The sequence below is a fragment of the Malurus melanocephalus genome, unplaced genomic scaffold, assembly GCF_030028575.1.
Source record: "Malurus melanocephalus ecotype Western Australia unplaced genomic scaffold, MMel_1.1 scaffold_103, whole genome shotgun sequence".
NCBI lineage: Eukaryota > Metazoa > Chordata > Aves > Passeriformes > Maluridae > Malurus > Malurus melanocephalus.
Window position 1 is genome coordinate 915,542 of NW_026623335.1, and position 71,372 is coordinate 986,913.

At 43.6% G+C, this 71,372-nt stretch overlaps 1 protein-coding gene across 1 annotated transcript; it reads right to left on the reverse strand.

Annotated features, from left to right (window-relative positions):
* Positions 1-29,207: 29,207 nt before the first annotated feature.
* LY86 (lymphocyte antigen 86) lies at positions 29,208-55,474 on the reverse strand. The gene is made up of 5 exons (XM_057369132.1): positions 55,174-55,474; positions 41,453-41,539; positions 39,941-40,069; positions 32,880-32,932; positions 29,208-29,952 (listed from the first exon to the last, which is right to left on the reverse strand). Exons 1-5 carry the CDS (start codon positions 55,292-55,294, stop codon positions 29,857-29,859), a joined length of 486 nt encoding a protein of 161 aa, XP_057225115.1. The 5' UTR covers positions 55,295-55,474; the 3' UTR covers positions 29,208-29,856.
* Between the last annotated feature and the right edge of the window lie 15,898 nt (positions 55,475-71,372).

Below are 71,372 nucleotides of genomic sequence, written 5' to 3' on the forward strand. Positions count from 1 at the left end.
ATGTCTTCCTCTCCTATAGGGAAAGGAGAAATCCTTTCAGATTTCTGGAAATAGTGTAATTTTGTCTTTCCTTGGATAAATAAGGTAACATGAGGGAACTGCTTATATTTCTTGGTGTCCAGCTGTTGAAACAGGTTATTTGCCATATACTGGCCACCTTTGCCAGACTGGCCTCAGAGTTTTTAGTATTTAGTGTTTCTCCTCCTGACTGACAGTGGATCCCACCTGGACCTTGGAGTTTCTGGGATTTTTGGGCTCATCTCTCTTTTCTGGTGCAGACTAGCCCCGAGCACAGAGGGAGGCACAAGCCTTTCTCAGCACGCCACTGTTTGGAAATAGAGCAAAACTGTTTTGCTACCCCAGAAGAATCCCTCTGAAGTCTCTTGAGGTGAGGCAAAACTTCTCCTTGCAGCTCGTTTTCCCTGCCCACAGCAGGGGTTGGCTGCTCTCACAGTGTTCTCCACAGTGGCCCACATTTCCCCCTGGAGACGCTGCCTGTAATGAGATCAAGATGGAGGGACAGCCTTTTAGCAACCCTTCAGCCTGCTCTAGCAAAGGAGGAGGGGTGCCAGTGCATCTGTCAGTGGGACAAGATCTGGGTAATCTTGCCTTCTAGCAACGATGGAGCCAGTACTTCCAGACCAGTGTACTCTCGCTTGCGATGACACCAAAAAATCCTTGGCTCCTTGCAGGCTGCTGGCACACACAGCTTGCTAGAGCACTGGCAAGTTTTTAAGATTTTGTCAGATGGGAACAGTGGTGGAGAAAAGAAAAGTGAAACCAGATGTTTTTCCTTACAGTTGCTTCATATTCATATGAGGGAGGAGAAGAGAGGCCATAAAAATGTCATAACCCTTGATCCCTGAGGCTCAGCATTATACTATGCAAAAGCCAGTGCTATAAATCCACACCTCTGCCTCAGCAGCTGAGGGTCCTGATGGCACAAGGCCGTTGTGAGAGCCGAGGGGGAAGAATCGTCGCATTTGTCAGCAAATGGAGGAAGCTGGAAGAAAAAGCCTTTGGGAAGTTAATGCTGATAGGCTACTTTTATGGAATCAGTTATTTTTTCAGATTTCTCTGGGGATGCCTCACTGCTGAGTCCTGAGGCTGACAAGCAGGCTTAGAAATTTGGGATGTGTTTGCACTGCAATCAATCTGTACTGCAGGCTGTGCCGAGGGAGCGGAGTTAACTTCATCCTCCCCAGAATAGGCTCACCTGCCAGCACAGCCAGGGCAGCACAGCACTGGGGCGAGGACTTGCTGCCAGGGCATTCACCTGACTTCCCACAAAGGCTTTTGCAGCTCTTGCTGCCCTGTGCTGCTGCAGCTGCACCTCCCTGACACCTCAGGCATCCAACCTGGGTACTGCTGCTCTGCARTGCAGTGACAGCAGCCATGGAGGAACGGTTCTGATCAGAGGGACCAGCTGGCACCAGAGGAGAGCTGCTAGGAGCAGTCTGACTCCAGTCCTGTCTTTTTCATATAGGAGAGGCTGCTTGTGGTAATCCTAAAACAACTATAAGGARTGCCAGGCAGCCCTCTTCCAGGGAAATGTGAGCTTGGGTGAACACAAGGATGGAGAAGAGGAAATGAAAGTTGTGTACACACAGGCCTTGAGCCAAACAAGGATTTAAACAAAAAACAGCCAGGCTTTCTCTGACCTGTACRACAAGGACTGTGATAACCAGATATTTTTTCTTGATATTTCTTGATATTTCCATGCTCAGTTTCTGCCTTTTTGTTAACAAAGAGGAAAGGCTTTCCTTGATTTGATGCAGACTGTACGGGGTGGGAGGTGACTTCAGCCTTGCAGGGCCTAGGTTAGGAGGTGATTTCAGCCACGAGCCTGGATTCTGAAACTGAATTTCTCTGCAAGATCAAAAGTGACTAGGTTTAGTCCTATTTTGGGGGAATAAGCTGTGTTACTTCTCCTAGAATTCAGGTAGTTTACTGTGCTAGGCAACATATAGTTATGGCTCTACTTGTACTGATAGGTGACCAAGAGCAAAGCCAGCATGAAAAATGGGGAATGCACAGAGAGGGCTATGGGCTTGGACTTATAAGACATTATTTTAGATCTTGATTCAGCCAAAGACTCCTATGGTTTCTGTGGTCAAATCATGTAAACCATTTTTGGAGCCTTCTGCCCTTTTTTCAAAAGAAGTGAGCAGCCCTTGGTGGTCTGTGTACAGCCCTAGGACTGCACACTGTTCAGATATTATGACAGCATGGCCCAATTGGTTAGAATGATTTTAAAAAATATTTTCRTATGGGAGTTCCTTATCCTGAAAATAATTTATTGGAATGACTGCAGGTTTTTTTACTTTGCAACATGTTTTATTCACAAGATGACTAAAAGTTTAGTCTTTTTGGAAAAGGAACTGTGGCCATTTTACCTCACTGCCTTATTTCTCTTCTCCATCTACATGCCAAGTGATGGAAAGTTGGAGTCATTTGCAAGCTGCCTGGCATTGCTGTTGYACTGCTTGTGCTAAAATTGGCATCCTTGGCACCCTGGTGCACTATAGMTATTACAGCTATCAGAAATAGGCTAATCTGTGAGCAACTGTGCCTGCTTCAACTTTGTATTTACTGGGATGCTCTCAAACAGACACAGTTCTTCTGGTCCTTCATCACTCATCATGTTTTCTAGGCTCTTGTCTATCTTGCACCYCTCTGCTGGATTCTTTCCAGTTGGTTGGTTTTGAAGACTTGTCTCCAAAACCAGAAAGCAGTCCAGCTCCAGCCTGGATAGCCGTGGATGGAAGGATTACTTCACTTGTCCTGAGGATTTTTCTCCTGTTTATACATCCAGCATGTTGTTTGCCATTTTCCTAATGGTGTTCACTGTTGACTGACTTTCTGCATATGACCCTGATCTTCCTCTGCAGAATGTGTACTGAGACAGTTGTGTCACCATTCTGGATCTGGGAACTGATGTACTTTCCACAGCATAGTGTTGTGCCACTTGAAATTCTGTGACCATTTCTTTATTTTTCCTTTGGTTAATGAAAAAAACCTTCTATTATTAAACTCAGACATTTGATTAATATTCATTTGAGGGAGGCTGCCTTGGGTGATGGAGTTGTGGCAGGTCAGAGCATTAGGAGTCAGAGGCAGATGTTACTGGCAAGACTGAAATGTAATGGCTGATGTTACAATGCTCAGTTGTGAAAATACTAGTTAGCTTTGTCAGGGGATGGGTGTTGATGACTGGCTTTAAAAGTAATTACAAAAGATTGCCTGGTTGTAGAAATGAACATAAGAATAGTTTTGCATCTCTCTTTGAGTTAGGGAGTTAGTAATAGCCAGAGGGTGAGGATTTCATGTGCATACCTATCATCTCCTGGCATTTTGCAAAATGACTGAAAACTTCAGCCACTTTGYGAAATGACAGGTTTCACAACAGAGAGCATAACGTATGTGCCTTAGAAGGCTCATGCAACTGAAACAGAGCATAACTCAACAGCACCTTTGAGTGTGCAGTGAGAGATGAAATTAGTCTGAAGAGARAGGAATCTGCTCTTTCTGTAAGAAATTCTCCCTCTCCCTGTTGCAGTTAAGCACTTTGGAGCCATTASAAAAGACAGAGTGGCCTTTAGACTTCTGTTAACCTGGAAACTCYCCTAGTGCTGCATTCTTTTTGCTCTTGTCAAAAAAAACCCCTCCTGCCCCTGCACCCAGCTGCTTCTCCCTGCTCCTTTTGCTGTAGTCCAGCACAGCAGAACTTCTCCAGGATTAAAAGCCACTCTGTCTGCTATGCAAGTGTTGGGAGAGGAGAGTGATTGCTGGGCAACTGATGAGCTGGGGTGAAAGAGTGTTGGGAAAGAGAGCACAATGTTCTTTTCTTTTTATGGAAAGTGATATATTACTATAGACCACAGTAATCCAAGGTCTGCTCTTAGCTACTTCACGATCAGCGAACAGGCCCCACTTGTGCTGTACCAACCATTTGTGCAGCTGTGGAAGGCACGAGGATGTCAATTAATCTTGATTTGTGCTGTAGGATTGCTTCATAGGGGAGGAAATTTATCACTGGGTTTGGTTTCAGGGTTTGTAGACGGACATCGTGCTATCTTTGCAGGGGAAGCACAGGCCTCCATTGTGCCAGGCAAATCACCGGTCCTTGCAGGATCTTCCCTGACAAATTCCCTCCCTTCTCGGGAGCCTTAACTTGGTCTAAAAGATGTAGCAATCAGCATACAGTACAAAATGTTTTGCAAACTTTGCCCAGTCTGTCCCTGTGTCACACCCATTTCAGAGAAAAGAAAAAAATAAGGCTTTTGCTTAGCCATATAAATGGTTGTAATTATTATTTGCATAGCAGCTCAAACTTTGTGCAAAACAGAATCAGGTGAAGCCCTGGTTCTGCATCAGAGACCACAAAGCCTGTGTAGATAAAAAACACAAAAAGATAAAAAGGACCTAGGCAAGTACACCCTTTGAGAGCAGATGTTTTTTCTCTTAAAATTCCTTCTACCACCATCCTGAATCAGAGAAAAATGAATTTACCTTCCCAAGTGCAAGACTTGGAGAAGTAAATACGTAGCGAGTACAAAAGTGGTATTCTTACTGGCTTCTTATGCAAGGTCAGGTCTGTGTTGAAGAATGAAACCCTTGTCTCTGAGGTGATGACAAAATRTGGGATAACATGACTTGTGACAAAATCATGAGACCTGCCAAACTGTCTCTCAGGCCAGTGCCCCAGTGTGCCTGTTCTCCTTTGTCCAGCATACCAGCCCCTGCTGCATGGAGCCATGCTCCCCAGGGACGAGGCTGCTCTGAAATTGTTGCAAGGCAGCACATGCTGGCTGATCCAGTCAGCGCAGGTCAAAGCAGGGGAGAGGGAGCAGCATGGCCTTCAGCAAAAACCAGTTCAGGGGCTTGGAGAACTGGCTGCCTTTGTGAGACCAGGCTGAAGGGCTGGCTGCTGCTCCCCTGCTGCGATCACTCCCTGCCTGACCCCGCCGGGTTGCAGCTAGCTCAAGTATGCCAGACACACTGATTGCAATGTGGAGATCCCTGTGTGCAAGCCAGAGGAGAAAATAGCTGGGCAGATGGTGCTATATTAAGGGGAGAGCATCTCAGAATTGTCTGCTGGGATTCTCCAGGGGCAAGGGTCCRTCTTGGCCTCACTTGCTCTCTGCCTTCCCCAGCACCTCCTCCTCTTCTGCCCTTATCTCCCTTACAGGTCCTCCCTTGCTGAGGGAGCTGTGGGGTGATGCAAGGCCCAAGGGGTGCTACCTCTAGCTGGAATCTTGAGGAAGATGAATTCCGGGTGTATGAAGCTTGTGCCCCATCTATTTCAAGCAGCTGGAGCCCCCTCTGTTCCCACACTCTGGTCCAGCTCTGTGCTCTGCTACCATGTCCCAGGGCAGGACCCAAGCAGCAGCTTTTTGCAGGGATGGGCTGACATGGGCAAGGGAGGGCCTCCTAATCTTCTCTGTCAGCAATCAGCTTTCTTCTCTTCAGACTCCATGGGGGAAGGACATGCAGCAGCATGTTTTTCTTCTTCCTCTCCCAGGCTCAGCTCATCTCCTTTCCTCCCTCCCACTGCTGCCAGCCAGTTCCAGCCCGGCTCCTCAKCCCTGCCAGTTGTCTCTGCCTCCCTCCTAGCTCTCCCCTCGGGTTCCCAGCTAAGCTCCAGTGAGCAGGGCAGTAGGCAGGGGCGGGAGGGGAGGACAGTGACAAGACACAGCTGCTGGCTGTGCTCAGCAGYTCTGTGAGTGGCCCCTAGTGCCCGGCAGCAGAGCGCATTGGGCACGGATGGCCACACTGCAGGACACGGGCTTCCCCTCTGGAGATCAGTGCCCACTCCCTGGGGTTGCCTTCTGTAAACCGATGAGGCCCATCTAGCACAGAATACAAATAGGAGAAGTGAAACACACGGGTTGAGTATTCCGTTGAAGAGCCTGAAGATTTGTGGCTTTTCGCTTTACCTTTAAATGGTTTTGGTGGCACTAAGACCATTTCCTGGTGCAGGGAGGCCTCTGAAGGCTGGGCAGAAGTTCCTGTGCCCCATTTCCTCCCCAGCACTGCTGGAGAACAGAGTCCATGTGTTGCATGACTTGGAAAACATCCTGATGGATAGCATAAAGACAGCAGCTGAAAGCACACGGAACAGTCATCCTCCTTTATCAGTACAGGCATCTGGTGTTTGGGGGGTGCTCAGAAAGGAACGGAGCTGTGTGGTCAGATGTGATATGGGCTCCAGTGTGGTGTATCTGGGTTGCGACTGGGATCCCTAGCTGGTCACCACAGAAGACTGGAGTACACAAAAGCCCTGGAGTTACCCTAAGTAATGGATTTTCAGAATCCTGCACACACAGAGATCAAAATGTCTCTCTTCACCAGTYGGAGTGTGTATGGATTAAAGATAGAAATACTGGGATTGATTGTCATGGGTGTCAAAAGGGATGCTGGAAGATAAAGGAGCACAGCCCCAGCACAGAACAGTAACACAGTAACTCAGAGGTGCTCCAAAGACATGTGGGACAGTGGCCACCATTTGCTCTGTACAGGACACACTTTACTTGCTTAGTTCTTCTGTTGTAAGGGTAATTTTACCACCTGTGAATGGTTTTTATGACAGTCCTTTTCCACACAGCCCTTTCACAATGTTTTGTTCCATGCTAAACTTGGTATGTTTTTAAAGTGTAAGATTKTCACAGAAAAAGAGTTTTGAGTTTTTCCATCTCCTGAACTTATAAAAAAATCTTGTCCACAGCATTGCTCACAAATATTTTTTCTGGTTGTTAAAATATGATGCTCCTGTGTGTATATTCTGTGCCTCTGCATATCATTGTTACCCAGTGGTATCTTGCCCCATCACATCACGGTCTTCTCAGAACTGAGTTTGTTACTCARGATGACTTTGCATCCATGAGGAAAGGAAGGCAGGCGAGGTCCCYGGCTGCCTGATGCAGAGCTCCATGCTCAAGAGAGGGAAATGCTAATTCTGTTGTAGAAAGCAATGTGACATGCCATGTGCACAATGAGGGGCAGTTATGGTCACTCATGTTCAAAAAGATTGATTCATGCTGGAACAGGTGCAAAGAAAGGCAGTGGGAGGATTAGGGTGTTGGAGAGCTGAGGTTATAAAAGTAGACTAAAAGAGCTTGGCTTATTTAGTCCAGCACCACAAAGGCTGAGAGAGGGATATGATCGCTCTCTATAAATACATCCTGGAGGTTAATGCTAAGGAGGAAGAGGAGCTATTTCAGTTAAAGGACAATGCTGACACAAAGGCAAATGGCCATCATAAACCTGGCATGCAGAAACCGAGATGGGAAGTGAGGTCGATGTCAGGCATTGCTGCTGGCTGAGGCTGAGGGCAGGGGGCTCGGGCAGCTCGCAGGGAGGGTTCATGGCTGTCACTGCCCGTGCAAGCAGGCTGGGCACAGCAGCTGTGGGCTTGCCAGGTCCTGCAGGAGACATCTGCCCAAGCCTGTTCGGTGCCATGSTGGGCAGGAGGCCCAGCAGATCCACAGCTCCCACCTGCTCAGAGCCTGAGGGCAGCACCAGTCCCGAGGTCCTGCCTGGCTGACCAGGGCTCCCTCACAGCCGGGCCCCCATGTCATCCCCAGGGCTTTCACTCTGGCCCAAACAATGTGGCGGCCGGGCCCATCTCCAGCTCCCCACAGCCCTGCCCTGTGGGAGAGAGACCCTGGGGCTGGCACAGCTCTTGTGGTACAGGCCCCACGAGCCATGTTAGTCCTGCTGGCAGGGCTCTTCTGATCTCCACGCAGGCCTCTCAGCAGCTGCAGGTTTCAGCAGCCATAGCAGTCTCAGTTTGCCTGCCCGGAGAGGAAGGAAGCACCGTTGTGACGGGGCACCCATTTTGTTTCTTGGCCAGGGGAGGAGAAGTTTCCCCTGTCAAAAGCAGAGTAATCTTGAGGTAAGTTGGAGGCAGTTCCCTGGCTGGCTGTGGCTGTGGGGCTGGAGCCCAGGAGTGCAGTCAGCTCCCAGGGCGGTGCTRCAGCAGCTCAGGGAGTCCCCAGGGGCCTCAGGCAGACATTTTGTGCCTGTGCSTGGCTGGCTGCTGGAGTTAGCCCATGGCCGAGGAGTTCTCTGGGTGTGTCTGTCACTTGGAATCACTGGCATCATTTTGTGCTTCAAGTCTTTGACTTGGGCTTAAGCCCTTGCTGCCTCAGTGTTGGCAACAAGAGCAGATGAGTGAGTTGCTCTCAGTCATGGGAGCTGAGTGGCTGCTGCTTGCCAGGCCGGTTTCATTTCCACTGTGTGCCATATGCTTGCTGAGAGGCTTCACCTTTGGATCAGTGGGACGGAGCGAAGCTGCCTGTGAAACTGTGCCTCCTGCTGAAGTGTGCTCAGCAAGGGGCAGAGCCCTGCCTCTCCTTGCCAGGCTGATGATGCTGCTTGCTCTCAGGATGCTCTGCTGGTAAAGTGCTCTGGGCACATGCCCTCTTTGGTGGCCAGGCCACACTCCTGAGGACTAGGTGACATAAAGCAATGGAGATTGWACCTGTGTGTCAGGGTCAGCTTTTAGTGCTTCTTGCAAAACAAATAAAGTCACAGTCACAAGTACCCCAGCTCAACTGTTTCAGGGCTTTCCCCCTCCTCCTCTTTCTATTTTCATTGCTGGAAGCTGAAGGCAGCCCATGGGATGAATATTTCACTCCAGACTTCCATTCAGCTGTTAAGTCAGGATGTTTGCCAGAAATGCAATTCTTTCTTATATCTCCAGGATAATAGCTGGGTAGGATGGTGGATGGCTCATTCAGGATGAGACATTACAACACTTTTATTCCTGGCATAGTATGGCATGTGGCTGTACTGGCTGTGGGCAGGTGCTTGGCTGCCAGCGCTTCTTTAAGGAGTTTGKTTTTTTTTAAAGTAAATACCTTTTCTCTTGTTTTGCCCAGTGAGTTCTGCAGGCTGGGACATCCTGTATCAGAAAGCGATCCATCAATGTATGTGTTAGATACCTGCTGCCCTCTAATGGCTGCCGGTCCTTGTGAACCTCGGGACAGCAGGGTTTTTTTCATTCAGTGAAAGAAATCTGCTTAGCTCAGAATTTTTGCCAGTGTTTTCAAAGCACGGAACAAATCTCTGGAGAGAAAGTGTGGCAAGATCTCTTCACTACTCTTCATGGTATAATGTGCCTCTTCCCTTCACTCAGTGCAAACCCCATCATTTGCTCCTTGCTTCTGCCACATCCCATCCTGCTTTGATTCCTGTTAAGGAAGTATTTGCCTTTCCTAACAGCTTTAGATGCGATTTAGAGGGTGGACAAAGAACAGCAACAGCGTAGCCCTTGCACTGCATCAGCTTTTCTGCAGACCACTGGAGACCTGGTCAAAGAGACACTGCTCTGGGCTTGCCCAAACACTTGGAGAGTTCAGACAGCTCTATTTGTGAAAAGTTTTTCTGTGGTGACAAAGACACATGGTGTCAACTTCTGCTCACACTACCAGACATGTAATAATGTCTGCCCTGTTTGGAGAAAATTATCAGTGCCCTGCCTGCCTTGTTGACTTAGAGGGATTACATTTCTTGGGAAGTGGGACCAAGCAGTTCCCTGCTGAATGGCTTGCTGCTGCTTATCAGCGGGCAAGGTACAGCATGTTGTTCMCTCGGGAGCATTCCCTGAACTAACACAGGCTCCCTGAAAAGCCTGGCGCTTGAGTGCCGTGGAGTTCTGCTTTTCTCCCCAGAACCAAAATCTTTCAGACTGTCTGGAGGTATGCTGATGTATTGGAGCAGCGCAGGGGAAGCAGTAAGATGTCTGGAAGGAATTTTGCAGATGAGTTAATGATTAGTGGAGTATGAAGAATGGTACCGACACAGCCTGCATCTCTTTGCCAAGGAATCTAGCATCCTACTGAGGACTGGAGTCCATAAGCAACAGGGGAGAATGAAAGATGAATTGCAGTTAAGCAGACAAACAGGCATTCTGAGAACACTTGGAAGAAAGTTCCAGGGGCTGGGGCCTGACTTTGTTCGCAGCTTTGCCTCTCTTTTGACTTAACTATTTTTGCTAATTTTGATAACAATCTCAATGAGAACACAGGATCACAACTGTTGTTCCACCAATTAACCAGCCTCAGTGAAAGTTTAATGAAAACAGCAAGGCTGCAATCTTTGATGTTCCCTCTTCTATTCAGCCTTGAAAGTACAGTTTTAGTGCTATATTTATAAAATGTATTTTAAATCTGGGTTCATACATTTTGGAAGGTGGAGGGGGTGGTGGGGAGAAAGCCTGGCTTCATTCAAATCAGTGGGAGTTTTGCCATGATTTAYATGGGCCAGAATTTCATCCTTGTTTATACAGTTTTGCAGCCAGGCTGAAGARCTATTAGGATGCCTGGGCCAGAAAAAGAAATCTCAAATCTTAACAATGCTGCAAACATTTGGGGTAAGAATGCTGGGAAAGTCCCAAGGAAATTGAACTGGCATAGAAATCATGTTTAGCTGGCTGTGTTTTGGATGCTTTTGTTGTGCTCTCCATCTCYTCTCTCACTGCCTGGACTGTGAATGATGAGCTGCAGACCAACCTGATCTGCAGATGGCTGCAGCTCTGACATGTAACCATCTGCAATGCCTTCACTRGCAGGGGAATGCAGGGTAGCTTTTTAAGATCAGATAATAGGCTGGTGCAAGACAACCAGAAGTCTGAACATACTTAGTAAGCAATGTTCCTGACTAATGTAGACAGTAGTCTGTTTAATAGCAATCCGCACTCGGTAGCCAAAGTGCTATGGGATGTGCTTGGATCAGGTTTGGGCATGCACCAAGTTAAAAAACTGCTCTGTTACACGGGTTGCTTTTCCTAAGCTGCCATTATAGGTCAGTACAACGCGTAAACTAGGAGTCACGTGTGAAAAGGATTTCTGGGTCACATCTCTGTTGCTGAGCATTTGCATCCGTGGGGTTTTCAGGTGGTCTTTCTATATCTAGTAGCACTCATCAGCTTCTAAATTCCTCAGTCTGTGTCTGCACAGCAAAGAGCATGTGCAGCTGTTCATTTCATTTGACAAATCCTACACCTCATATTCCAGAATCACAATGAACATACTTAAAATTTCTGTTTTGGGTARAACAGTGAAACCAATAAGTTACAGTGTATTTTTACCTCAGAAGCTGCATTGATTTTAAAAACGGCAACATCTGTGCGGCTTCCTCTGTTACAACACTGGGATGTAAGGTGCCATACAAACTAACCTGGACATCCACACGTGTCTGCAACACTCTAAAGCAGTTGTGTGATTTTAAACTCATTTATTTTCTCAGGTTTCCAGCAAGGGCTATTCTGGATKGTTAAAACAGACAACACTTAAGGTACAGCTTTGAGCTAAAAATAAGTCGCTSAGTCCAAGCATCCACATAAGGTTGTGCTATGCTCCATAGCTTATCTGGTCACACTGACTTCAGAGGAACTATGTTGAAGAATGCAAGAAAAAAATTTGGTCCCAGGCTCTGACCTCAGATCCTCCCGTAGGCCACGGAAAAGTGTAAAGCAACACTGTCCCTTCTTCACACAGAATTTTCCTCAGAAGTACAAGAATCTGGTCAAGTACAGACTAATCCTGGATCCAACTATGATGGCTGAAGAGTTGCTGGACTGGATCCTACAGGCCTTGCTCAAAACAAAACAAAACAAAACAAAACAAAACAAAACAAAACAAAACAAAACAAAACAAAACACAGACAAACCCACCAGTCCTGCTGACACAGGTTGGATTTTTGCCTGAGGGAGATCTAGGTTTGACACTTGGTGAGTGACAAGTGTGATTGTTGGGGTGACTTTCCCATTTTCTGCAAATAAAATGGCAAAACTCTCACCAAAAGCAACTCTCCACACAGAACCTGTTTGATTTCCCCTTTTAGGCAAAACTCAACAGAGAGAATTTTGTTGAATCTCACTGATATGCTGGTAGCTGTACTGAGCTGGACATAAATAAAGGAACAGCCCACAGGCCTTCCCTTTCCCCTACCACTGGARAAGGGATGGGTGAGATTTCCCTGCTGTTGTTCAGCTGCTGGTTAACAAAAGAGGCTGTTCTCTATTTGGGCCTGTGCTGGTTGAGCAGCCCCGTCTGCAGCTGTATCATGTTACACACTGTTATGCAACCCCATCCTCTCTTGCAAACAATGACAGGAGCAACCTAAATCATGAAACATAAAGACTATAATTAAAGAGGGGAAAGTGCTTATTTGGCATTCGGGTACCCACAGCCAATTCAGATTAGCTGAACTAGCAAATCACTTGGCACAAGCTTAATGAGAATAACATTTGCACTGSACTAAATGATGGTCATTTTACCCTGCTGCCGGCCAAGACTGTAGTGTAACCTGAGTGATGCTGCCATTTGGGCAGTTCTTTCTCTTCCAAAGAGACAGTGACTTTTGCACCATGAGCAGGAAGAGTCTTTGCAGTCAAAGGTTCTGCCTCAGGTTCTGAAACTATTAGCACCCAGGATGATGCATCAGGTTTCCTTCTTATGATTGGAAGTTTGCAGGTGTGCAAATCTGACAGTATCTTCTCAGACTATGCCCTGCATTTTCTGCTGGGCTTACCCTCCTCATGCTGGTTGGGGTGTTCATGCATCTGTGCAGCTTGTAGCTGCAGCTGGCTGTGAAAAGTGGAAGGTCCCAGCCAGGAACTCTGAAACTAAAGAGARTGTGCATCTGTGTAAAGCCTCTGAAAGCTTTGGAAAATACCTCTAAACCCTCGACTCCCTCCCTCCCTCCCTCCCACCTCTTACAGGAAAAAGAACCACGATTTTTAAGATCTGATATTTCTTTCAGAGTTTTCTTGCTGGAGGTCTTCCTTGGGGAACCCAGATTAGTAGCTTATGGAGGCATTAATAGAACAGCAGCTGTTGAATGTTAAACAAAGAGAGATTTTCATCCAACTGATTGCTAGATATTTGAATTAAATAAGAATTAATTAAGAATAAAGGCCCTGCTTCCCTTTTCACTTGCAGCTTTCATGCTGGTCAACATCCCCAAGGAACTCCATTCTGTTTTCTGGTTTGTGCCASAGTCGTCAGGACTCCAAAGTTCTAAGCAAGCTAAAAAAAAAGGTGAATGTTTTTATGTTGCTGCCTTGGGGACTATATACCTGCTGGATCTTCAGCTGATRCTAGAGATATCTAGCGAGGGGAGGAAAAGAGCTTAAGTTTAAAATATAAAATATGGGGAAGATGAATCAGCACAATTTTGATGCTGTTGGCTCCACCCACCAGTTTTAATCATGCATCTTCCCTTTTTTCCTGCTATAATCATTCTCTGCACATAGTTAGGATTATTTTACAGATCACTGAATGCCAGAAAGGATGAAAGTTATACTGTCTCAATATCAGTGAAACCCATATCTCACAAATWTATATTGGATATGAAGATAATCACCCATGACTTTGGGAAGTAAGTCAACAGCTGATGRAGAGCTCTGCAAAATACTGATGAGAAAACACTGCAGCATCTCTACCACTGGTTGCATAGTGAACACTTCCTTGTCCCACAGCTGTCTGAAACCCTGCATTATCCCTTCCCACAACCATCCCATCACAGCCAGAAGCTTATCTATCTGAAGAGTCAGGCAGCTCTTCAAATAGAAAAATGTTGCATGGTATTGAATAACAGTGTTATTTCTCCATATGCATACATATTTCACAGTTAATCTCTCATTCCTTTGCCTCAGTCTCTGGGAGGATAAGTTCAGGCACCTTCATCTTGAAAATAGCTCTGTGTGGCCCAGAGAGTTAGCTGAATTTGAGATGCAACAGGTTATTCTACAAAGGCATTTTTAAGGTTGGGATCTCTGTTTGCCAAGAGAGTGCAATATCACATTTTACTGAACTGACATATGAGACATCACCTCTGCCAACACAGAGAGACAGTTCATGAGCCCAGGTGTACCTGTACCTCAGCCTTATCTCAGAGCCCCACATTCAGAGATACTTCCTAAATTCCTCCAGGTTTTAGGCTCTCATTCGTTTGTACATCCTGGGTTGAGAACCTCAACAGCCCCGAGCAAGCTGAGCTCTGCTTTTGCTTAGCTTTTCTACAGACTTTGGGTGTGAACCATGATAATTTTGCATGCTAACAATTCCTTAATTGCATTCATGTTTAGATCCCTCCTCTCCTTAGCTTAGTTTAGTTTAGCTTAATTTAGTTTAGTTTAGGTTAGGTTAGGTTAGGTGAGCTGAGCTGAGCTTCCAGCAAATGGTTCATGTGCCTGAACGTGTAGCAGGTGACTGGTCTTACATGCTGATAGAGAGGGTCTTATTTACAACTGGTATAATTTTCAAGCAATAAGACCTAACAGAGCCTAGGCAGGGTTGTCTGTGGAGGGAGGGGGTAATTTGTGAAGTGGGGCTGMTGGAGTTCGTTCAGCACTCTCTTGTCTAAAGGACTGACCCTTGACTGACTTGGCCTCACTCTTAGCAGCTCTTATTTTCCCTTTAGGAAGGATGGAAGGATGGGAGAAGAGGAGGCTGGAAACATTATTCTTGGTTCAGGTTCCTGCCTTCTCCTTCATGGAGAGTTCAACCGGTCTGATACTCCATCTCCAGGAGCTTCTCTGGTTCTAAAGGTACTGTTACCAGGTAACTTTTAAAGAAGTATATTGTTTATTTTTAGTTATTTAAACATGGGCTTAAGTTCACAGATACTGTCCTTCATGTGTATATATATATATATTTTAAAGCTTCTGTGGGAATACCTTGACTGATGCTGTGTGTCAGAACTTGGCTCTTTGAGATGCTGCAAAAAGCCCAGGGAGAAACAGCTGCCTAAGGACTGCAAAAGAAAGACTCTTTAGCAGCCTGTRGGGTCACCCCTGCTAAGTTTTCTATGTTTCTCCTGGATCATGGTGTCTTGTTGAATGAGGGACCAGTTGGGTATTTGATATTTTTTCAGAGATCACGTATTTTTAAAGTCAGAGGCTGACTTGATAACTTGACAAGGTGAACTTGTGTGTTACGTTGGTGTATTCCTCTTTTCCCTCCAAGTCCTTCTTTCCTCCAGACTATCAGCGTGTTTTCTAACTCTGTAATGCCAAAAGCCTGTTGAGATGGACTGTTCTATTTTTCAGCTTTTAGTGACTCTAGTCATATATAAYGAGCTAATTTCTTCTACATATGTTAAAAACAAAGGTTCTCTTCTGGCTCAAGTGCTGCTTTGTTGAAGTCTGTCCTTTCTTTACTCTCTCTACTTTTTGGAATCAAATTTATGGTTGCATGTCCACAGAGTATGAAAGTTTCTTTTTATTATTATTTTAGGTAAAAAATATAACTGCTGTGGTATCCCACTTCCTGGATGACATTGGCAACTTTACTTGTGGCTACTGACATTTCAAGAGTACCATCTTATACAGGCAGTCTGTGTTTGGCTAAATTTAGCAAGCCATGGATCAAGTGGCAAGTATGTTCCACCCTGAAACCTATTTTTGGGAGGAACTCAGCATAGGCACCAAGAGGTTAAAAAGCTGTGTGGGGGAGAAGAAGAGAAAAAAAAAAAAGACAAGAAGCAAAATATTTTGGAAGAATCGTTGCTATGTTCTGAGCTTCAGCTCTTGAACACTGTGGCTCTGAATCACGTTCACTGGGGAAACAGCTGCAGCTGTTTAAGATGCTACTGCTCCTCAGCTGTTTGTTACCTTCCTTTTGCAGGCTGGGGGCTGAACACAAACCTCCTTCAGCAGTTTAGACGTGRTGTACCCCTTTCTAACATAAAGCAAATAAAACCCTTTCCCCCAGCATCACTGGGGAGTGCAGCAGCCCCTGCAAGAGGTATGGGTGGGCATGAGTAATGTAAGCAGCCCCAGCAAATTTCTGTAATGTGTTTGGAAGGGTTGCGTTTATGTGCGCTGTGTGCCTGAGCGTCCTGACTGTACTCTGCTGTCCCTGATAGTGAAAAATGTTTCCAAGTATTTGGTTGTGACTGGGTTAGTTAAAAGTGTTTCGGAAAATTGACTTCACTAAGTCACCGAGAAACCGTGGTGTGGATATTCTGATCTGTAATTAACTGATGAGTGACTGAGTGCCGTGCTAACCAGATAAAAACCGGTTGTCAGCTCATAGAAGTGCATTCATATGGGTCGGTGTGTGTTTATCCCAGCAGTTCAAACCCCATTTTGATTTAATTGCTCCTAGACACTGTTTATTCCCTCCTGTAGAAGCGCCCACTAGCCAAAAGGATTTGTAACGCTGTCCTAGACCAGAGGGGCAGCAGTGTGTGCCCATCCTCTCCCTACTGCCGGGGCTGCCCTAGGGTAGAAGATGCAAAGCAGACTGCCTCCCTGGGAGCCCTGCCAGCGGCTGACTCAAGGTGAAGGATCTCGGAGACTTGGCTGTAATGGCCGAGAGCCGCGCCCGGTCTGGTTCAGCGGCACACCTGGTGCTGTCCGCTTCAGCAGCGATTGGGAAAAGCACCGGTGTTTGCTGGCACAGACCCTGATGCCGTGCCTGGGGCTGACCCGGGCTGCAGCCCAACCAGGCCTGTGCACTCACACAGCTCTGAGGTCTTGCACTGCCCCAGCCTGTGTGGGTGGGGAGCTGGCACAGCCCCTCCCCCTCCCTGTGGAGAAATGGATGAAACTAGGCTGGGAGGAGGTGAGTTATGAGCTGGCTCCCTGCTTTCTCTTGGGGCAGCCTCTTTTTTGAGAATCCAGAGGTATGTCAGAGACAGGAAAAGGACAGTYAGTTTATAGTGGGGATGCTGGGCTGGCAATCTGAAAGTGCAGGAGATTCCCAGCTGTGCCACTGGCCTCAGCTTCTCCTGGAAACTAAACAGAGATAATAATTACTGTGTCATGGATTTCAGGTTCTGGACTATTGAACATTACTTAAGGGAATATTCGTGGGCCTATCACTTTTGTTCTTATTAGCAGTCCTGGCAAATGGCAATTAGCAACACTTAAAATGACAATAATCTGGATGTCTCAGACTCTTCTAATGTAGCTGTTTGCTTTTTCCATTACTGAGCCCCATCAACAGACAAAATAATTCAAGGTCTTCTGAGTCAGCGGTTAGTGCAGTGTGAGAGCAAGCATGACTAAGATTTTTTTTTAAAAGTTTTGTAACATAGGAGAAAAAGAAGAGGGAGTTCCCTTTTTTGTTAGAATGCACTAAAGAAGTCCTTATTGTTAAATCTTAAYACAGAGGTTTTGACTAGCCTGAAAGGCATCATGGTAATGAAGAAACTAATGCAGAAAGTACTTCTAGTGCCCAAGTGTATAGGAGAGTTGCTTTCCTAAGAGTTCAGTATGCCTCTTTTTCACAAAAGTTACAAGAACCTGTGGTACTGAGCCTTGAAAACATCTTGATCTCTGCAAAACCAGATAAGGCCATGTTCATTTTGTATTCCTAGAGCTGGGGGCAGGGGGGGATCCCATCCCATACCTGAAAGGTAGCACACCTAATTTCTCTTTGTCATGGGAAGATCAAGTATTTTTCAAGCCACAAGCATCTGCCCTGTGAAAGACCAGAAGCTCAATTTAATAATGATGGTTTTGTGAGCAGCCTTAAAGTCCCAACAAAAGAAGACAGAATTAAACTTCTTGAAAACATCTCTTGGTCTTATTTGGGGCAGCACAGGTTGGAGTGCAGTTTTCAGAGCAGTCGCACACTGCCCCATTTTGAATTTGGTGAAAGTGAGTAGAAGGGCCCATTTCAGCTGCCTCCTTGCATGAAGGATGCAGTAGTGTTAAAGAGCAGAAAGCAATACTTTCCTGTTTGGAAAGAGAAGGAATTTAATTTCTACCTTAATCGGGGATCTTTCCTATTGATTTCAGCAAGGGCTGCTGCAGRCATGAACAGACTGAGGTCAAACTGTAGAATAAACCTCACTGAAAAATGGTGGTGGAGGAAGAATCTGCACACACTCCTACCCTTACCCACCCACTCCCCTTTTGTGATAGAAGTAGGAAATAGCTAAGACCCCTAATGCTACCTGAAGGTGGAAATGCTGGAACCCCTCCCTCGTACAGGATGGGCATCCAGGGCTTCAGCTGGCTATTGACTTTACAAGTGTGAAAGGATTGAGGAGGGAAAAATGATGGTGTTCTCGTAGTGATCAAGGAAGTCTGTCCTAATGCCTAGCTGCTGCTGAGCACACTTCCCAGTTCTCCCTTTCCTCTGTTCCTCCTTCCAGACTATGAAGTGAGCTGCCTAAGGAGACACAAATCTGACATTCTTCACCTCCCCCAACAGTGATTTTTCTCTCTTTGTAAAAAGTTTTTTTTCCACGTCTTGCCCCCAACCTGCCATTTCCCCAGAAGGATCAGCTTGCTATGGTATGGCAGGGATGGCTGTGCTGGCCTGAGTGAGAAGCACAGCTGCAGACAGGTGTTGAAAGGATGTAAGAGAGTGATCTGAGGGTAATTCTCAGGAAAACAAAATCTGCTGAGTCTTTTGTTGGCAGCAGAAGCTGTTAATGAAGGGGCTGTGTATCTGCTGCAGGGGATGAGCAGATCTATTAATGCCTGGTATTGTCAGGTTTGCTAACACACCAGCCTGTTACTGGAGGTAGCTTGGGAGCAATATACATGCCGTGCTCAGCTGTCCCCACTGCAGGGCAGTAATTTCTGGCACAGAAAGGGTTAGTGGCCCACAGCTGGCAGCGTCCTTTCGTACTGCAGCAGGAATAGCCAGGGCCACTGTCAAAGTTTGAAGAGGCTTTTAAACAGAGTTTAAATGAATTTCAAAAGGTGACATGAGAATGTGAGCAAATACATCGCTTGTTTGATCTCTGCTGTGTTCATCGTGGGGGGGGAGAAAAAAGGAATTTGTGCATTCTTTGCAAGGGATGGAGGGAACACCTCATTCAGCTATCAAATCTGCTTGTAATGGAAACTTACCACTCCCTACATTTTTGGCTGGCTGCTGAGGTCAGAAGGGGTAACAGTAGTATTGTGCTGGGGTTAGTGTTGCTCTAGCTCTGAGGAAGAAGCTTTGTCTTGTCAATGTAGGCTGAAATTATCTCTTACTATGGACACAAATGATACTCAGGCCATTAACACTTCAGTGATAAATATTTCATCATGTGGTAAAGTCCTAGAAAAGTGGCTTTGATAAAAATCAAGTTGACTGTCTAACTGGAAACTTTCTATTTTCAAGGAAAGCACCAGGACTGTGTTGGTGTATGACACTAGATTTGCTCTGACAAGTAAGTTCCCAGTGGAGCAATTTGTAAAGCTTGTGGCTTGGTCCTTGTTGCCTGTATAGAGCAGGCAGTGGGCTACTCTTAAATGCTGGTCCTGGCAGTACTCTTGCAGCTGAGGCACTGCAGCCCCATCTGTGTTTCATGATGGTCTTTTCTGTATTAGGAAGCCAGGTGTGAGCTCTCTCAGTGGGAGAGAAGAGGCTGCCAGGCCCTCAGGAAAGCTGGCAATTGGCTTGGTTTCCAGAAAAATCAGTGCTTATGGGTATTTTCTATAATGAATCCCAGGAGCTCTTGAAAAATTATTTTCTCTGGTAGCACAAGCTCAGGATCACCCTTCTGATGGTCTTGGTGGAAAGCAGGGTGGGCACAGGTTTGTCTGAGTGCCTACAACAAAGACATTGTTTCTGAGAGTCCTTGAGCTGTCTGCATGTACACATGTGGGCTCTTCCACCTGTATGTGATATGTGGTGTTCAGGAAAGGTGTAAGCTGTGTAGCACTCATGTGATGAGAGAGTGTGGCCWGTCTAGCCAGCAGCTGGGGCACTGCTGTCCTGGAGTACCTAGCTTGCAAAGYCTTATTTGCTGGTAGTTTCTGCAGCTGTGGTAGAAAAGGGCCAAGTTTCAGGCAGGAAAAAAGTGGCCATGAGAACTTTTAACTCRCTAAAAAAAGACAGAGACACTGCAATCTTTGCTATGACTCATCTGGGCTGTTACTTGAAAAAATAGGCTGAGCAGTTGCGGACCTCCTTACTCAAGGGAGCAGCACTCATTTGTGAACTCACTGAAACCCTGAAAGTAGAAAAGGTGTAGGTGAGCAGTTCCCATGCTGAGCTTCTGACCACTGATTTCCCTCCAACCACAGCCAGATGTATCTTAGGRAGAGCTTGCAGGTCACACCTGGCTAGTTACTTCCCACCTATTGCTTCCACTGCTGCTAAACAAGTTTGAGAAATAAAAATCCAGCAAATATATTCTCATTGTCATCTTTCTCTTAAAAACAGATAGTGAAATAGTTGCAGGAATATCAATAATTCCTGGATGATGGGGCTTTGCACTGTAGTGACTGTTGCTGATTGGGGGGATGTCCATGAAGAAAGCTGGTGTCTGCCTTATCAAAGTGTGAGCAGAGATAATTTTAGGATGTTTTGACAATGTTTTTCCCATTTGGAACTTTATTACAGATTCAGAGTCAAAGCACTGCTGTGAACTGCAGCAGCTTGTTCAGTCACCTCCCTTCAGTGAACAAGCCATGCTCCCGTGGGGCCTTGCTGGGACATGAAAGTGCCGACAGATGCATTCTGGAAAACCTTGCAGCATCGATGCCTCCTCTCTGGGGATTAGGGACTCTTTGAATCCGATGAGGAAAGACTGTCCCCTCAGCTCAGCAAATCGTGGTACAAACAGCTGAGGGGGATAGGTCAGTGCTCTTTCAGTGTCCAGTAGCCTGGGCACTGGGCAGAGGAGCCTGGCTGTCCCCGGCCACCACTGATGTTTGCTCAGGGAGCGGGAGTCGGGCGATAACGTGTCCCTCGAGATAAAGCGCTTTTGTTGTTTGCCTGCTGGGTCAGAGCTGGGTAGATGTTCTGCATTGCTGTGCGTTAAGGGTGTAGGCCGTTTAAAAGAAATTAATAAGGGACTTTGAATGGGCTGGGTCAAGGTGTCAGAGGGTTAAACCAGAACAGTTCCGGCACTTGCTAGAGGGAGAAAGTTGTATAACATCGCCTTACAGGGAGTAAACCTCTTCCTCTCAGCCAGCCAACCCTTTATGWGAGAGGGAAACACTTGTGAAATCATAAAGCCATTGTCTGTTTTACCGGGTCTTTTTTTTGTGTGTGTGTGTGTTTCTGCCGAGTTCTTGCTATGGTATATCGCCATCGTCAAGGCAGGAAAAAGATTACTGGGGGGAGGCAGRAGCAAAAAGAAAACCACAACAAAAATCCAGTGTACTGGGAAGGCTCAGCAGTTTAACAGTGCCACCTCCTGGCTGGCCCTGATARGGAGGGGTGTTCCAGCTTGGCACTGACGTGTCCCACACCACGAGTTACCAGCAGCAGCCCTGGAGTTCCACACTAGGATTTCTTGCCAGGCGATGGATGCTGCGGGGTTGCAAAGGGGAAAAGCAGCTGCAGCTTTAGGCCTGGTCAGGGCAGCAGCCCGGAATGGTCTTTGGTGTGCAAAGCCTGACCCAAACATGATTTTTTAAATTTTTTTTTTTCACAGTTACATTGGATGAAAAGAAGTCCTGATCTCGCCTCCTCCCCCAGGGATGGGTGGCTCAGAATATAAAATGTTTTGATTCATGGCAGGGTGGGGAGGACAGGACAGATCCTCTTTGCTAAGTCGGCTCAATTGACCAAATGCTGATATTTAAATTTAATAAAATGTTAAATAAAGGAAAAARAATTAAAAGGTACTTTGAAACCCCCCTTCCTCCAGCACTCTTGCAAAAAAACAGGCCAGCATTTCCTGGTGTGAGGGGGAAGCCATTGTCCCATCCTCTTGGCCTCTGATTATTAACACCCATTAGCACAGGACCTGGGCTGCATGAGGCAGCATTGGTGTACGCAGGCAGCCCTGTTATGACTGCTCTGGGTGCTGCTGCGAGTACCTCCTGAGCCAGGATGATGTGAGGATGGCATGGTTGGGCTCCTCYTCGAGATGGGGAGGGGGTCAGCTGGAGACCTAGGACTTGCCTGGGACTGAGGAGCTGTAGCTTGTGGTACTGTGGAAAAAGGTGCTCTTAGGGATGCCAGCAGAATGGGATCTCAGCTTTAGGGGGAACCTTGGTTTCCCTAGAGGACTGGGTTCACAATGTTATTTTTGCTGCAGCACTGAGTTTCCATGAAGCTGAGCAGGATCCAGGACTGCCCTGCCACTGGATGGCAATCCCYCAGCAGTTCAGGCATCTCCTAAACTCCCACCTTGTTTCCCTGCTCTGGCTATGGTGCTCCTGTGACCCCTGCAGAGCCAGTCCGAGAAGAAAGCCCAGAGCAGGAGGGGCAGCTTTCTGCTGGCATGGCTTGTGAGCAGGCGTGCAGCAGAGCAGAAKGAACCTCGTGTGGGTGTAAGGAAGGGAGTGGGGTGCACAATTCCAGGCGCCTTGGTGCTCTGCTCCGCTGTGGATACTGTGTTTGTGATGGCTCCCAGTGCAGCTGGGGCAGGCCCTCATTAGCAGGGTGCACTTCCTGAGGCACATCACTGCCTCAATGTGCTCTCAAGGGAATTTGGAGATGTGGAGGACTTTAGAGGTAAAGGCAGCCTTTCCTTCTCCAAGGAAACAATTTATCTTTGCAGACGTTCCAGTAAGAGTATGGGTGTTGGGTTTTATTTTCTCTAGATGGTACAAAATGTGATCACTCATGCAATATAGCAGACTAGCTTTCTAATCTTCCCTCTGATGTACCACTTTGGCAAGTTCTTTGGATTTGTATCTGTGTTTCATGGTGTTCCCCATCCTCCTCTCTTTCATCTCATTCTGCGGTGTTTCTTGTGGGTGTAGTTACTATTGAAGAAGGGGAGGAGGCAGAAACATTTTGAAATTGCTGTGGTGGAAAAAGCTGGTGGTGTGGTAGTACCTTCGGTGGGGCAAGGCAAAAACCATTGCTTTTAATGTGAGCAATGCTGCATCCTGGGATCTTGATCCTTCACCCCAGCTGAAGGTTTTGTGTTAGCAGCCAGGCCAGAGAATTTTCTGAGCYTAAAATAATAAACAAAGCTACAGTGCAAGTCCAGTGTCTTGACACAAACTGGAATTCTTTCAGCCAATTTTCCTGGTGAAGTCCCCATATTATCAAGGCACAACTTAATAGTTTTGGACTTTGTTTCAAATATCTCATGAAGGGTCTGTCTTACCAGTCCTCTGTGCTATGTGGTCCCAGTCTGTGTCTGGAAGGTTGCTCCATTTAATCCATCCTTTAGCCAATGCTCCTTCCAGACAAAAGTGCTTTGCTTGATCTTGCTGCATCCCCTGACTTCAAGCAGAAAGTCTTCAAAATTTAATGTTTGTCTGTTAGCTCTGTTTCACCTGTATTTGGGGCTTCATCCTAMGGGGAAGGTAAATCCCAGAAAATTAGCAGCGAAAATACTTCTCAGTACTGAGGTTGATATAAATTATATCAAGGTCTGCACAGAGAGTTTGTTATTTCAGTCAAAGCAACATAGAAAAAATTCACTGAATCCCTATCACAGTTGAATTAAGATTGATTATTTTTTTTCCCCTCTACAGAATACTCTGATATTGTTAAACCTAGAGATACCCAAGAGTCTGCTTGAGTCCATTTCTTAGCTTGGCTGTACCTGGAGTTTGTGTTCATATTGCTCTTTTTTGTTAGCCATTGGGAGCCTTTTGCTATTGCAGAGAATACYATAGGACTCTGTGAGCAAGCAGCAGTGACATGAAAGAATCCTGCAGTGTTATTTGCTTCCCACCTTCTGCAYTTGCAGTACCAGAGGTCGTTGTAGTAGTGGCTCTAGGCCTGTTTGTTTGTACTCAGGATCCACAAGGTACCAACATTTTTCTGAAGTCTCATGCCTCTTCTTATGTCTTTACCCTTGGAGATGCTGACAAAAGAGTTAGGAATGGAAAAGTATTGAGTGTTCCTGATCTGGGTCTGTAGTTCCCTAGGAATCCAGGGAGACCTTGAATTGGATGTTGCTTTCCTGTTTTTAGAGAGCAAACCAACCTATGAATAATAAATACAAGCTCTGGGGCAAAACTGTTTTCCATTCATAAAATTCAACATTAAAGACTGAACAGTAATATTTTAGCCTGCTGCAAAGCAATAGGAATTCCATGTTGGGACTGGAGTGCTACTGACAGCTTCTTCAGCTTTTGCTGTGCCACAGTTAATAAATTGGTTCATCTTTGATTTTTATGTAGATAGAACAAAGGTGTCTCCAGCTAACTGACGCAGATTAGCGTAGTTTTCAATCTGAAGAGTTTGAACTTGGAAAAATAAAGGCAAAGCAAGCTCCTTTCTTCTCCTGACTTCTCTCTTGGMTTTCAGAATGAGAAATAGCTGGGGCATAACTTGAATAAATCAAGGAGAAGGAGTAGATGAAAGTTACAGAATTGTGTTTGGGGTTGAATCAAAATCTATTGCGTAGACACCGAAGTTTCTGCTTCAGTGATGACAGTATGAAAAATGAAATCATRGGATGCCAATAAGTTTCTGTGGTCTGGATTGTGCACTTACATGTGTTTCAACACCTGAGGGGTCCTGTTGGAGCCCAGGCAGAACACTGCAGGGARGGAGGGGGTAAATTGTTGTCAGTGGTGAAATGATTGAGGAGGATCTCTGATTTGAGCACTCTTGTAAATAGCATCTCAAGCATTCAGTGGGGAAATCTGATTGTGACTTGCTCTCCTCCCACCCTGGAGCAGGCTGTTGTTCTCCAAACTGATGACTGTCAAGTAGTAGGAGGGGTGAAGGTTTGCAAGGGGCAAGTGAGCATCCTGGATCAAAGTATTTATTTTTTCAAGGTAAAGCTGTATTAAACAGGGGAAAAGCAAACCAGCAACAGTGAATAATATAATCTATGCATTTTATCACTCTGCTAACCCCAGCTGTAAAATTTACCATAGGAAGGCTAATAAAATGGGAGCCACACAAGCAAACAGAGGGCATGGGATTATCAGCAAACATTTATTTTGGCTCTGGTGGAGCCACTCCCCTGATCAAAGCAGTTGGAGTTTGAACCTCTTTTAAGTTGTTCCCTGTTTGGACTGGGAGTGCCCTGATCTTGCATTGATGGCATCAGTATCGTCTGTGCAGCTGTGTGAAAGTGGAAAAGTATCAGGAGGGAGAAGGAAATTGTGTGAGGCTGCTTTACTGCAGTGTGAGACAACAGAAGCTTATTTTAGCTTTTCTAGCAACTGCCTGGTTTAGGAAAACAACCTAAGGCTTATTGTATAACTACATTGATGTAGGCATTATCACAGGGCCGACAGGGAATGCTTTACTATTCACAGGCTCATGCCTGGCAGACTGAGTAGCTCTGTAATCCTTATCAACAAAATAGCCTGCTGGCAGAAATCACCTTGAGCCCCAGGCTCTTCCCTTCCGGAGCCTCTTCTCTGACTGATCTCTTTGTTCAGGGTTCCCCCTTTCTCTCCCAACAAAAACGGTTTGAATCCCTCTTGGCAATGACTCTCTTGATGGAAACAAACCTCTCCTCTCTGATCCTTTCAGGGTCCATGGTTGGTGTTGGTTGAGGGGGCTCACTCAGCAAATGTGGTTCTCTTGTTTAGTCTCGCTGGCTAGGGAAATACATAAAGAGCTTCTGGGGGGAGGTACACATGGGAGGAACAGAGTAGTCTCATGAGACAAAGACAGAGGAAGGACAAAGTTTCTAAGTCCTCAGGAATGGGATCTTTCTATGCAAACATCTTGCATCTCGCTTAATATGTTAAGGTCAGAACAAAGGCAGCTTTGCTTCTGACTTTCTTTCCATGTTTTTTTTTTTTTTTGCCCCTTCCATTTTTTGTTTATTCTGTATTTTTTTTATTTATTTTGTACTCTGTTGGGGAGATTGTTGTAGACACCTGTGTGCTTGAGTTCAGATACATTTTAAGGCCAAATCATAATATGTTTGCACTGGAGAGGCGAGAATGTAGCTCTTGTGATGGCTCTCCTTCCTGGGTCAGGGCAGTACTGAAGCACMAGAGAATGTCCCTGTCTCCAAGGGCTGAGCAACAAGGGAAGAGAGCAGGCAGCAGGAAGTTAGTCTGCAAAGGACTGCTTCATAATACATTTTTTTACAGTTCTGTTTTTTAAATAGCTCCACGTTATCTAGCCAATGCTAGTCCAGAGTGCTTGTTTTTGCGGCCTCCTGGAGGGTGTGGGTGTTGAGGGGAAACGGAAGCAATCTGTAAGGCTGACAGAGCAATTCAAGTGAAACTTCCCCCTTGCTCTCCCAGGGTAAAATGTGTGGCTTTTTGCCCTCATACCTGCCACCGTCAGCATTCTTGCACTGCATGAGRAAGGTCCTGCATTCACATGTGAGAATCGGGAAGGCTTTCCTGTTCTAGGCTGGTTGATCCCTGTAGCATGTGCCCCATCCTACTGCTGCACAGAAATGAGGGTCTCAGCAGTTACAGCCCTGTAAGGAGAGCTGGGTTTGTGGGTGGACCTTCACACTTAACTAGGGATGTGCTGGTGTGAAGGAGTGGTGGGAGATCTGTTCGTCTGGCAGTCTGGAACTTTGTCTGCTGGGACACAGAAGTCCCTGTGACTAGGCTGTGCATGACTTGGTGGAAACACTGTAGTAGCTGTTTTATTTCAGCTTTAGTTGATCAGCACGTGTATTTGTAGCACACTGATCGCTGTGTTGCCTGAGCCCTGTGGGATCTCCTGGAGAGGAGACTCCCATCCCATCTGTCTGACTGAAGCATTTGTCAGTTCTGGGAAGGTTACTTCAGAATGATCTATTAAAGAGATTGAAGTTTGTGCTCTATGTTGATTCTTCATCATGATCCATTACGTGAGAGCTCAGGGTAAAGATAAGTTCATGCTTTACCTTCCCTGTGTTTTCTGGGACAAAAACTTGATTTCAGTTTTAATAAATTTAGATGTCCCTGCTCCCCCTATATTCTTTTCTCATGCTGCAGAACACCATCAAAATAAAAAAAATGCAGGCACACTGGGATTATTTTAGGGATACACTGGAGACTGTAGGAGATGGTGTATGAGAAATTTAAGCAATGGATCTTTATGGAAAAAGTAGTATCTTTCAACATAACAGAAGTAACAGCATAAAAACACTTCCAAATCAGGCAACCTTGTGAGCAAGGGCTGAGAATCTGGCCCAGAATCTGCCCATGGGGTTCACTTGTGCCTCATACCCCTCACTCCAAGGAGAACTGTGTAGAAATGTGCAGATCTTTGTTTCAGCAAAATCCCACCAGCTTCTTGCTCAGGCTACACATCCCTGGAGGATATTGCTGTCACCCGTGCACAGCTGAGCTGTGTTCAGTCTGGGGCTGCTACAGAGCCTTTACTAAGCTTTTTAAGGCTACATCAGACAGATAATTGCAGTAGCTGCCAAATGTAACTTCAAATCAGGTGTGATAGTGTGAATATACCACAGAACTTGTGGGACAGCAAGGGATTCTTTTGCTGTGCTGGGATCAGTGAAGATGAATTCTGGTTTTGTTGCTTGGCCATGCCCAATGGTGTCTGATTAGAAACARGAAGTCAAGGAAGGAACCAAGGCAATTCTTAGACTGAAGGAGGAAAGTATTTTTTAATATAAAGCACAGCAGACGTCTTGAGCTGCCAACTCCTGAAAGATTTTAGACAACAAATATCCCTGTCTTTGTGTTATAACAAACATACCCTTCTCCTGCTATGAAGAAAACTCCAGCTTAAGTGATGGAATGTGGGTTTCAGATGTAGTCTTGGTTTTTCAGTTTAATTCCCATAGAAAAGGGGCAAGCAGATTTTGTGATGGGAAGTCAAATGCTGTTCAGCTGGTGCTGRGAACAAGGCTCTGCAATGTTTGTGTGTGAGCTGGACAGTGAAGGGTCAGTGAGGGAAGATCTCAAGGGCCAGAAGTCTGATGCTTTAGGGATTGGATTCCTACTGTTTGGTCAGCTGAGACCTTTTAGAGCACATTCTGCTACAGATGCCCTAGGGGAGCCCCTGCACCACGTGGAGGCAAATGCTTGCTTGTTTGCTGTGGTGGGCCTGGGGGCCCCTTCAGATGTGCCTAAGGCGAAGGAGCCTGGGGAATTTGGCTAAGAGGATCTTGGATATTATGGGATTGGTTTCAAGTACAAGTGCTTGAACTAGCATTGTGTCTGTTTTTCATCTTCTGAGTCTTTCATCAGATAAAAGACCAAAATACTTGGTGGCAGGAATTTGGGTTTTAGTCATACTTTTGTTGTGTGATTGCAGTGAAACAGAGTTGAGCAAGTGGACTCTTGCAGTGAGTGCTGCTGCTGCTGAATGGAGTTTTGCTAGCTTCTCCTCAAGGTATGGCTCTTCTGCTACCTCACAGGAATCATGGGGGGAGAGAGATGAATCTGAAAAGCTGCTGATGTGAGGAGAAAAAAGTGCATCTGGATATTGATACTATTTTATTAATTATAATAAAATGCAGCAGTGATGGTGTCTTGRATGAATTGTTTTCAGAGAAGCATAATTTGAACCTTCCTTTGTGTAGGCAAAAGTGGTGACAAGATGGTCAAAGCTGTGATGAACACCTTGGCCTTCTTTCTTTCCTTTTTTTTTTTTCTCTCTCCAAACCAGGGTATAATAGAAAAGGACTGAAAGTGCAGCGTGTTAAGTGCATGCTGTCCCATCTTGTGTACTTGCTGGCTCTTGTTCAGCCATGGTAAGCCTCCGTGTATGAGCAGGGGTCAGACTTGCTCTCCTTTGMTGGGATAGCAGGTGTGAGTTTTGCTGCACAAGAAAACAAGGGACTCTCCCTTGCTGCTAGCTCTTGTCTGCTCTGAGGTGCTGGTCATCTGTGCAGCAGAAATTTTTTGGCTGCTCAGGAATTTATTTAAGCTGCAGAATGTGGGTGTGTAGGATGGAGACCATGTGTCAGAGCTCCTGGGTGGCCAGATGTGAGCCACAGCTGCCCTAGCTGTACATSCTGAGCCTCTCCAACATGAGGCAAACAGCCCAATGCTTGTAAATCTGTGCTCAGCTCCACTAGCCTCCTGTGTCTCTGATTCTCRCCCATACCTTTCCAAATCATAACTCAACCCTGCTCCAGGGCAGGATCTCAAACAGGTTTCTACGCTCTCCAACCCAAGATCCTAATCCCATGTGTTGCCCTATGCKTGGTTATCTATCTCCCCATCAGCTATGCCAGCTACAAAGGCTCCAGGAATGAGATSGTTTGGGGATATGTGCACTAGGAATATAATTTGTGTTACTTCTGGGGTTTCAAGGCTAGGAACAGTTTGTCCCCTGTGAATATAAAATGTGTGGAAACAGGACTGATACTTAGTATTTAAAATGTGTTCTTTGAACTTGTTTCCCTCATCATCCTCTTTCCCCCTTAAACTTTGAAGAGATCCTAGAATCATGATAAAAAATGAGAAAAAAAGAAAAAGAACAGTCTTTCATTATGAATTTATTGAGAAGCAAGAAGAGTGCATAACTTAGGTACAGGATGATTCAACGCATCACTTTAAACACATTACAGAACAAAAAATTCCAGGTAGACTCTAGAAGACTAAGGTGATATGAATCCAGTGACAGGACATCGATCACTGGAAAAAAAGGCATGTTCATCCTATTTGCTTTTGTTCTGTGTTTATAACAGAAGCTGTGCTAGTGGAATCTCCAGACAGACTCCAAAGAAGATTTAAGATGTTGAGTTTTGTAACTGCATAATATGTGATTTATGTGAAATTCATCTTTTAGCCTGTGTTAGAAATGGATACCTCCATAACTTACTGCAAAAAAGTGTTTAGGCTCTCGCCTGTTCTGCCTCATGCTATTTTCATCCTAAGATGAGAATGTTGGTATTGGATACTTTCTTCTTACAGCTGTATATATTAGAAGGAAAAAGTAGGCTACAGTGTGCGTTTAGAGATAAAATTACCACTAGAGGATCTCGTAACTTCTTGAAAATAGCAAATTATAAAGAGGAACAGCATCAGAATCACCATGTGAGGATTATTTTCTTCAGAATCATTGTAGCATGCAAGCAGCCTACTTTGCTTGAATACTTTTGGTAGTCTGTAGCTTTCAAGAAATTTGTTAGCTGCTAATAATAATCTAAATAATTTTTCACAGTGAAATCGGCACAAGCGACAGTGACGTCATCTTCATTAGTCAGCTTTGCTGAAAGAGTGTAATCTCCCTGTAKGAAACAAATGCAAAGCAAGAGATTAACCCATCAGTAGTATATAACTGATTAAATTTCTGACTCCTCTTTCCAGAAACAGAAKAATGTTTTACCCATCAAGTTCATCCAAAATCTTTCTGGTCCGAATGTTTCAGAGGTGGTAAAGTATGTGCCCATATTTTCTGCCAAAATATTCTCCTCGGAGATATCAATGCCGACAGCACAAATTGAAAATTAAAACAGTGCAAGAAGAATGAAATGTTTTGCTGCATAAAAAATCCCATCAGATCTGTATAATTTCTCATGTTTCTTATGAGCAAGCACAGTATGGTCTGTGCGGTTTAGTAACTGGAAAAAGAGGTGCTCAGTTCTCTGGCACTTTTCTTCCATGGTTCTTGTCATTTAGTGTTATTGATATGAATTCTTATAACAGAGCACCTTGGGGGATGTGTGTATATAGAGGACTCAATTTATGATGAATTCCTATGTAATAAACCAAGAAGTAGTTTAATTTCAAACYGTGTAGTTGAAATTATGAATTCAGGCTTTGGGGAGAACTTACACCAATAAAGTRCAAAAAAATCTGAACCTTAAAGGAGATATTTGTATTGGTCAAAATGTCTCTCTCCAGACACTTGGAGAAGGGGAAGCACTGGTCAGGGGATGTGAAAAGGTTTATTTAACAGATYTGGAAGAAGAGGTGAACTAGATTTTATTCACTGCAGTAATTATTTCTGTTACTTTTCTGGAGCGTGGAAGAGAGCAAAATGTGGGGTAGGAGAGCTTGGCAGCAGTGACCTCTTGGCTTTGAACCACAGAATGCTCTTACTCTCCTTAGAGACCTTCTGATTGTGGAATAGAAGGAGGTATGTCTAGAATGAGTCAGGTTTCCTGGCGTTTGCCTTCTACAATGGGATTTCTAAAGCAGTATCTGGCCTGCGTCCTCACAGAGAGGTTCAAGTTAAGAGTAAAATCTAAATTTAGAGAGAGGCCCAGTGGCAACATGCTCTTGAGAATAAAGCCTGGTTGTAATTCCTGTGTGGACCRGGCAAACATCCCCCAGGCTTCTTGGATGAGGCTGTTCTTTGTGATGAGCAGGAGACAATCGCTATATGGAATAATTCCTTTTTGTCAGCATGGGAGGAGGGTGTTATTTGCCTSATTGATTTATTAAAAAAGAGACTTCTCTTTCTCACAGGCATGTTAACTCTCTAAAAGCATATTGTTTAATTAATGGAAGTGACTTCATAATAGCTAATTGCCATACCTTATTAGTGATTAGATTTCTTATTTTTTCTCCTTCAAATAATGTTTTGTTTATGGGGAAAAATTGTTWTTAAAAGAGTATTGTGATCAGTCTTAGAGTTTCTGGCTCCAGAAATTAGCTGAAAATTCAACTAATTTGCCCAGAACTGGAGTTTTACTGGTCTGTGTGTGTATTTCTAGGACTTCTTCTTGGTTTAAAGATCTATTCTTCAGTTTTTCTTCGAGGCTTTGCTAAGTTAGTAAAGTTGCTCCCAGAGCAGGATGCTGATTGATGTGAGCTCAGGCACTCATGTGTGACACATCAAAGGTCAGTGCTCAACATGGCATCTCCAGGTATAGCCTTAAGGGAAGCAGGCTGGTTGGGGTGGGATAACAGCCTGCATAAAGAGGGTCCAGCTCCCTGTGTGAAAGSCTTGGGAAAATGAAGATTCTGGTTGCTGTTATCACCCAGGGAAGATTGAGACATATGAGATGCTAGCTCTTATGGAGGCTCGATCCTCCCAGAAACCAGCTATCCTTGTTATCACCTCTGCTGGTCTTGGCAAGCCTGGTTCTTTGGGACTCATGTCTTTGTTCTTTATCTCTGTTCTGATCCTGTCTTCTTTTCCTGCCTGGAGCAATCCAGTGCTGAGCAGACCCCAGACTTCATCTTTGAGCCTCTGACATATGTTTTATGTCTGCTGCTGAAGAACTGAGAGTTCATGCTGTGCCTCTCTGAGAAATCTAAGGAGTATTTGACTGACTACCTGAACTCTATGCTTTTGCACTGGTGGCTGTGATCCTTTCTTTGCCACATTCTCAACAAGATACCTTGATAATCAAAGACCTTGTCTTCTTCCCCTCAATCCAATCTCTTTACTGTATGTCTCTAAAAAATCCTTTGATATGTACTGATCAAATATGTCTTCATGCCATGGCCAGTTAAGAGACTGTGCATTCAGCATTTGAGATCYTTCTTTGCAGTGTGATTCGGTTGAACTTCTACAAGTTAGTTGTGTGTGGAGAAGGCTGTCAGTAAAAAGCATCTGTAATGGATGASTAGGAAATTCAAAGCAGTACCTAGAGTACTGCCTGTTTTCTCACCTTCCTAAGAAAATATTTTCTTATTTTAAGGCTCCATAAATCCTGAGATAGTGTTCTTGGCCTAATGGCTTGTAYCTTCAGTTGCCACCTAGAAGACCTCTGTCTCTGCCTGACACCATGTATGTACAGTGGAACACATTCAATTGYAATTACTATCTAAATTGCCTTTATAGTCAGAGGAGATGAATGRTCTTCAAATTGTTCAGTTCACTAAGGACTGAGAAAAATTGCAGCCTTGGTCTTTGGTAGTCCTCTGGAACTGCTTCCTTTTTTTTTTTGCTATTTTAAGAGCAAGAGAGGGCAAGCCTACTAAAGAGCTTTATGGCTGTCTGACTTAATGCTGGTACAGGAGTTCTGCTATCTTAAAAAAAAAAAAAGAAAAAAACCAAAACTTTGGTTAGTAGTTCCTCTGTAACACTTTATAAGCAAAGCCACTTAATTTCATATCAAGAACATTATTCATATAAAACCGTATCAGATCAGTGTGCCAGCCAGGGAAGCCTGGAATGTGCTGGTGTGATTGCTGGTAGTCCTCTGACCATACCTCATCCAGAAAGCCCTTCTGCTTGGGGATACAGCTGTGACCAACTTACCTGAGGAATTTCTTTGATTCCCAGTGTGACTGGTCCCTCATACTGGAGGCGTTCTGGAAAGCAACAGTGGTGATGGATGGTTAGGCATGCAGCACATGAAGGAAAAAGGCAGCTGACCAAAGATGCTTTTTTTGTAATGRCGTTTCAAACCCTCCAGTGACAAGTGTTATGGAACTGAAAAATGCTCCGTACACAGTCTTGCAACAGCCCTCCTGAGGGAAATATCAGGATGTACACTGCCTTATGGGGAAAGCAAGGCAGAGCTTGGGCTCAAGGAGTACCTGCAGCCTATCTGRATAGAAAATAGGGGGCATGTCTTCACACAACCAGGTAGGTGTTCCTATGTCATCACACATCCTGCAAATGAAAGGGAAGGGGGAGACTGCCAGACTCAAGTCCTTTAGCATGAACTGTTAAATACCTGCAGCTGCAGTAGTCGAACTGCACTGTTTTGGTAACTCTTAGAAAAACCAATCTGAGCTGAGTGCTTGTGTAGGTGTGGGCTTCTGACTGCTTGGTGAATGCGACCTTAAAGTAATAAGAACGTGTCTATTTCTCTGCTGAGGGAGTGTTCATCAAGAAGTTACATGAGGTATTAAAGTCATCACAAGTTGTGTTGGTGACTGGAATAGAGCCTGGGAGTTCCACCTTCCAATCCTCATCTCCCTAATCGTGCGAGGCATGCCTGCTCTTGGCTGTTGAAGAAAGGGCAACTTTGGCATTAATGGAGAGAATTAGCAAGCTGTTCTGCAGTTCCTCCTACTTTTTCATAGCTTACTGGGCCAAACTGTGCAGACTTGACTGAAAATAAAACTTGTAGATGTTTTGGTATTTCAGAATTTCTTGCACAACTTGCCCCACACAAGTCACAGAAAAGTCTAAGAACTGTTTAAGGATTCTCTTTGTAGGTGTCATGAAATATTCTTTGACAGTGACAGAGAAGTAAGTGTTTCATCATGTTTATATGAGTATGTGCTGGCATTTTGATGCTTGTCACTTCTAGAGAGCTGTTTTAGTCTAGTCTCACTGTTGGTTTAAACTGTTTTTTTGTGAAAGGTTGGATAAAACCTTTATAACAACTTCAAGTTGTACAGTCCATCTCACCTTGCATGGACTTGGAAAACAGTCCACTAAAGTTCTTCCCATACATAGGGAATTCTAGTCTTGTAACAAAATTATATGAAAGAATCATGATAAAATACACTAGGAAAAGGAAAAACCTGAAATATCACCAATGTTCTACACCTTTGCATTAATGAGAAGTTTGTTTAATGTAATGCCCTGATGATCTTGGGAGGTGGAGAAGATGCAAAACAACTCAGTGTTGCCCTGAAAAACCTAATCCCAAAACAGAGAACAGAATAAGTATGTCTTGTTTTGTCAATCTCAACTATGCTAAGCAATTGTACTGTACTCATTCTTCTCTGCATCCCTGGCTAATTCACATGGACACCAAGAAGTCTTGTTTTCAGAGAGCAGTCACCATCTCCACTTGCTTCTGTGCACGAAGCAAGAGCCCAGGAGTCTGACACATCTCCACTGCAGAGAGCAGTGACTCAAAAATTTTAAAAATACAGTACAGCCCACCTCTTGGTTCACAGCTTTAATAGAGCCTAAATGGGAATTAAAGGTGCTGCAGGCTGCATAACTTAGGTGATGACTGACTCCCCTGGGGCTTGAGCTGTGTGTGTTGATGTGAGCTGAAGCATATTGGGAGCTGCCCCCTCACGGTGGTGTGGACCATGCAGTGGTGGGGCTTACACTTTGTGTGGTTTTTTTTTTCAGTAGGGAGCCTTGTAGGACTACCTTTTCTTCAATCAACTCACAGCTTAGCAAATCTTGGATGACAGCAGAGGACAGTGGAGGGAAACTGGGCTGTGAACAACCATTCTTCCCCAAAGTCCTTCTCCATAGGGACATAGAAGCTTCTCTTAGATCCTGTCTTTTGTTAGGATCTCACCTAGCCTTTCAGAAAAGCATCCACAATCTAGAAACATAGATGCAGCATTCAGGCTCTGCAAAGCCTGTATTTTAAAATGAAGTAGGTGTCATCAGGCCATAAATTTGCTTCTGAAATTATGGCAATGCTAATCTCTCATCTAGTGTAGGTAGAAGCTATTTTTCTCCACACACTTTGCTGTGATGAAGTAACTAGATGAATGCAGTCTCAGGGCTCTGCCTCAGCCCACTCTAAGAAGTTTTCCTTGATTGCTCTGATGTGTTGTAGATATGCCTTTGCTCAGTGATCAAAGAAATCACTGCTATGGGCTGTATGATCTTTTATGAAGCCTTCAACTGAGCAGCAGRTGCTGTGTCCAGTTTGAGGTCCACTTTTACTGCTTCAGCATTACCCTTATTTAGCTCTTTCTAACCAAGGGTCTTGAGGTGGTTCACAGTAATATGAGTAATATGGAGCTATTGGAGAGAGTCCAGTGAAGGGCCACTGTCGTGACTGAGGGGCTAAAACATCTCTCCAGTGAGGAGAGACTGAAGGAGCTGGGACTGTTCAGCCTAGAGAAGAGAAACATAGAGGACAGCACATCAATATGTACAAATACCTGAAGTGGGGTTACAATGAGGATGGAACCAGCTCTTTCTACTGGTGCCTAGTGACAAGGCAAGAGGCAGTGGGCACAAACTGAAACACAGAAGATTTCTCTCTTTTAGTGTGAGGTGACTGAGCTCTGGCAGAAGTTTCCCAGAAAGGTTGTAGAGTATTCATCCTTGGATATATTAAAAAATCTTGCCTTGGATATGGTCAGATGGCCCTGCTTGAAGTAGGTAGAACTGGATTACATGATCTTCAGATGTCCTTTCTGACCTCACTAATTCTATAACCGGTCCTCTGAAAAACTCCTGTGACCTTCCTTGCTTCACTGGGGAGGGGAAACTATGCTGCTTTGAAAATATGTCCTTACAGGAGAGCAAGGGGAGCTTTCATTTTTGGCCAGTTGAGACCTATCAGAAATACTATGGATTCATAACTCTGCTAAATTTTATCATTCATATTCACTTTGGACCATGGAAACCTCCTCAGTGGATCAGGCATCTCAAAGACCATTCAATTTTCCGGTTGCATGAGGATTTCTGCTGTAATACCAGAACTGTAAACATCCTCCAAGGCTTGAAGGACTGCAGTTTATCACAACATCCTTCATATGCATTTTTCTTTCTACCATATACTCATACATTTTTACATTCCTCCATTGAAAGAAGATGACTACATCTGCTGCAATAAGTGTAACTGTCACAAACACTTAAAAGCCCGTCTCAYTGAAAGATTACTGTGGTCCTTCTAGAGAAAAGCCTGAATGTAATTGAAAAAATGTGCACACATTCAGAAGAGCATAAACCAGGACCGCATTTTTCCAATTAAAAATTCCCCTATTTCTGTTTTTGTCTGCTGGTAAGTTATGGTACCTGTCAAGCATGCTGTCACTGGTGATGTGCTTTCAGCACTTTTTGTTACAGACTTATCTTAGGGTGATTTTTGTAGAGTAGCCTAGAAAGTATTTCTAATGTACCACTGAATCAAGATGATTCAAAAAATACTACTGTATTTTTTTTTGTAGCAGCTTTTCACTGTTGTTTCTACCAAAAGGAACTTTTCATTGTTAGTGAGCAGGCCTTTAGTAGCTTCCAGTCTGAAGCAGATCTTTCACATGTGTAAGAACTTCCTGAGGATTGCTTCAAATTACTAGTTATCTTTTATCATGAAGATGCCTCTCCTTCCTGACTAAACACCTATAAAGAAATTCTCACTCCTCTTTCTCAAATCTTCCTTRCACTGAAAATTTTTATGCGTTCTCACACTCTTGTACTATATAAAGGCCCTGTACATCTGCACCCACCTCTTCCTTTTTCTATGTTTTAAATATTTTTAGAACTTCAATGCTCTGTGTTGGAGTTCTTCTAGGACACGATCTTGCACCCATGCAACTGACACACAGCTTCTGTGGGTTGTGTGGATGTAGAAATGATGTGAATAACTGCAGCTATAGATATATAGTTGAGAGGAAAAAACATATATATAAATACTTAGCCAGGTAAGAAACATTCACTCTTTTCACTGGTTACGAAAGGGTGAGATGAAGGGGCTGAGCAAGTTGGCATTGTGTGTCAGCCCAAAGACCCAGCTTTGTGTATAGCTGCTTTCTCAGAAACAGGTGCCTAAACTCTCARTGTGATAGCCAGTTTTTAAATTTGAGTCACGTTCTCTACTTTTATTCACAAATACTCTTTTAGAAACTTGCTCACTGTAACACCTACTGAAAGGGCCAGTAATGTAAAGCATGGAGGTCTGAAGCAAGGTGGGGGTTTCTCTATGGTTTGGGAGCAGGCACAAGGAATTGTGCAAGTGCTCTGATGGTGCCTCTGTCAGTTGAGCCTGAAAGAAAACTTGCAGATGGTGCAGTTATCTTTTTGTTAGGTAGCTTTGTTTAARCCTGCAGGTTGTGGTTGGCACATTGCTAAATATTACCAATGGTAGGTCTTCTACTCTGATTTTAGTGACTGCATTGGGAAATCTGTTACATCTTTTGTAACTTTTCTTTGGAGGGAATGGGGAATAACCAGAACTTTCTGCTAAAAAAGAGGAAGGCCTGAGTTYATGTTATACTACCAAGAATTTAGCAATCTTGTTGCTGTTGTCCCTAAATAGACAATGGCCAATTTCCTTGCAAACTTTGAGCTAACAACTTCACAACAGACTTTTAACTCAAAGAAAAAGATCTCGGAGTCCTATTTATGAGTCCTAGTGAGCAGTGCCAGACATGACCTTTGCCTAACATAAATAGTGAATACTATATGATTATGATGAACATGAAACCTCCAGCTATATTAAGTCTTTCCAGAACAGGGAGTATTTCCAGCCATGAAAAAAACTGTAGCATTATAGGAGAGTAAATAAAAATAAATAAAAACTTTCCTCAAACAACCAAGACTTTCCACATCTGAGTCTTATAAGTCTCCTTTTCATGTAATTTCTGCTCTGCTTTTCCCCACAAGTGAGYGGATCAACAAAGCCTGTAGAAAGATGATGCTCTGTCTAATTTTGGGAGAGGGAGGAGCAGGCAATTTTTGGCCTCCTTGTGAAAGGCAAGTGAATTCTGTGTGAGACTATATTTAAACTCAGGTCAGGTCTGGCCAGATGTTGGAAATGCTGCCCATGCAACAGGGAAAAAGGGGCTCTTCATGAAAAGCTTCRGTTGAAAGGGCTCTCTGCTCCCCTCTGTCTTAGTAGTCTTCACACTTGGCCATTCACATGTTGTCCTTCCTTCACGGGTATTGGGTCAGATTTACAGCTGTGCTAATATGGTAAATTATGCCTGAATTGCCTTAAATTGGTCTTGAGGCTCAATTTTGTGTCTAAAACATGGGCTGGGATCGACTGTCAACTAATTAAGAGATGCCACATTTTCAGTTTGAACCTGTCTGAGAGAGTTCACTTCTTTCCCACTGTGACTTAATTACTAAATAAAAGAAGCTACTGAATGAGAGGCTGTGCATTAAAAAGTGCATGGCAGAGGTCTTTGCACTAAAGTAGGGATGCTTCTAAATGAAGATATATGTAGTATTATTTAAACAACCAACTATGCTTTATATCATAATGTACTTCAATTAGCAGAAGCAATTGCCTATCAGTTTAAGATTAAGAGACTTGCAARCCCCAGGAGATTTTGGCTTTGTGGCTTAATGTGTGAATAGCAGTTTGTGTTCGGCTCAGGACTGACTCTACTTCTCCTTAATGTATTCACTAAAGGATGTTATTTAGTACTTCATCAGAATAAGATAGTTTTTCAGYAGGTCTGTGGGTGGGTTTTTTCCTTTTGTAATTCAAGACACAATTGAAGAAACTTCTGAATTTAATTCTTTTGTCTATCTGGCTTACAGGATTTACATAATTGGTTGCTCATGCAGCATTTCTTTATTATTCTTTGTGATAGTTCTGTGCAGTGTGAAATGTCTTAGTAATTTTCCAGGGGCTGTCTTAGCAGTGTTGATGTGCGTGGTCCTTAAACTCAGGGTCCTTGCACATGAGTTATTGCAGTGCTAGCAGCTTGAAGATGCAAGTGAATGGAAGGAAAACAGAGCTTCTGTGACTAATAGTTCTGGTACTCTAACAACTCAAACTTCTCCTAGGCTCTAGCACTTTTTTTTGGTTTTGTTTTGTTTTGTTTTGTTTTTGTTTTTTTGGGTTTTTTTGGGTTTTTTTTGGGTTTTTTTTTTTTTTTTTTTTTTTTGTTTTTTTTTTAATAAAATCAGCCTAAAGAGATGATCATGATGTAAGAGGGATTTAAAATTTACTGGATACATGGATATTGCAGTCCAGAGGCATGACCACAGCTCTTCCAGACATGTCATAGCTAACTCGGCCCTGGCTAGCTCACCTGGGCCCAAAGATGCCTTTTCTGGGGGCAGGCAATAGCCCTCTGAACCAATTGGAGCAAGTCTTCACCAGGTGGCAGTGTGACTGGCATGAGCTGAATTCCTCTGACTGCTGCATAGGCACATGTTGAACGGAAACAAGATGCCAAACATAGAGGGTAGCAAACAGTGTCTTGTTCTGAATATCCTTATTCAAGCATATTTCCTCATAAAGTGATTAAAGAATTGCCTTTAGGGACAGGAAGTGTGACTTGCTTAGTACTGAAGAACATGTTCAGAAGGGTTGTTTGTTTGCTCAGCCATTTCTTTTACAGAACTAGCCTTTATTTTTGTCATATTTCTTGCTCACATGACAACCACGTGCCCCTAAACAGGACTTACGAACCTCTCTGCTGCTAGCTATGGGTCACATAACCACAGTTATTTTTAATGGACTTGAAATCCTACCTTCATGCAATATTCTGTGATTAAAAGTAAAACAAATAAACAGGCTGGGGGGGACAGCAGGCCCTTAAATTAAAATGTCTCTGTCCTACTGTGTTCTTGTCAGCAATTAACATGCTGGTGAAGTAAATAGAACATTACAATGTATTGGTGCAGTCAGCAGCACAGCGGGTGCATCCTGCTTGGAGTATTCAGTAGCCATCAAACACTTAAAGAGCCACGTAAATTACCTCCTTTCTTCTTCCCACAGAAAATAAGCTTGTTGTGACCCGGCCCGCAAAGTGTGTCTGAGTAGGTTAAGACAGTCTTCCCATTTATGATCATGGCCAGCTTGACATAGAGTTCCTTGATGCTGTGTCCTACACACAAAACAGAAAGAGATCTCACAGAAAGTGCAAGGGTAAACAGGTTTATTACTTTATTTTTAAAATGATTCTATTTTTTTTCCTCTTCAAGCTATTAGATGTTTTCGTTGAGGACTCCTGATGCATAGAAATCTGAGTTTCAGGAACAGGTCCCTAAGCCCTTCAAGGTATATGACAAGGGGCATACCAGCAGTTATTTTGATTGTTAAATAAACTATTCCCATGACCATTTTTTATCTCTGAGGTCAAATGGCATAGCAAATCTCATGTCCTTACACCTAAGGACATGTATTCTCTTCTTAGCAGAGGGTTCATACTCAGTGGGCCTCTGGGAGCAACTTGTGATGTGTAAGTGTTGCCTGGGAAAACGGGAGCRGGCGTGAGCCACACATGTGCCAGGGACTAGCACAGCAGCTTGGCAGTGCTAGGGTGTTGCCTGCTTGTGCCTGGCTTGCTAACAGGCAGAGCCAGTGAGGCTACTGGATTTAGACTCTGACTTGTGGGARGAGTATTTGCAAATGCCTGTAATGTGATTTTTGCAGACCTGAAAACTGATGCTCCCTGGAAAAATGGGCAGCATGTCTCACAGAAGGGAGATCTTTTGCATGCAAGGAAGCATTCTCACGTGTTAAAAGACACCCGCCACACAAACTTATTTTCACCACCAAAAGCATATAGCAGCACTTTGATCTTTATGCTGTGGCAGTAGAGGATATAGGTGAACTTGGGGCCAACAGCTTTGCAAGAGGTGGAAAGAATCACCAAGCAAGCTATGGCTTATACTAAACTGTGCAACCAGTTTTACCTTTTATTRCTGATCAGTCAAGTGCTGAAGGGAATAATTTCAACTAGTGCAGATGGTAAACTGATGGCATGAGTGTTGCCTCAGGCGAGCACTTTCCCAGCACACTTCTCTGTATGCCCAGGAGGGACAGAGGGGTGTCCCTGCCTTGCTCTGTGGGAGTCCATTTGGTCCCCTACCTGCAAGGGTCACAGCCTCGGCAATTTGGTGAGGCACTGACACAAGAGTGTGAGTGCTGTAGCTGTCTCATTCAAAAAAAGTCTCCTCAGAAAACTTAACTATGACGATGATAAGTTCTAGAGYAGCTCTACCTTGAGCTTTCCATGTATATAAATGAAGAGTAAGATAGGAATAAGGTATGAGGGCTGATATGAGCTGTTTTGGGTGACATACGTAGTCTGAAGCCAAGCTGTAACAAAACTGGCATTTTTGTAACCCTGCACAGGTTTTGAAATTTCTAAGAAATGAAGCTTGTTCATATTTTATAGGAGATTGYCCCCCTTGGTTGCTTCTTCATACCCGCACTCACTTGTGCATTACCTGTGTATGGTGTGAGAAAATAGCAATTCACTTACTTAGGGTCATTGCAGCTTTGACGTCAAAAGTGTGGGTTGCGATATCAGAACAACGGTCAATGCTGAAAGAAAAATCTTGCTGGGGATCTGTTTGAAGACACAAARCAGTGGGTTACAAGTTGTACCTTTAATAAGATACTGCCTGTATAGAAGAAAACAATAAAATACAAAAGTGTTACAAAAAAACAATTGCATATTCCTTAAATTTTTCCAAGAAGTGCTCAAAGCTCCCATACCCTGTGTTCAATAGCTACTTTGTCCTTCCTGCCCCTTCAGTCAGAAGCACKCTCTGATGATCACCTGTATGAGGCTAAAATTTGCTGTGTAGGAACATGAGCCAAGCTTAAAGGAAGCAAGTTCCCTGCGGTGATTGGTAGTCAACACATTTTCAGTGGTGAAGTCACAGCACAGCTGCTCTTCCCAGACTTTGCATGTTGCCATTCCTTCCTCAGCACTGATGAGCAATTGGTTATGAAAATGTTTTTCAATTAATTTGTATCACAAGATGGCTTGGTGAGGCTGATTAGGAAACTGAATTCTGGAGTGGGATAGAAAGTCCAAAACTGAAAATAAAATTGTGTTAACTAAGATACTGCAGTACTTTTTGCTGGGTCCACCATCCTGTGCTATTTCTAAGCCAGGAAATAGTCTATGTTTCTTCTTTTTTGGGACACCTTAGCAGAGCTGCAGGGCCAAATGGAGCCTTTTGACTGATAATTGTCACGTAAATGATTCTTTTCAGTTCCTACAGTATCCCTTTCTCTTTAGAACAAAAAGCTCTAAAACTTTTGTAAAAATGCAGTTGTTTTCTTACCATTTCCTCCTTCTTCCTTGCTAGCYTCCAGGAGACTGGATGTAGTCTGAAGGCTTGCTGACGTGTCACTCTGGTGACAGGCAGCAGCAGCCACTGACAGCTCAGCTGCCACAACCAATAGAATGTGCAAGTATTTTCCACAGTTATGGCAGGAAGGGAAAAATTTGGCCAATTTGGAAAGATACCTTGAGCCTCAAAGCTTGCTTTAGGTGTAGTTTTGGCCCTCATTATGATTTTTCAGCCAGCCTGTACATAAATCGTTCTCTGTAGAAAAAAGAGATGCAACTCTGGCAGAAGCAAGCCATAGGCTCCTTGGTTTACACAGATCTGGTACTGTTAAATATAGATTTGGGAACTGAGTTCTGTTTTCTAARTTATTGTTGCTTGAGCTAATTTCACTGAGTTGAAAATAACAGGTTGGGAGGATTTTCCTCTGATTCTGTGGTGAAACTTGAGTCCCGAGCGTCATCTGTGAGGCTGAGCCAGCATCCCCCTAGTCTAACCCTGCTTTTGCAGCAGTGCCTCACAGCTGTAGCAGYTGGCAAACAGCAGGCCTGTGTGACCAAAACCTGAATGCTTAGAGGGGATCACAACATGAATGAAAGTATTGAGAGGACCTGGAAGGCTTTAAGCAAGCCAGGCTCTCTGAGCCCACAGATTGTCAGTGTGGTCTAAAAGGAGTACCCAAGCCCTAAATTCTGCTGAATTAAAATAACTGTTCAAAGGAGGGAGATAAAAGGCACTGGCATTTCCCACAGCTCTGTGTCCCTGTGCTGGATTTTGTCCTCCACACCACTAAAGCAGTCTCTGCGGTTGCATAATCTGCTTGGGACAAAATGTTAGTGCCTGGGGTTGTTTATCAAGTGTGAGCAGAGTCAGAGGCTTGTCTTTCCTCTTTTTTTTCTTATTCCTGTCAGTTCTAACTTTGTTTTTGCAGTGACAGAAGCTGTTGGAATTGGTTAGGAGAGCAGTTTCCTGCTCCAGCCGGAAAATGTGTCAAACTTCTCTTTTTTCCTGGACCGTTACTCCTACTTCCCCTCTGGTTTCTACCGTCTCTCAGGGCTTGGTTTCCGCTTTCCTCTCGATTTCTGCAAGAGACCCTMTTGTTTCTGTTTTGTGTGTGGTGCAATGATAAGTTTCAGGAAGCATCTGCTCAGATTCGGAGCAACTTGGGCATTGATGCCTACAAATACTGCTGGTTGTCAAATTACCAAAATTGTTGGTTCTGCAATTTCCAGAGGGAGTTGTGATCAAACATGGCACCAGAACATACACGATGCTCTTCTCTTTTCAATGAGACTAGGCTGTGCTTTAATGAACAAATTAAATCATGGTGTTAGGGTTGGAAATTGAGCTTTTAGTTTAAAATTTCTCATCAGTAACTGAGGGGAACGGTTATGCTCATGAAACCAAACATTTCTGGAAAGCTTGGGGGCTTCTTACAATGACCCAGATCTCAGGTTTATTTTAGCTTGGATGTCCATTTGTTTAATTTCTGTGGGTTGAGCTCCTTTGCCAGATGACACATTTCATTGTGTGTTGTAGCCATAAATGTCTTTTGCTGCACTGCTAGTGATACAGGATAGGATCCTGACATAKCCAGGGAGGTGTTGTCTGGTCCTCAGAGAAGAAGAGAGACGGGAAGCACTCACATGAGAAGTTCCAGAAAAATTTGTGAATTGGAGCACTTGAATTTTGTGTTGCTACTCTGTTGCTGAGAAATGTAAAATTTTCCGTGCCAAAAGAACCCCCAATTAATTTTCTGACTATCCCTGTGGAATTTCTTGCTCAGATTTTGCAATCCAACTTTGCAATCTTAGATACTGTGGCATATATGGGGGCTTCCTGATGAAAGCAATTGGCAGGRTGGCTGTGTTGCTAAAGTTTTGGTGCCAGGGAATCTGGGCTCCCAAACATGTAGGGCTAAATGTTGCCACTGTAAGGAAATAAATGAAAATAGTGGGGTTTAGCCACTTGGTAAGTGAAGAAATCTGATAATTCAGCTGGGCTTTATGCACTAAGGGATTGTGCCAAATCCCTGTTTCCTTAAATCATGAGGCGTCCCTCCTGTGGGAAGGGCTACTCGAGGCAATTTTGTTTTTCATCTCAGGTGTCCGACCGTGAGTCCCTGTGTGTCACCTATGGAGGTTTAATACTTATTCTTCCTTGTTTGCCTCAATCTGAAGTGAGCTGGTTAGACTGAAAAAAATACATGTTATGTCTTTCACATGTGCAGAGCAATAACATTTACTGTTAGATCTCTAAAATACGTGGGGCTGCCCTTCAGCCTTCCACTTCCCTGCAACATTTCATGGTGCACAGTACTGTATGTTCCCAGACTTCCCTCCACCTACTCCCTTCAATCTGCTCCCTCTTCCATAATTAAAGCTAGAAACTCTTTCACTGGTTGCAAAATTTTGCTTTTCCATTTCAGCTTTGATATATCACCAACATTCATAATGTTGTTGGAAATTTTGCAAACACATTGAGGTTTATCAGTGAAAATCTGCTTACTGAGCGGGTAAAGGGCATTTTTTGTGTATCTAGTGAGAAGGACTTGGGCTGCGACATATTTACAGCTAGCATGAAGGTGTTTGGAAGCAGGATTTTGACTCAAGTTTCTCTCTAGATAGTTCTAAATCTTTTGGGCAACTGCTCTGGGAAATGGGAAAATGTTTGGCTTTTGTAAACAATCAGTGCTCTAAGATCTTTCAGAACTGTTATTTGAACCTGATGCTGTTGCTGATGCTGARCCCCCACCTGTATCTAGCACTGAATGCCCAGCTTTTGCTGAAGACAGTTTCTCCTGTAGTACAATCCTGCTTTGTGAGAGATGAATTTGGGATGTACTTGGCATCTTGCTGCCAATCACTCCTTAGGTGGTTTAGTGTCAGCTGAGCCCATGCCTCCCACCACCCTCCCATTTCACCCTCTCCCAAGTACCCTGGTGGAGATTTGTTGCTATACTGACTTGGGATGTGGTTTTCCATGTGCACTGGCACCATAGTGCAAGATTTTGGCCTGACTTACTATTTTGAGGTGCTCACAATGACAGGTTTGTCTGGGCTTTTCTTAGAAGATTGAGCAGGTGTGTGTAGTACAGCCTAGAAGCKCAGATGTGTTCCTGAACTTTTCTTTCTAGAATTTTTTCCCCTGCTTTCGTTCTTGGCAGAAGGTTCACAGGTAAATTAGCCCAGACATATTTACTGCAGTGTAACCCCAGTAATGGGGACAACAGATGGGAACTCCGCACTGTACCCTGGTTACTGCAGTTGTGGGGCCAGTGGCTCCTGCCCTGCTGCACATGAGTGTGCACAGAGGCACAGGACTGCAAGCTGGAGCTGCCTTTATAGCCTCCTGGGAGGGGATCTCCAGAGCACAGGATGAAGTGGACAGCTGGGAATGATAATGTGCTAACCCACTGTGGCTGTGTCCCTCAGAGCCTGAGCTGCTAGATGACAGGCTGGGCATTACAGGAACTGCACAGCCAGATGGGAAGCACCTGTTCTAGGAATTTTTCTGCGCTGGTGTACAACAGCCTCTGTCTGTTATTCTTCTCTCTCCCTCCCCCAATATTTTTAACTCTCCTCTACTGGCTTCCCTCTCTTCTGAATCTGCTCTAAAATCACACTGTTTCCATATGAGCATGAAAATCAGAGGTATGAGTGAATAGCAACAGCAAGCTGATGAGCTTTGCTTGTAAAAGTCCACATCTGTAAGCCTTGGAGTGGTAAGAGGACCCTCCAAACTGGTAAGCTTTGGGTGTTTCAAAACAGTACTTTTAGGAGCAGATAWGCTACAGAATTGAATGAAATAGCAGGAGTGCATTTGGTTAGGGTCATATAAGGATAAGCTGGTGCTACAGGAGATGGAAATTAGTACAACAGCAATTACCCAGCACTCCTCACCTTCAAAGCTCTTAATAAAATTAAATCATTAGTCTTTACAATATTCAAGGTGATGAAAGGAGAGGGAAAGAATGAGGAACTGTTTGGGATTTCAGACTTTATGTATTCGTTCAACAATTTCCGTTTAATGTCTATTTAAATAAATTAACCTGAGTGTTCAAGGTTATATTTGACACGGAAATCTACTTATAAGGTACTGAGKAAGAAGCATCAGGTGAGTTAGTGGCTCTACTTTTCCCTGAGCACCTTCAGTTCAATGAACTTCCCTTTGGGCCTGCCTGCACTGCATGCCACTGCCACATCTAGATGTGTCTGGGAGGGGCAGAGTGACCCTGTGTTCAGAGGAGAGCTGAATAAATTGTGAGACTCACGCTGGCTGAGTCTGCTTTATCGTGAGATTTTTTCATCCCAAGACATTTGCCATAGCCATGAGCAGCTCCAGGCTTTGCCTGCTTCAGGCAGTCACTCTGGTATGTTTGATCACCTCAGCTTTATGGCTTGCTTAGGCAACATAGAGGAGAAGGAACAGGGAAGATGATAATTTGTGTATCCTTAATATCCTGGGGTTACAGACTGTGGGAGTTCCCCTTTGCAAACAGTGCTATCAACTTGTGGTCTCTGAGGTTTGCTTAAACACAAAWCTCCAAAGCTTTTGGAGATATCTAATGGCGTGAATAACTGCTTCCTTTCTCATAAAACTTGCATGGCTGTAGAGGGAAGCCTGAAGATTTGGTTTCAGTGTAATCAATAAGCTAAAAAAGCCCAGGACACTAGCAAAAGAAACTTAAAATATGGCTTAAAAAATAAGTGTTTGTGCAAATAATGCAAATAATTTCCAGTCCTCTCCCAATACTGAATACTGGTAATGCATAGAGTAGTTATATATTTCTTGATTAGATTAAGGCACAGGCATTACTGTCTGGTTCTTAAAACTGCCTTAGTTTTGGAGCAAGATGATTTCAGTGTCTTAAAAAATTAGTTTAAATAARAGACAAAGATTTTGTTTAATCTCTTGAATAGTCTTTTGAACAGTCTTTTGAATAGTCTTTTGCTATTTCAAATGAAACTCATTGCTGAGTATAACTGATGTCCAAAAATGCAAATACTCAGAAACAGCAACTCAGAAGGCTTCTCCAAATATCAGGTAGAGAAGTGAGGAAGATATTTGCTGGCACCAGGCTGATGTGATGAGCTAGAGGGAAGCCTCTGTGAAGACAGCAGAGAGCTCTGAGGGGCTCTCTACAGCTGCAGGGCTGTGTTTGGGGTTGGGGGTGTCACTAGCATGCATAAAGTAGCCTTGTCAAAGAAATGCCCTGAGTCTCCCTGCCTTTTCCAGCCTGAACCACCTTTCCTGAGAGCCGCCTTCTTAGAGCTGTTGGCTGAAGCTTGAGGGAAGGCTCAGTATCTAAAGTTCTTKGAGTCTTTCCTTGCTTTTGCCAGAGGTGGTATTTGGAAATGGGAGTTTCTGTGTTTTGTGTGGCATGACAAAACTTTATCCAAGCCTGTTTAAAAGGACAAAACTGAAAGATGCASGCTTTGAGAGATAGCACATAGAGATCAGTCCTTGATAATCCTGATTTTTCCTAGTTAGCTGGAGAGAGAAAGGCAGACAGGGCAGGATTCAACTATAGCAGTGTAACAAGAAAATACTGCATTAATTTGGGCCCAGCAGGGACTGTATTAGAGAGGGAAAGTCTTTGTTCTTCTGTTGGTAAGAAAACACCATGCACTGCATGAATAAGATGCTTACAGCAACGGCCTGTATTGCTAAACAGAGCTGTCTCTTCCCATGTGTTGTTTTTTTTTTAATAATTTTTTTATACTGCCCTACTTGAGACTGAGATCTCTGGACATCAGTGCTTGCCAGAATGACTGGGGATTCACAACAGACTTTCAGACTTGTGTCAGAAATAGAAACAAACGTTGCTAGAAACTGCCCTGCTGTCAGACACATGCCATGCTCTGGGATAGCAGCTATACTGCTGATTATACAGAACAGYAATCAGCAGCATATAAATGGGCTAAATGTTCCCGTTTTCCCAGGATGGGTTTAAATCCACTGCAGGAGCATGGCAGTGAGTTACAGTTGGAATGGAATGCTCCCTCTGCTGAGRAGACTAGCTGGGTTCCCACCTGCCTGATCACCGCTGGATCGTTTGACAGAACCGTCCATCTTCAGGTGAAGAGGAAACYGAAGCATTGAATTAATTTGTGTTTGTTTTCAAAATGCTAGTTTTTGGCAGCTAGAAGCTCTCCTGAGTCTAAAAGCAGCACCTGGAACAGATCAAAGGGGTTTGGTTTKGTACATGGTAAATCTGTAAATGGCATTCGGACATCATGTCCCTGGTGGCCACTCTTTCCCCTAGTTTTAGGTTGCCTCCTTAAAGCTGGTATGGCAACACCAACACACAATAATGCTGAAGTAKTTTTTTCATTTTTGAGTTGTTAATTTTCCTTAGAATACTTTGGATATTTCTACCARTGGATATTAAAGTGCTGTGAGCACCTGATCTCCTGCCTCCATTTTCTTTGCTACAACTGTAAGCATAGTAGGGTCCAGAGATATCTGGAGGCCTKGATGACAACTCTAGTTGAGATTATGTGGCAATGGCAAGAAAGTGTGGCAATGCTTTATTGCCCAGAGGCTTAGAGAGAAAGCTTTACATAGGAACAGTTATCATCAACTGTGGTTTGTTCTTGCTTCTCACTTAATGCAGTGAATGTGCCTTTTGATAATTTCTGCTTTATGTAATACAGGAGCTAATCTCACATTTTTATCAAACGGTTAAAATGGCTGTGACTCACCTGTTTATTGTATTAGAATACTCCCTCCATAAAGACTCACATTCAGTATCCAACAACAAACGACAGTATTGCCTTGCCCACAGTATTTCTTGACTGTAAAGTAGTCATATAATTTTTTAGGTATGTCTSTCCTAGATGTTTCCAAAGGGAAGAACATATTTTTCTATGGCTTGCCTCCTGAACTGTTACCACTCATCCTTACATTTTACCTTAGTGACTCAGTGGCTACAGCAAACAAAGACATGGCAAAAGGCAATAGGTGACCAACATGGCAACCAATTTAGATTTATCAGCTGGAGATAAGCAGGAGAGGCTGTCACACATAAACAACCTTCTTTTGCAGTCCACGGTGCAGGACCTTAATTGATTCGGTGAAGAATTTGGCACTGTGAGGAAACCACTAAGAACTAAATTAGATGGGAAAATTTAAAGCCTGGTGGGAGAAGTTCAGCTGAGGTTAATTCTCTCCACTACTGAAAGTRGCCTCACTGAAAGCATTAATATTGATTTTACTAAAAGATTTAAAGTCTAGTTTTTGCCAGAGTACCTTGGAGGTATGAAATTGTCTCCTGCTCCTCTTYGCCATTTACGTTTCAGAACTTACTAAGTACTCTCCTTGCTCTGAAAGAAGGGCAGAACCACCTCAAGAGTTCACAGACGAAAAGGAAGTTTAAATCCTCTAATGAGATGTGGAGAATGAAATAGGTGAGATYGTTTTAATTCATGGAGAGACTAACATTTTGAAAGAAGGTTTGCATGTGCACTCATAGCTATGCTACCTTGATTCTGATGATAGTTTCAGTTTGGATCTGGTGCCAGAAATAGGCRTGTACACATCTGGTCTTCCCCTTGGAATAAGAAAGTTATACCGATGAGTACAAGAGCAAAGCTATGACAGTAAGATTGCTTGGACAGAGTAAACAAGCAAAAAATTGTTTTCAAGTGGAATTCATAAGTTCTTTGATTGTTTGCCCATTAGCAATCTATGCAACAAAAGATCAGAGGGGAGTTGGTGTCGTGTGGCTTTAAATAATTTAGAAGCAGAAGCAATTGCTGGATACTGTTTGAGAGAAATAAATAAATAAATCCAAGAGAAGCATCTGGCTCAGTCTGCTGCCAAAACCCCAAAGAATAATGGAAAAAGAACCTCTTTTTACCAGGTGTCTTGAAGAATTTTTGCCCAGAAGAGGCCTGAGTGAGATTTTTTTTGCAGGCATTTTTTTTCCCAGCGAAGCTATCAGATTACTTATATCCTTTAAATAAAGAATATAAGTGTGTGGTCAGGGAGGGAAAAGGACTAGTTACAGTGGTTGACATAGAGAACAGAAAGTCATATGGTGTAAAATTAGTGCTGCAGTGATGTCAATTTAACAGTAGTGTTTACAAGTTCGTATTGCTGATTGAGCAGAGCTAGATGTTACAGGTATATTTTTAAAAAGAAACAAGTGTAATTTAAGAAAAATAGTATATTTGATCTCTAAGTAAGTAGGAGAAAGTATGTGAGTGTGTGAGTGGGACCCTAGTAAGCCAGAAACTATTCAGAAAGGACAGACAAATCATCAAGAAATAGCGAGCTAATTAGTCTCTGTCTCCACTTGTTTTATTTTAAGYGCTGAAAAACTCCTTCAATAGAGTGTTTATCAGGAGCATTTCTGTACTGCACTGTCTGACCAGAGCAGGTCCTCCACCCTAGGGAAGCTCAAGGGGCCATTTTTAACAGGGATCTGAATCTGAGCTCACACATCTAAAGAAAAGCCATACAAATGAGAGATTTTCTCTCTATAAATGCAATATAGAGCAAGTGTGTACTGAAGTGGGCAGCGCTTCTCTCTCCTACTGTGCCACTGGAGGCCAGGAAAAAGGTTTATAGAAATGACACTGCTTCAAGTGTGACATACAACTATGCAAGCAAACATGGAGTTCATTGGATGTAATGTCAGCTTGATTTTCCTTTGTTTCAGAAAAGGCATTGTCATGTAAAAATAATTCTCTAGATGACCAGATGCCCCTGYTTCTTTGTCTAGCAGGAGACATTAATTAAAGCAAATGGTTGCCCATATCCTTTTATGTTTTATTATTTAAAAAATCTGTAGATACACAGATATAAAACTTATAAGGGGTGCAGCCAGTTTMATATTTAGGTTCTGGAGGTTGAAATGAATACTGATTGTTCGTTCCTTCTCCTGGAACTTTAATGGCTACTAACCTTGCTTCRGTTGAAAAAGAGAAGAAAAAGCAAACAAAACCAGATAAGAACTGGGAAAATGTATTTGATATTTAAAAGTCTCATGTGGTCTGAACAGCGTTTTAAAAAGCCTTGGGAGTATTTCTGAAGATGTCATCTTTGAATGCTGCRACTTTGACTCTTCTGAAGATCTCCTGAAATTTCCTTTACTTACTGCAGTGCACAGTTCCAGAAGACAAAGTCCTTAATGGTTTGATGGTGTCCAGATCCTTTATTAGAACCTACTGCCTTACCAGTGTTCTTTTCTGCATTGTAAAGAAACCTRCAGTTTCAGGCAGTGGGCAGCTGTGAAATCTCCCAGGTCCTAATCTAAGCATAGAATTTATATAATCACCAAGCATACTGATCTGGTTTGCTGGTGAAAGCAAACTCAGGCATTTTGAAGCACTAAAGTGTTGATGCAGGCCCACCTAACATTTCAAGAGSTGTAAAAGTAATTGGAAAATATTTTTCAGGTGTCTGCAGGAGCAATTACCTGCTTTCCCCGATGAAGGGGTCCCATTTGAACACTACATAGTAAGAATGTTTTCATGGCTTATTAAGACAATTAGGCTTTACATGAATGATGTAGAAGCAGGTGCTGGTAGATGTGTTTAGGAGTTATGTTCTGAGTCTCTGACTGCATTGCACTTTGCACTTCCAAGAGGATGCCTATTACTCAAATAAGGCTGGAATCTGCCCAGGGCACTTTGTTGCCATTGCCTACATGCCCTTCCCTTCCCAGACAATTGCCTTGTAAAATGTAGCTGCAAAGATCAAAAGCATTATTACTGTGAAACTAAAAGGGATAGAAATTGTGTAGCAGGTTCTTTTCATGTCTGTGCATAGACTTGCCAATTACAGTTCTCTTTTCTCAGTCAGAGATGTTAACCTGTTCTGCTTTTATCTCAGGATCTCTGCCCAGGTTTCTAAAGTGATTTGTGGTCATTTGAGATCTTCCTTCATTTTTGTCACTTACTCCTGTGAGGAAGGGTGGCTCTAATAGAAAATGTCTTGCTATTTWTAGACTGTCTCGGCATTATGTCTCCTGCGGTTACATAAACGAGGCAGTATGCTTTCTGTTTACTTTTAGACCACCTGTCTCTCAGCTTGATTTTCTTACCGTGGACTTGCTGCTGAGAATTTTTGTCTGATTTCTTTTAGATTACTTTTTTTTTTTTTTTTTTACAGCTGCAGTATATTGATCACCAGGATCTTGTCTAGCTCATTGTTTTAATGCATGACTTGGGGTCCTGGTTCCAAAACATTTAGTCTGATGTGGCTGAGTGGGGGTGGGGATGCTTTTTGTAGGATCCAGAGCATGGACTGAGGCTGAGAGCCTGGTGCATGCCTCTGTCTTATGTGCTATAGAAGCAGGATGGTTAGGATTGCTTGTGACCAGCAATTGTGACTTACTCTTGGGTACAGGAGATTGCTACACTTTATCTGGATAACTGTCTTCAGTTATCCACCTCAACTTCTCTGCTGCATSAATCACACTTGCATTGGCCCATACTTTTGACTTTTGTCAAATTTTTACTGTGTTGTAGGAGAGGATCTGATAAACAGCAAAACAAAAATGGGTACTTGGCTTCTTTTCAAGTGCTCAGACTGAATATTAATTTGTTAATAGAGGRCATTCAGCTCCAGAAACAAAGTTGTGAAGTACTTAGTTAAAATTCTCTAAACTTCCTTATATTTTATTTGATTCAATCCTAATTCCCTGATAACATCCTAGAATCGATAATAACAACATTAGAGGTTAAATCCTCACCAGCTTGAAGCCAACGGGGAATCCTTTACCCAAGATTTTCTTCTAGTTACCTCACTGTAGCTCCTGTGTCCCAAAAATGGGTCATCCTCTGACATCTTCAGTGGAGCAGGAAGTACCAAAGGGGTTTCTGAAAGGGCCATRTAGGGCAGTGTGCTTCTGAAACAGYGACTGAGTATGGGCAGTTACCTGATATTAACTCTGTGTTTGCTGACATTATAGATTTGTCATGGGAAGGTTTGTTGGGAGAGGGTCTTGTCAAACACTAACAAATCTCTTTCCTCCTGGGTGAGAACAATTAGCAGGACAGAGATGAAAAATGAAGTTATTAACTACCCATCTGTTATGGTTTGCAGTGAAATGAAGTAGGTACAAAGCTCCCCTTCTCCTGAAAGGGTGATCAGCACCTTGGGCACCACTGTGAGCTTGCCAGTGTGCTCAGTAAGTACAGTGTCTTCTCTGATGCAGATGTAGATTAGCATATTTGGATTCATCTTCCCCATGTACAGATTCATCCCAAACACCTGATATTCTTCTTTATGCAAACTGCCAGATTATGAACTGCATCAACAGCAATGCAGATGGTGTATCCTGGGCTGATGCTAAGCTTGTGATAGCCCCTGCAAAAGGCAAAGCAGGACATTGTGGTGGAAGTTGTGAGTTGCCTCAACTTTTATCTGACAGAGCAGTAAGGGAACAAAGAGCCTGACTTCAAACAAGGAATCTTATTTAATTTTTGCATTGTTTCCATGTCGGTGTAATCTTTTCATCTCCCATAGCTGTGCCCAGAAGAACAGAAGACCACTCTAAGTGGTGGGACTTGACCTTTATGATCTCTGGCTCGTGCTTCTCAAGCTGTGAATTCCCCCTGAATGAATACACCTCTTATCTTTCTGTTCATGGCAAACCAAAAAAAGTGACAGAAACAAATGACGCTAAACAAATGGATATTGTTAGCTAGGCCAGTGGTGTGCACAGTAAGAGGAGACATTTAACTGGCACATGCCAGCAGACAAATTCATCATGCTTTGAAATGACTCAAAAGGTAGCTTTGCCTCTGTGTCAATGCATCTCATGCTGACTGAGACCTGTTGAGGGAACAGAATTCACTTAAGCGATGAATTCTTGCTAAAATGAAGGTAATACCAAAGTTTGTATTCRGTATCTAATGAAATATATTCTTAAYGCATTATACRCATTTAWAGAATGTGAAGACTGACTTTAGTTCCCTGGGAGCAGGCCAGTAAAGAACAGCATTACAAATATTTATTTACGTCTCTTGTCCCTCACTGGCTTTATTTTAATGGGTGTGCAAAAATGCATGAAAGCCACAGGCGAGGAAAAGCCCTCGGGAAAACTCTTTGTAACTGGATGAATTGGAAAAACAAACTCTAGGGTGCTCATTTGCCATGAATCGCTTTTCAAATCACGTGCGGAAAATGAATGAGGCGTCTGTGAATCTAATTCCCTTTGTCCCAGTTGTAAAGMGGAGCAACACAATAGGAGAGGCACACGGCCAGGAAAGCAAGAGGTGGAAAGCAGGCACCATTCAGTGAATTCATTTTCAGTCAATTCCAGTGTYGCTTGCTCCTTTTCTTCTCTACAGATTTAAAGGACAAACAAAGCTCTGTGATCCCTGTGAGGGAAATGCCTCTGGTAAGGGCTGCTGCTGTAATCTCGCTAAACACAGTGGCAATGGSAGAGAACATGAATCCTTCCCACTGTCACACTGCATCCCTTGTCWCTCCAAGTGGGAGGACAGAAAGCACATCAGCACAGCCTCATCACACACTAGGAAACCAGCAGATCAGTGCATTGAAGGGCCTGTTTCATCCCTGGGGTAAAAAAGATAAAGACCTAGGGTCTTCCTATTTTTAGCCTAAGTTCAAGATAAAAATTGTAGTCGCCTGGGTTTTCCACCAGGTGGAAAAGAGGTTTATTATCCTGAATTAAGTTAAAGTATTTCCTCTTTATAGTCTTTGAAACACAGTTAGATGTATGTGTCTGTGTGTGTCTGTGTGTGTGTGTGAACCGAAACCAACTCTACTTGAAAGACAAAACATATTTTTGATGCAAAACCCAGTGCAGGTTTAGGAGTGTAACCCTTCCATTCATTGCCTGGCTTATAAGCACACTCACTGCATAAGAATAACTTCCTTGAGCAGCTAAAAGGAAAATGGAAATGTAAAAGAGTCTCACCACAGCTTTTGTAATATATTTCCAAGTTGTCCTCTTTGCAGACTGTGTGCGTAGGCCATTCTGTGCTGGCATTGATGTAAAGCAGGACTGAGATGAGAAGAAGAACATTTGATGTCTTCATGGTGGTGGTGGTAGTTTGCAGGATCRCTTCTGTCTCTTGCTAATACACTGGAGGGAGGTGTTCTTTCCTTTCTTAGAGGAACACGGGAGTTACAACATTCGTGCCTGCAAAAGGGTTAAGTAAGCCAGTGCAGCCTCAGCTTCCTGCAATGTGGTATARACAAGAGGCTAATCAGAATTGGAGGGTGTTATTTCCGTGTACTTCTGCTTTCTGCTTGGTGTAAAACTAATGACAAATGAGCTAATCACACCTACTCAGTGCCCGGCGCAGTCCTGCCTTGGTGCCTGCTGGAACAATGCAGCAAACTGTTTATTTCTGCTCTTGCTGCCAGTTTCTTCTCTTGAAGTGAAAGCATTTGGGACAAGACTTCAAGCAGGCTTATTTTGCAGCCTTCTGGCTGGAAAGAAGTTGCATTCTAAATTGCCCCATCTTAATCACACAAAGTCAGTCCAAATTTTGGAAGACGAACAGTTTGGTCTCTGTTTTTCCTGGTAACAAATCTGTCGTCTGRAGGGAAGGGAGGTGTGTCTGATAAAGCTGACACCAAATAAGCAAGTCTTGAAACTTTTGGGAACGAATTCTTTCTGCTTGACTATGCTAAATCCTTCATTTACTTTGATTTTGTTCAGTGGTTTTTGGGAATGTACTATTTAGCAGTATACCTAATCAGGCAAACCTAGACTTAATTTTTTTCCTCCTGACTTTCTGGTTATTAACGGCTCTCTAGTGAAAATGTGCATTTGTTATTTGCACTAGCTCTTTTAAAGCTGTGCTCTATGCAGAAAATAGTGGCTGGTGCAGATGGCAGGGTATGATCAGTAAGGAATGGAGGGAGAGTTCCTTCATCTCCAGTAAAATTCTCTGATTCAGTTTAAGATCCAGGGCTGGAATAGAATTTCAGACTGCAGTTGCCAAAAAGGTCTTTTCTGGACAGAGCACCAATTGGAAAAATGCTACAAGCTAAATTCAACCCTAAAGCAAATGTCTACAACAGCCTTCTCTGGAGACAAGGAAAAATTGGCTCTGTAGCTTAACAGAGTCAGGTAAGAGACCACTTTGGTCATCTGAGTAAAGCTGAACAGAGGGAAAATTAGGTTTTTTAGTAAACAGGAAAGCACCTAACAYGATAATTATGAAATAATGCTAAATGATAGAGCTATTCTTCAGGCAAAATCCTGGCTTCAATGAAGGTAATAAAAGTAATCCCACAGATTAAAGAAGCAGCCAAGATTTCAAGCACGGTGTATTAAATTTAAAAGCCAATTCAGTGCAATCCAAGAGACCTTGCATTAAATAATGAGGCTCAGGCTTGCTTCATATTTTTGGATGCTATCATAATGGTAAATTTTATGTCCAAGGCCAGAGTGAGAATCCAGGCAACTGTCCTTAGGCATGGAACATATATGAGTCACATAATGAGATCTGAATTACAGATCTGGTTTGATTGGACTTGGGTTGTACCCTGCAGATAGTTGACAAATGCAAGAACAATTGAAAAGGGAATAGTAAGGAGAGACAATGTCTAGGGCTACTGTAATACATTTAAACTAAAATCATATAAAATAAAAATCTTTTTCCACAAATGTCTACAAAGATAGTGAAAATTTGATATMGCAATATATTACAAAACACAAAGTACTTCAGATCAGGACCTTGAGAGCGTATTCTCCAGATTTATTTTTTTTAGGAAAGATATCATCATGATCTTTCACTTAAAATGTTAAGCTAATGCTCAATAGSAATGAACAAAGCAAATTAAAAGATAAGATAAAAGCTTTAAAGAGAGACTCACTGGGGACCATTCAATAAAAAAACCAAATCAGGATCAGGATCTCTCCTGAGATGAGAATCACTGGAAGTTGCAAAAATATGTGGGAGAAAGCAAACGTGCTTGTCTTGCTTTTAGTCTTCTTTGCATACCTGCTTGTCCACACTGCTGGGAACAGGTTGCTGGGTTTAAATGGAATTTTGATCTGGACAAGAATGGTTTACCTGGACAATGGGCTTTTTCTTTACCATCCTTCCCTCTGCCCACCCCATCCTGTTGGAACAGTGTTGCCATTGGTGGTTTTCAAAGTCTGTCCTCTTGGCAGAAGGCAGCTTCAGTGCTAATATCTATGTGTCTTTGCCTTGCCGAGATTTTGGTCTAAGAACAAGTAGACAGCCTGGGAACATGGAATAACACTGGATTTGTAGGATGTAAGTCTTCCTGCTTCACTGGAAGAAGGATGCCTGGGGTTGATCTAGCAGAAACCAAACAATGACTTGTAGCTGAGCTTGGGAGCTCTGATATACACAGGCGCTGTTTGTCTGGTGCATAGACTCTCTCTTGCTCTTTTAAAACAGCTCTTTCATCCTTTTCTTTTTGGCAGTGCTCCTGACACTGACTCAAAATGACAAGTCACAAGATTTTTTTGTGAGTGTGAGGTTGGAATGTGTGTCTCAAGCAAGTTTTGGGTAGTCAGTGTTCTGAGGGGAAGCAGCCATGATCTGGCTAATGTTTTGGAAAGCCATGYTGTCACTTTCACTTTGTCCCACCATGTTGTTCATTCTCAGTGGGRAGGGAATTTTGCTGGAGTGGTTCAAGTTTTACAGTGTGTACTGCAGACACTGTTTCGCCATTTCATTCCCTGTGTAATCCTTGTACCTCCTAGAAAGAACCTTATTACCAACGCCATATGTTCTGAGAGCTACTTTCCCTTCAAACAGCCGAAGCCTGTGGGATGAGAAACTACATCTAAATGAAGTGGTATGAGTTGGCAGTGGGAATTCTGTTTTGGCACATTGCTTAACTGGCCAGCAAGCATRTTTCTTTATCTTCATGATTGAAGGCTTTGACTATGGAGGTAAACAGCTCAAAAATGCCTGTAAAGAAAGTTATTTACCTAGAGGAGCAGTGCTTTATATATCTTGAGCTCTTTTCACCTTGTTTGGAAGAAGGTGCCATACTGAAAAGTTAAAAAAATCTCTTGTTCCTTATCAAGAAGATTTTTTTATCTGTAATGTAATTGGGAAGAGTGAAGAAATACAAGGGAGACTGGTAAGCAGATAATGCTCCACTAAYGTCTGCTACTTCTTGGGTTGTCTGAAACAAGATTGCTGACACAGCAAATTACCCCCCTAACCCCCAACCTCCAAATGGCTGGTTTGTGCTCACAYAGCATCCTTGCCTTTTAATTGTTTTAATTGCTCTCTGGGTTCCCTGTGGAGGCTTAGCTGGTCATGGGGCTTGGTATCCAGAGGGGCCTCTTGCTTGCACTCATCCAGCTGCACCTACGCTGACTTTTGCCWAGATAGTTATGGGCATGTTGTTTTTCCTATCCTCCCAGCCAAGTATTTGTGTTTCCAAAACTTTCCAAATGTAGACCTGGATAGCACTTCACCTCAGCAATGGGGTTTCCTCTAAAGTTTGTTTTATTTAAAGATTTTTTTTTCTCTATTGAGGAAGCCAAATATCAGGTGAGTCTACCCAATTTTARGTTCTTTCTTTCAAACCCAAATCTTTTTTCTTGCCTTTGGCATCTTTGTATGCATGTATAATACAATGAAATGTTGCCAGAGGGAAAACTTCATTTTAAAAGCTTCACTGATTTATCTTCCTTTTTCTTGCCATGCGCTCTGAACAAACACTTCTGCTTCATATTTCTCAGCGTGGATCTCCTGCTAGTCAAAGACAGTGACTGAAAATTTCTCAGCAAACAGAGAAGACTTTCTGGAGGTGATACCTTTTCTCTCCTTAAAAGTAAAATTTTCCTACTGTGCTTGTGAGAGCTTATTTAATATTTTAGTTCAAAAATAACAGGGCCCAGAAATGCAACACAAGTTAATGTGCTACCCCCTCATCCCCTTTCCAGCTRTGCCTGAGAGCAGGTGAGTTCCATTTTCCGAGATTTCCAGTGCTGGGAATATTTGAGGTGCTATGCCCTCAGCAGCATGCCTAATTTGGTTCATGCTCCTCGCCAGGAACACAGGCCAGTGGAGCCTGAGGCCCACAAGGCTTCTTCCTTCCATGGGGCATGAAAGTTTCTGGGATCMACCAGCCCTGTTAGCTGCCAATCCAGCACCTGGGGTGGGCACCCAGCTACTCCAGTCACCCCTTGTCTCTTCAAGTGCTCCAAGRCCGAACCAAGGGGCTGAGACTGTTGAAAAGTGACAAAGTTTGATGCAAATTGATGTTCCATGCTTTTTGTAGGAACTGTAAAGCTGAGCTTTGCTGAGTCCTGCCATGCTCTCAGCACAAGCCCTTAGTGGCTGCCTGGGGTTGAACTGCTGCTCAGAGCTAAATGCTCTTCATGGAACACTGGTGCTGCTTGGAATGCATCGCATAAGTCTGCATGGTTTTATATACAGGTCAGGTTTTAATTTCACTTTGACACCTTATATAATAGCAGACACTCTGTTAGCTACCTTGTTAATTTTAATTGTTCATTTTAAAATTAAAGCTTTAAGGAAAAAGGTGTAGTCAGTGGTATGGAGAAAAGGAAAGAACTTTCTTCTCTTTATAATTTATATTAAATATGTTGTGTGTTGTTACAACTTTTCAGGACTCCATCTGGAGTGTACAGCCTGCACGACAGACTAAAGTTTCCTAGCTCTTCTGCTGCCAAATAAGAGGGTGAGCGCTTGCACCAACACACACACCTTAAGCTGTGCAGCTGTAATAGATGTCTGTGCAGAGTTCCCTCTCATTACAAACTAGTCTTTTCTGGAGTAAACTGGTGGGCAGTCATGAAAAAATGGTGAAATCAGTCTGCTGTCATGAAGCAATTATGTTTCTCATGTTCAGGGGAGGGCCACAGAAATGGGGATGGAACACCTYTCCTGTGAGGACAGGCTGACAGAGTTGGGATTGTTCAACCTGGAGAASAAGAGCCTCCAGGGGCATCTCATTGCAGCCTTTCAGTAGTGAAAGCGGGCTTACAAGAAATATGGGGCCAGAGTTTTTAATTATGTCTGTAGCAACAAGATGAAGRGTATTGCATTGAAACTATGAGAGTAAATTTAGATTAAGTATCAGGAAGAATTTTTTTATGATGAGGTTGGTGAAACACTCTGGAATAGGTTGTCCAAAGAGCCTGGAAACATTCGAGGCCGGGTTAGATCTGGCAGCTTGATCCTGTTCAAAATGTACCTGCTTATTGCAAAGGGTTGGAATGGATGACCTTTAAAGTTTCTTCAAACCATTCTGTGATTCTAGAGCAGGAAGATGAGTTTTATATACAATACCTCTGCCATTTGTTTGCATGCAAAGAGAAAATGTGGGATGAGTTTGTTCTGACTTGTCTCTGGAGAGGACAGCCATGCTTGTGATGCACCTAAGGTGACATATGTCCATGACCAGAGAGAGTGACTGGGAGTTTGGGATGTTATTCTTGGACTAGTGTTGTCATGTTTGTCAACTCCTCCTCAGCATGCACCTTTGCATAAGGGAAGGGGAAGGAGGAAAGCAGACTTGGCAACACTCAGAGCAGWGACAATGACATGTGCATACATTCATATGGGTTTTACATCGCATGTTCTTGATGCAAATTTATGTGGCCTGAGGCTGAAAAGGAATTCTGCCCTTGGACCAAAAACATAGTCAGGCTAGAAGAGGCAAAAACTGCTTTGGWGCAATGAAAAAAGTATTCATTTACTTCCGCCTCTCCTCTCTCAGTTCCACCAACCCGTCTCAGTAGCTGTGCAGAATTATTGCTGCAGCAGCTTGGTTTTCAGGTGGGTGGGAATTTTCTAGTGAATGCTGTTCTCCTCAGAAAATACCACTTCACTGAATCCAAAGCTTCTTATGAAAGTGCTGGTACAATATTGTGGAAATGAGCATTACCAGCAGAGGAATTTTCTCAATGCTAGGACCAAGCACTGCAATTAGAAGAAAGCTCCACTTCCAGAATAGCCTGTATAGGTTAAGGGACTTTTTTACTTCTTGAGAGCTGGAGCTCAAAGTATGGGGACTTCTTGTGGGCTAAGAGCTCTGACCTGCTTGGAGGTGACCTCCTGTTCAGATGAAGCTCAGAATGGGAGAAGCTTTGAAATCTCAGCTTCAAAGGAGTGAGGAAAGGTATTTCACACTGCTGTATTCTCTTTTCAGTGGACTGCCTCTCAGTGCATGGCTTTTGTGAGGTACCTTCAATTGGAGATATGGAAACAGCCTTTGCTTTAGCATGAACTTGGCAGGTCTCATTATGTCAGAAGTCAATCTCTCATGCAYTACCTCATGACTGCTCGTGAGCAGGTCTTCAGACAGGCAATAAGTTTAAATTAATGTTGAATCAGGGTCACAGTGGATCAATGGCCTCTGTCAAGACCCAGCGGCCCTCCTGAATAGACTGAATTTGTTTGCCAACACTGAGGTGCTGGAGTGTAATTTTGGATCAATGCGGATCGGTGCACATTAGGCAGTAAGGAGCAGCACACCAGAACAGTTGAATTGACTTGTGTGACATCTGTCCGTTTTTGCAATTCTGGTGGAAATGTTTCTTCATTCTTGGTGGAAGTGTTTCTACATCATGGCTAATGCAGTTTTCTCTGTGTTCATAGGGAAGTGACTGCTCGGCAGTGTCCAGGCACTCCTTTCATAATAACACCCTGGGATCTTGTGACAGAGCAGACTCAGCCAAGGACTAGTTAATGTTTGATCTAAGGAACAGAGTTTCTGGCTCTGCAGACAAATTCTGTTTACTGGCGACTCAASAGGGCAGGAAGTGATGTCTATAGATATCAAGTATCTAGAGCCAAATGCACACAGTGCAGTGGTGTGAAATTTTGTAGTCACACAAGTACTGTGTTGGGGAACCTGGCAACTCAGCAGGGTTTTGGATTGAACAATCATCTGCAAGCAGGGATGAATGTCCAAARTAGCTGCCCTTGTGCTTCTGGATCACCTGGCACTGATAGACTTCCTTCCCTAAAAGATCTAATTGATTACCATAGAGGCCAGAYGTGAAATCTTTAAAAATGCTCTCATAATCATGTGCAGGCAGGTATGTAAAGAAACATCTGTTCAGAGAAAGAATTGTAAAAAGGAGAGCAATTGAAACTGGAAGTCTTTAACTAATGACAGATAACGTGAACAAGCAGCTCGGCTCTTCCAGGCAAGAAAACAGGGTTTAAATTAGGCAGTATTTTGGAATTTCATTAACCTACTATGCCATTTGTTCTCTTTTGGTACCTGAGTGTTCCTTAACCTTATGTTCACCTCTCCTTTCTGACTATGGGGGGGTGATGTTTGGTTTGTTTGGATGTACTCTAAAAAAGGAGGCAGAGGAGCTACAGCTGAAGAAAGACTAAGTTTAAACTGGATTCTCATGGATTTAAGGAGTGATTTTCAGACTGGTCAGCCTACTGCCAGCAAGTTGTGAGTCTGTTGCAAATGAATTTCAAGGCTTCTGCTGATGCTCTTCCATCTACATTCTTCCAGAATTGTGCTAAGGGAATTTGCAGCTCTYGGTGGAGCTATTTCTGAGTTGATCCTGCTGTTCTCTGACTGTAGAAATACAGTATTTCTAGCCATCAGCATGATGCCAACAACAACACAGGGAGATTGCTTTCTCAGTGACTTGTCCTGTTTCAAATGCTGCTTCAATAGAAGACATCACTCCCTCCACGTTGGGTATTTTTGTATTTGTGCAGGGAGAGCTTGGCTGCTGTGACTGCATCTAAGGCAGACAGAAGGGAGTGGGGGAGTGGGAGAGAGGGGAGAAGGACATGCCAACATCCATCTCTTCCTCAGACCCTCAGGAAACAGAGGTGATACAGGGATGGCTTCAGCTGAGGTGCAGGGTTCAGGCTTGCTGAAGTCTGAGTTCTCTGTCTCCCAAGAGTGCCAGTGCAGAGAGTTATTCTCCATCCTGCTACCTCAGCCAGGCTCTCCAGCAGGCACAGGTTGGTGTGGATTGCATCTGATGTGAGGGTGGGATAGAACTGAGTGCAATCTGTGACGGGAATTTGCCAACAAGGCAGCAATTATAGATATGGGATTACATGTGTGATGGACCATTGCCACTTCTGTAATGTTTCTAGAGAGAMTGACAGGAGCCATTTTAGGATGAGGCTGCTGCTCCCTGCTCTGCATCAGGGATCTTTCTGTRGCTGTACAAGAAGATTAAGAAGTCCAGAAGCAGACAGGTGTAATCTGTGCATCACCCCTGGTTCCTGCTAAGACCAAACAGTCAGCAAAACAGCTTCTCTTGCTGGTGCCAAGCAGTAGGCCAGAGGCAATGGGCAGAAACCGATGTACAGAAGTTTCACCTGAACATGAGTAAGAACTTCTTTACTTTTTGAGTGACTGAGTGCTGATTGCCCAGAGAAGTGGAGGGGTCACTTTCTCTGGAGACACTCAAAAGCCATCCGGACAGAATCCTGAGTAATGTGCTRTAGGGAGTCCTGCTTGACCAGGCAGGTTGGACTAGATGACCTCCAGTGGTGYCTTCCAGCCTTATCCATTCTGTTGCTCTGTGATATTTGGTCCAGGTCCTGGTCTGATACCCCATTACAATGCTAACACCATTATTGTGCCTCTTCAKGGAATCAAACTTATTTTCTTTAATGAGAGTTTCTTAGGGATGGGRCAAGTAATATATTAAGGTAGGCTGCTTTTTCTCAATGGATATTCAGAGAACATCATCTGGGAGAGCTTCCAGCTCATTCTAGCTTTTGTTTCCTTAATAGAAATCAGTATGGATCAGAGCCATAGGGTATTTCTAGTATGCAGATTGCCAGAGATCTAAAATTAATATATGGACCTTCTTGTCCCAAGAGATCAGTGAAGCTATGGATAGCTTTCTTCAGAACAGCCTATCTGCCTTTGCRTGATAGCTTTCCCTCCCAAATAGGCAAATATAGGCTTTCTGAGTTAGCAAGGACATGACAGTTTGGACTAGCTAAACCAGATTTGGATGCTGCCGAGATGAAAAAGTGGGATTTTTTTTTTAATTTTTTTTTTTTTTTTTTAAGTTTCCTCTGGCAGAGAAAAGTTTCACTAGCGTTCTTGATCAAAGCCTGTCTGAATCTGTTTCCTAGCAGAAAACGTGCTCATCTTTCCTCCCACTTCTATCACAGTCTCTTCCAGAGGATTGTGGTGGTGGGAAGGAGCAATTGCATTGGTTTTGAGGACTCMGTTTGCTGTGAGCACCCCAGCCCGCACTCCATGCTGTCTGGAAAGAATGACGTGTGGAAACAGGATCTCAGAGCCTGGGGAGAAGCTTTGCAGACCACCTGGCTTTCAAATTCCTGGCACTGATCAAACTTGTCTCTGTAGGAAATCCATGTTCCAAGTCAAGCTCAGGTCACATGAGAAAATGAATTTGGCAGGAATATTATGATTCCCTAGTGATCTGCCAACAAATCCACCCCAAGCATCTTGCTCCATGGCTCTACACTTAGAATAGAGCAGCACAAGTGACAGCCCACTGTAGAAAAGAGGTACTTATAGAAGTGCCTGGAGGTGGCTTGTGGAGGCTCTCCCATGATCCAGTGCTGGTGCAAGCTGACTTCCCCTAGCACTGCATTCTCCTCTTGCAGAAAAATAAAAGGCAAGGGCTGAGGAAGAGCTTGAAAGAAAAGAGAATTAAGGTGGCAGGAAAAAAGACATTGCTTCGTCTTAGTCTTCTATGTTCCTACTGTCCTAGGAAGACCTCAGTTCTCCTGGGTGCCRTTTAGCCACTCAAAAAGTGCACAAATGTAGGGACAATTCATACTTCTGTGCCCACCCGACCTCCTCTGACATCATTAGTAGCAACTGGTGAGATGTTGCCWTTGCATTTAAGAGCTGTCTTGTGCRTTGTTTTTCCCAAAATATCTCAGCTTCAGATCAAGGTGCATAAAGAAAATGAAATTCAAAATGACTTTGGTACAATTATAGTAGAAATAAGCAGCTATTGAGTTTAATGCAGATGCCATGATGGGAAATGTAATCTCATTTCCTCTTCTTTTTTTGTCTTTTGTGTAAGGTGCTCTATTATCAACTTTATATGGGATGTTAAAAAATTTTATTGCACTGAGCATATTTGGGAATTGGGAGGTCTCTTTATTACAGAAGGCAGATAGGGGCTGTCAACAACTTGCAATGCTWTGACATCCCTTCAAGGTGACTGGATGATGTGCTTTGTGCAGAAGTGCCCCTGGGGGCAGTGTAACTGGAAACACTGGATTGTCTGTTCAGGCCACAAATTTTTGAAAATTAGAGGCCTGAAATTAGATATGTAAATCGATCCTTCTGTATGCATAAGTACAAACATAACAATGGAAGGTCCTGATTTTCAGAGTTGTTGCTATGAAGTACAACTGTAGACATTAAATGCTGAAACTGAACTGAGGTGTTTCCTAGAGGAACTGAGTAACCACACTTTTGGAACAGTTTTCCTTTAGGTTTGTGGATGTGACTGTGCCTATTGATTTCTGTATCCTATATAAATGTAAGGCATACATATATTTACTTATAGAAGGCATACATGCATAAGCAATTAAGTATACAAACAACTAAACATATTCTTTATATGCATTTGTATTTAAATTACCTTAGTTCTGCTAGGAGACAATTAGAAATATCTAATTATTCAMTAAAGTGGAGAATAACCTGAAGAATAATCTTTTAAAATCCAGGTCTGAGAAAAGTAACTGAGATTGATGGCATAGGTCCCTCCCCTGGTAATCATGGAAATAGCGCAGATATGGCTGCAGTCACTGCAGCATTGTGAGTACAACATTTTGCTGTCCTTCAGATTGTCTTATCCAGTGCCCTCCTCTCTTTAAGGGGATAGGTAAAGGTGACAAGCAGGAGCCTGAGAGCATTTTGAAATGGCTGAGGTCTGGATTCTAGAAGCTGAATTTTCATCTGTTATCTTTATGTGTGTTGGGGTTGTATCTGCTCTGTGACTCTTAGGGGTTTGAAGCTGCTCTGGTCAGTTAGTGCAAAAGGCTTCTGCTCCCACTTTGCACTGACCAAATATGTGAGCAGCAAGAGAAGGCAGAAAATRGGCTGAAGGGCCAAGTTATTCAAAAGGCAGTCTTTGGTGAAAGGGCACCTGCCCGTGGCTGAAGGAGGCATCCTCCTCCTTCCCTATGCGGGCAGGGGGAGGTGGATGCCAGCAGAGTCCCAAAGGGTTTGTACACCAGGATTCGTTTTCAAGGTGAAAACATCTATTTGCCAGTGCCCTCAAAAACTGAAGAGGCTGAGGGAGGGAATCAAACCTTGTACTCTGTTYAGATGGGTGCTCTGGATGCCTGGGGGCCTGTTAAGGAGTAAATTAAACCATGTGGTTAGAGCWGGGATACATACAGCTCTTAGCATTGGAAAGGGCAGGGTGTAAAAGACTTGCGTGCCAGGGGGGAAGGAAGCAGATCGAAAGTCTTCCCTTAACACTTTTCCTGGATGTGTCTTGCTGCCATTGAAGCTTTCTCTAATAATTTTGGTCTTGGATTTTGCCAGGAGGGGCTGTGGGCCCACCCTGCTGGGAGGATTGGAAGAGGAGAGCAGAGGGATGGCCAGGTCCGCCTGGAGACGTCCTGGGTGCTTCCACTCATCTATTTCCCGGAGAGCCACCTGATGGTGCTGTTTGTTCAAGTTCCCGGCCGCTGAGGCCCTCCGAGCCTGCAGAGCTGTGTGTAGACCTGCATGTAGATCTGCCTTATCACAGGGCGTTTAATTAATAAATAAATGATAAAAAGAAGGGCTGCATCACCCACCTGGCTCTGGTGGTGGGAGCTCACCTCTCTGTGAGGCCCTGGGGCAACAACAGATGGGTTTTTAAGCTCAAATTCAAGAAAGTACCTTGGAAAAGGTCTGGGGGAGGCCAGACCTGGGTGCTTCTGTGTTTTGCAGAGGCTGACGATAGCTTGCTAGGTTTTCCTAATTTATTTTGCATTCCCCTCACAGTTTCCATTGTGGAGCTTTCCCCTACAACGATTAACCATCACAAGCGGTGCAGTGCAGCTCTGGCAACCTCCCTGGAAATCACGCATCCTGAATAATGATGAGTGCTGAAAGCAGGACAGAAAATCCACCCTTCTGCTCCTTAAATCAGCACTGGCTAACAGCACCCCAGACAAAGAGCAGTGCTGGGTTACACCCCCATTCCCACAGCCTGCCCCTCTGGCAAACCTGGCTCACTCTGTACAGGGGCTCCCATCAAAGCCCGCAGGCAAGGAAAGAAATGCTGACTGTGGGGATGCTCCTGCCCAGCATCATGCATCTTTTGGGGGGGCCTGGCTCCCCAATTCCTCTGAAGGATGTAAGGTTGTGTTTGCCATTTTAGGGACCAAGACCCACAGTTAAGGAYTAGCAGTGCTTTACAGTGTAGGTGCAGGGATGGAGGTGATCAGCAATCAGGGCCAGCRTGTGGGGAGAACAAGCAGCTCAACCTCCTGCCTTGCCTGATTCACTTTCCACTTTCTGCTTGTGACAGAGGGTGGGGAGTAATATTCAGCCCAGGTTGCCCCACTCACTCCTGCCACAGGCAACACCTGCAGTGGGTCCTGCTGAAGTGAACAGGCTGGCTTCTCATTTGTTTCCCGCTGTCAGGATGATGAGTCCAACCACATTTCTTTCTGTTTGTGTTTGCTGCTTGTTTGTGCTGACAAAACACATGCGTAGTTTGTAGTTCCCTCATTTCAGCTGGTTGCTGTTCCATTTTAATGTGAGGCACTTCATCGGAGGTCGTTTACTCAGTATGTTGCTGGGCCATTTACAAATATGAACTGATGAATATTTCATCATCGTTCACTAGGAATTCTGTTGAAGTCTAGAGCTTCATGGCAGTGAATCAGTACGTGATGCACTCAACCTGAAACCGTTTCCTTGCAGCATCTCTCATCAGGCATGCTAACTGCTGACGTTGGAAGAGGGARGGATACATATATGTATTAATACAATAACACTCTTTATCTCACCTTGATTCTACTTAAATATCTGTGGAATCAGTGTTGCTCGGGGAAGGAGCTCTTTTGATGAAATAACAAGAGCAGCCATCTCTTCCCATTCACTGCAAGTGCAATACCCAGTCTTCCTYTCCTTCCCGCAGTGCCACACCTCCWGGAGGGAGGCTCTGCTGGATTCAGAGACTCCCTCTTTAGAATAAGCATTTGCAGCAGAGTAGGTGGTGAGACCAATTTATCTTGCTGCAAAACATTCTAATGGAAGCAGGGCACAGTGTGCATGGCACACATGCCGGTGTTAATGCCTGCTTGAGACTGCAAAGAGCCTGGAGCAATCACTCTGCAGAGGGACACCCAAGCTATTTGTCTCAGAGCCCAGTGATGATTCAGGCACCAGCATCATTAGGTGTTTCATTGCCGAACCAACTGAACAAATCAGAGTCTGGAACAGAGTACCGAGGTTGACAGTGGGGTCTATAAAGGTAGTTTACCCTGCAGCTGAGACGGGGGATGTTGCTCTGTTGATGGAGGAGTGGCAGCAGAATGTCCCAGCTGCATGGTGCACATGTGCTGGTGGCAATGCCTCCCTCCTCACCTGCTGACTGAGGAAAAGCCAGTGGGAAGGCATCCTCTGTAACAGTGATGTTTATAGCACTGTAAAACACTTAGTACTGCACTCCTGGATTTTCTGGGCTGTGTGACTTTCATGGTGATTGAAGTCTCATAGTCGTAACTGCTGCCGTGGAGCACTGTGCTTCACTAGTGAGGTAATAATCCAACGAGGTCCTGTAACCATCCCAGCTTCTTCAGCCTTCTCTTTTGGTGGTGCTGGTGGCAACTCTGGGAGCCTGCAGGAACAAAAATCATTGTGACTGTGTCAGATGCAGCAGAAGGGAAAGCAGGTCATGTGTACCTGAAAGCTGTCTCCATCCCTGTACATTCTGAAACCCCTCTCTGGTGCCCAAACCCCAGGCATGGGCTGCAAAATGTGCCGGCACTTCATTTAATCATGGCTGGTTTTCTGCTGTTTCTGAGCTAGAGTGAAGCAGAGAAGTTGTGAATAGACCAAATTTGGTAGCTGTGTGGGAAGTAGGGGGTCATTTTGACATATGCAGAGGAGAAAAGTTTGTAGCTTGGAACGAGGCTCCACAACTCCTCTGAGTGAAAAATGAGATAGACTCCTCATCTTTTCGCTTTTCAATCTCAGCTTGTCTATCTTAATATGTCAATATAGATGTTAATATGTCAATATTGCAGTTTGCCTGGCACAGCGTGTGCCTGTGCAGCACTGCAGCAGCCAGGCCCTGCAAACCTGAATGCTCTGCTTTGTGTGAAGCTCTTTCCATACCCTGTGCAGAGCAGAGGTGGGATGTGGACGCTRGGAAGTTTTTGAGACTGAGTGAGTTTTGTGCTGGTGACACTGTCTAGACTCTGCTATTTAAAGGGGTCTGCTATGTACTCTTGGCACATAAACTAGCCCACAGTACCAAACTACCTGAAACAAGCTTTAATTTTAATGATCTCTAGGGTTTTTGCTTTAGCRTTTTTTCATTTGTTTGTTTTTTGTTGGTTTAGTTTGGTTTTCATTTTGTTATGTTTTCTTTTTAAGATTTTATGAAGTCTATAGAGCAYGCATAGCCCACCATAGCTTTATTTACAAGCTATTCATATCTGGTATGCTTCCTCTTATTGCATGTTTTGACTTAATTTCTGGAAGAACCCCCAGAGAGATTTGGATCTCCTAGGTACGTTGTCATAACTGTCCTTTGGTTCCTGGGGCTAGTTTCCTCTCTAAAGGGCCCAATCCCAGTGAAAACATTTGCTGAAAAAAATAGGGTTAGGTGGGATGTACCTTTTGTGACTGCGAACTTTAATCACCRGTCTGCCAGATGCTTCACTAATATGTCTAGGAAAATAGATCTTTTTGACTCCTTTAAATGTTTCTGTGCTTCATCTCTACTTTTTGAGCATGTTTTGGAAGGTTTTTGTTTGTGTTTTATTCTCTTTAAATTTAACTGGTATCTTCATGTTTTTTCAGGCTCATACCCTACAATACAACGTGCTCAGTGAAAGCGAGCTTGTAAAGGAAGATAACGTCTGGAAGTTGGAATGTATGGGAACTTGATGCCAATATTCATGATATGCAATGAAAGCAGGCAGAGTGGAAAAGATTGTGAGGGTGTCCYAGACTCCATCATAGTCTTTTATTGGGCTTCCTAGTAGATTTTTAAAATATATACTTGGATTTTTAATTTGACAAAATGTAATGACAGAATGAAACTGGTTCTGTAGTGAGTTTTTCCAAAACAGCTCAATTAACCTGTCGATCTTTAAAATACAATTAATAACTTCTTGTAGAGTGAGACTTCTGTGGGGGTGCAGGCAGGCATATGTGGGTGGTTACTGAGCATACATGGTACTCTAATCTCTTCTCACTGTCTCTCTTCCATTCTCTATTCTTGATGCGCACAGATATTATAGGCCAGAATTTGCCACTTCTGTCAACTCAGAAATAAACAGACATAGTCAAAGGGCAAAACATGACTTGCTACAAATGCAAGTGACAGAAATAGTACCTGAATGGTCATTTTTAGTAACACTTGGTTAGTTTTCAAAGTGGAGAGCAAATTCATGAACTTGTATTAGGATCTAAGAGAACAAAGAAGAATGATTGCCATTCTATAGCAACTTGGCGAAGGGAAGGCAGTTACAATGGGAATTGCTATTTAAGGCAGTGTCTAATTTTTGGTTCAGGGTAGGTTTTCTCAGCAGCATAGCTGACATTTCCCAGTATTTCACACTATGATTTTACAGTACTTCAGCCACGAGTTAAGTAAGTTCAGACTCTGCATGAAAGAGTAAATATAGCAGATTTCACTTTTTTACTTAAAAAGTAGATCCTGCACCTCTCTGTGTCACCCATTAGTCACTTTTGTCACCAGACATGGTTACTGTATGTTCTGCCAGCTGATGTCTTTACTTGTCCATCTCTTAAGGAAGCTTGGACTTTGTGAACCATCAAATGTGGTTCAGATTTCAGTGAAAACTAATCTGAGCCCTCCCATTGTTCTCCAGTGTTTCCAGGGTGATGGCTGGGCAGGCAGGGGTGCCAGCAGAAACTCCAAAGGGACATGGAGTGGAGTGGATGCATTTCTGTTGCCAGCCAATGCAGAACTGCTTGGTTATTTCCATCTCTGCTGGCCCTGCA

What these genes read in the sequence shown, in the direction of transcription:
- LY86 (XM_057369132.1), bottom strand. Translation starts at nt 55,294, where the DNA reads ATGAAGACATCAAATGTTCTTCTTCTCATCTCAGTCCTGCTTTACATC. An exon ending in AATATATTACAAAAGCTGTG is followed by an intron (nt 41,540 to 55,173) that starts GTGAGACTCTTT and finishes GTCTTCAAACAG; the next exon opens with ATCCCCAGCAAGATTTTTCT. An exon ending in CAAAGCTGCAATGACCCTAA is followed by an intron (nt 40,070 to 41,452) that starts GTAAGTGAATTG and finishes TTTTGTGTGTAG; the next exon opens with GACACAGCATCAAGGAACTC.